The sequence below is a fragment of the Nuphar pumila genome, chromosome 2 (assembly GCF_984573655.1).
Source record: "Nuphar pumila chromosome 2, dmNupPumi1.hap1.1, whole genome shotgun sequence".
NCBI classification, from domain to species: Eukaryota; Viridiplantae; Streptophyta; class Magnoliopsida; order Nymphaeales; family Nymphaeaceae; genus Nuphar; species Nuphar pumila.
The window spans coordinates 6,867,387-6,939,305 of record NC_143250.1 but is presented as its reverse complement, the minus strand read 5'-3'; the positions used below and the strand labels follow the sequence as shown (position 1 = coordinate 6,939,305).

Below are 71,919 nucleotides of genomic sequence, written 5' to 3'. Positions count from 1 at the left end.
TCATGATTTTGTTTGTTTCAGATCTTCAGAACCTGTTGGCAGTGGTGAATCCTTCAAGCCAGGCACATGGCAGCCACCATCATGAGGATCTACCACAAAGCATTTGGCAAATCTGCTGTGAGATTGTTTTGTTACTCAGAGATCTGAAACCTGCTGTTATCTGTTTCCTAATGCCAGCATCACTTACTGATTTCAGGTTTCTACCATGATTCTTCCCTTTGAGCCCTTGAAGGTCTCCTATCTAAACCATTTCTTAGGTACCCCAATGGATGATCAGTTTTAGATGTAGCCGGGTGACCTGAATTTTTGCAGTTCTAATGAATGGCCGTGATACTTTCATGTGAAATTTTGCAAGCTTGATGAAAGTAGGTCTTCAGTTTCACTTGTAAACCTGACAAAAGAGATGGAGATGATACATAGACTGTGTTTCTTCTTGTCTCATTTACCCTCGTGATCCAGGCGGGGTTTAACTGGTGGGTTGTTTTCAGGCAGAATAAGATATTGGATTATTGACAATTACTCCTTTTCTTTGAAAGAATAGTGTTTCTATGATGGCGACAATATCGTGCTTGGTCACATAAGCAGCATATCTGTCTATTACGTTCTTGTAATCTTTACATCAAACGCATCTTTGCACACAGATAAATTTTGTTATCAATAATTGAACAGCAAGACGTGTGTTCTCTTCAGCCTGAAGAGATCAAATAATGTCTATGGTAGGTTGAATATGTCTGAAAATTTTGAAAATAGCTGGGTGATGGTCTTCGGGAATCCCAGGGGTTTTATTGGTGAGGCCTGCATTAGAGCCAGTTGGGTTTACACTCGTCCTGGTTGTGGTTGATGAGATTTGGATTTTCCCTTGGCTTAACTTTTGTAGATTTGTAGGGTGTCCTAGAGGGTATGCTTCCTGATCTCCCAACCAGATCTGTTCTATTTTGCATAGTGTCAACAGATGTTTTATTCATAGAGTGCCCAAATTCAACAATGAATGGGCATGGATTTTGGCTAACATGGTCATGCTGGCTCAGCCTGCCATACCTACGGTTGTCAACCCAGTTGCATAAAACTCTGAGGCTAGGACCCTGTCCCCCAAGGTCTATGCTGGAGGGACATCAGCTTGCACAAGGAAGTGATGCTCCCAAGAATCGAACCTTGACCGCCGGTTTGACAGCCTAGGTCCCATCCCACTGTGCTAAACTCCGTCGGAGCTCTCTACATCAGGGTTGCAACTTGCAAGTGGATCAAATCCAATCCCCTTGCATATCCACCGTTGATATCTCCACAACTTAAGAATATCACAAGAGAGTAATGCCTAATATCCTGAGCCGCCTTAAACCTTTCTAGCCAGGTGGGCCAAGTGGGACCAACTTGTTGCGTGGGCTTCACCAAGCAGATGTGTGAGTTAAGCTGCCCTTGGCTAGGAAATGGACTAGGTTGGAGACATGTTTGTTAGTTTCAAGCCATTCCTTGTGATGAACCAACAATTGGACTTCTTTCCAAATGTGTATGTCAGATTTTCTAGGGGTTGGGGTTGAAAAATCAACGGCATACAAGGAAGTTCAACTCTCATTAAATCATATTTTTACATCGAATGGACTGATTCTTACTACTTTAATCATGCATGAGGTTAAATTTGTTCAAAAGGACCTCCTCCTATGAGTTTTAATCAGTGGTTTGGAACCCAGGGAGTAGCCAATACTTCCTCCTTGAATTTTCTTTTGAAATGAATCTCAGGTCCTCCAAAAGTGAGGATCTGAGACACGTCGCTTGATTACCTCAGATCTGGGCATGGTCCCCACCCCACGCCAAGTCTTGTCCATGCCACATTAGATTTTGAGATCTAAAATCTCGGGTAATCAAATGCACCATATATATATAATACCATTGTTTGTTAATAAAGGTATTTTTTTTAATATTTATACGGAGAAACCATTGCGGTTGTGCGATCATAGAATGTCATTGCGGTTGAAGGGAAAGTTTTATAGGACGACTATTAGGCCTGTTTTACTATATGGTACAGAATGTTGGGCTGCCAAGAGACATCATATTCAAAAAATGAGTGTAGCTGAGATGCGTATGCTGAGATGGACATGTGGAAATACAATAAAAGATAAGATTCGGAACGAGGAGATACGTAAGAAGGTAGGCGTTGCACCCATTGAAAATAAGATGAGAGAGAATCGTTTACGGTGGTTTGGACATATTCGGCGAAGGCCTAATGATGCTCCAGTTAGAAGGATGGAGAAATGGAAAAATATATTAGTTAAAAGAGGTCGGGGTAGGCTTAGGAAGACATGGATGAAGGTGATAGGAAAGGATATGAATGCTTTGAACCTCACCAAGGACATGGCATTGAATAGAAATGATTGGAGGAGAAGGATTCATGTGGAAGACCCATAATGATTTTCTTTTTTGGTTCATATCGCCGACCCCAATTATTTTGGGATGAAGGCGTAGTTGTTGTTGTTTGTTGTTGTATTTATACGGAGAAACCACCCCCAAGATCAAAGACCTAGCACTTCTTGCCCCTAAGGAGTTACCAGGCTTTTGGCTTGCGTAAGAGGGTGATACCCATGAGATTTGAACCTATACCACCTACCTAGCGTCCTAGGTCTCATCCCGATAAGCCAAACCCCTTAGGGGCATTAATGAAGGTATTTGTTAAGGCTTTTTCAACATGCGGAAGACAGAGTTATGTGACCTATGCCATTTTTTTGGGGTTCTTTGCAAAATAAACCCCACCTTATTGGTGAATTCCAAAATAGTCTCTGCCTTAAGAGATTTGGAAATTGGTCCTCACTTTTTTGCACCAATAGCGGTTGGCATCAAGCTAACCACCGATATGCATTGACCATTATACCCTGTGAAATATGTTCTCGTATTTTTGCAAATCGGCTCTTTTTCTTTTATTTGTGCAAAATGGTCCTCGATAAAGGCATAAGTCATTTTTACCTGCTTTTTGCAAAATGGTCATATCATAACTATGAAACCATCAATTTGATTGTCCTTGATTTGTAAGGGTTAATGAAAAGACAGGGACTAATTTGCAAAATCTCATAAAACAGGGACTATTTTGTAAAAAACTTTTTTTTTCCCTTTTTGCACCAAGCTTTGATCTCTAAATAATTAACACCAACAAATTAAAATAGTCCTCAGTGATAATGAGCTTAAAGAAATGATAAACCAACAGATTAGCACATTGGGGCCCCAATTGCAGAAGTGGCGACCTGCAGCCTGCACAAATAAAGAAAAATAAAATAAAAAAATTCACACATTGAATAATGAATATGCCATGTCAAGGCCCACTTAAAAATAAAAATATCAGTACTAACTTTTTTTTTTCAATATATATTCTCGGGGTTAATATGCTCTCTGCTAATGACTTAACAATAAGCCTTATTTATTCCATATTTCTTTACGGATTAAATAAACGTAAAAAAAACTTTTTTGTTAATTTGTGACTTTTTTTTTAATTTGTTTCTCTGTCCATATTGACCTTTAACAGGAGAAAATCTCTTAGTTTTTTTTTTTGAAAGCCAAGCTGGGGTTAGGCAGACCCCTACCAATTATACAACTATACCATTGAGTTTTGAACCTGCAACGTCCCAACACAAGGTGACGTGCACTAGCTGCTCCTACCAGACAAGCCGAGCTCTTGTTGGTAAAAAAGAAAAAAATCTTTTAGTTAAGTATATCTAGAAATAAGAAAAACAGATGTCTTTGTTGTGATTTACCCTAATAGATAATTAAGTTACATTTTTTCACTAAAAGTAATCCTTCATTTCCTTGAAAGAATTATATAATTGGTTTTTACTTAGATTAATATTTAACTAAATATGGCGTATTTTATACATTAGTTATCATGTACTCCTTGTCTAGTTTATTAAAGTGCATTAGTTTTATGTTTCCCTTTTTCTTTCATTTAGAGAGATGAAAAACTGAAAGGAATCTATCTCTTTAAATAGATGCATGCATAGAGAACCATCCTACGCCGTTCCACCTATTCCATCTTATTAAATCAGCCATTATCACTATACTTTATTATTAGTGAGTCATCTCATCCTCATCTCCTAGCCCTGTGCATGTTTCATTTTTATTTTCTTTGTTTTGTTTGTCTAAACGGATTTCATATTGGCAGGACTTCGGTTGGTAAAACCAATGTTGTCGGTATCGGAATCGGACCTGTATTGTTTTGCCAACGATTCAGGTATATCGGCCCGATACCGATACTGATCAAGTGTATTGTTTTGAATCGGCCAAAAATAATTAAAAAATATTATATGTCAACCAGAACGTGACACATGTTAAAACTATTACAATAATATTAAAAAATAATTTTAAGTTATTTTTATATTTATTAAAAATAGCTGATTCAGGTCAGTATCGTATCAATTTTCTGGCGATACGATAAGTAACAGCCAATACAGGCCGAGGTGCCCCTACCCATAGGAGAGTACATCCATCTTTGACCTTACAGTAGCGGACACCTTCGGTAGGTTTTGAACTCATGATTTCCTGTCAACTTGGTGATGTTAACAAGTCACCCCTACCTGCATAGTGTTCATTATTTTATGGAGAACGGATCAAGTCAGACACAACGCTTGTATAGACAGCACTAACAGCTGTTAGGCCTGTTTGGAATCTGGTAGTTGGGATGAGCGTTTATGCATTTGGTGTTCCCGGAGTAAAATCTTGGTTAAACTATCTTGGTGGTCTAGTTTGGAATCTGGTAGTTGGGATTGGCGTTTATGCGTTTGGGATGGGAAGTGAGGACCTTTCTCTTTTGTATTTACAATAAAGAATGGATTTGGCAGCTGCCACTTCAAATGCATAAACGTACGTGATTCCATCCCAGCTACCAGATTCCAAACAGGCTCTTAGTGTTCATGGTATGGATGAACGGCCTCCCAAACACAACGCTTTGGGAGCCGTTCATTTTTGTGTACTCTAGATGCCCTTCACCCAGAGAGGATCAATGGTTCTGAAATTTGTGGGACCCATCTAAGATACAAAGAACCCACTCCTAGTGTTTGTAAGGCCGTTCATCATGTAGATAAATGGTATCAAAGGCTAACAGATTATTATCATAGCTGCCTCTAACCTGATCCTTTCTCTATTTCATGTATTAGTTTTTCAAGGACTTTAGGGTGCATTTGGTTACCTCGGACCTAAGATCTGAAGTTTTTAAACTAGAGGTTTGAGGATCTCTAGTCCCAACACCCTGATCCATTTTAAACTAGAGTCACTTTCCTAAATTGCAAATGTGATATATTGATCCATATCTGAACCCTGATCCATTTTATCATATAATGAATAAGGTCGCATAACAGGTCATGATGAACCATATCACTAAGACCTAACCTAACTGCTAGGGATGGCAGTGGAATGGGGGAAAGCAGGGCCCCGCCCCGCCTTGCCCCGTTTGGACCAGGGATGAAGGGTATGAAACGGGGATGGAGGCGGGGACAAAGGTTAAAATCCATCCCCATTCGGGGATGGAGGCGGGGATGGACTTACACTTTTCCCCGCCATGCCCCGTACCCGCCACGATCCCTGCCTAGCCCTGCCCTGCCCCGCCCCATCCCCCGTCCTTCTAAAGGATTGCAATAGACTACGGGGAAACGGGGCCCCGACCCGCCTCATCCCCGTTTGAACCGAGGATGGAGGACATGAAACGGGGATGAAGACGGGGGTGGAGGTTAAAATCCATGCCCATGCGGGGATGGAGGCGGGGTTGGAGATTCTAATCTTGAGACGGGACAGGGGTGGAGACCCTGTCCCCCGCCCCGATCCATTGCCATCCCTACTAACTGCATTCTGCCATGAGAAACTTGCCTTAAATAAAATTTAAGGGCACGTTGGAAATGCGTGCTTGGGGGACCACTCTGTTCCGGCCGGACTGTGCCATGTTTGAAAAGTGCATGGGCGTGAGACAAAACAGTCCTGCTGGTGCAGTTTTGTCCCAAAATTTTGAGACGATGGATAGGGGCAGCTTTTGTCCCGCGATGCAAATGCCACAAGGCTGAGGGACTTCTCTCAAAATCTCAGATTATTTTGTTCTAATATAACATACAACAATGCTGCCTTTTTTTAATATTTACACGAAGAAACCACCTATAAAAGATCATGCTCTGCATGCCTACTTATGGACGTTGTCCTGGCAGCGTAAAACTTCGTGAGCTTTTAATCCTTGCCCCAGGGTGGGATGCACACGAGCCAAGCCTGGGCTCGCTTCAAAATGCATGTGTTCAAGCTCGGCTCGAGCTCAGAGCCGAGCTTGAACAGCATTGTCCAGGATTGGCTCGGTTTCGAGCTCAAGCAAGCCGAGCTTCATTGTTATTCAAAAAAAAAATGCCAGAAAAGGTGGGTTTCTTACACCAATCTCTCCAAACATAGCACAATTGACCCATCATTATGCCAGTCTCTGTTTTGAGATTAATATGACTCAGAAAATTTACGTATAGTAAAAACCTTATAAATTTCAAACATGGAATTCAAAGGCAGCTCATTTTGGTATAGACACCAACGCTACCACTACACGGAGACGACGACTTTCATGTTTTAATTTGCAAATATATATTCTTATCGAGCTGAACGACTTGATGAAGTTAGTCTCATTTATCCACACCGAGCCTGGATCAGCTCATTTATTTTTTGAACGAGTTTGAGCCGAGCTTAAATGAGTCAAGCCCGAGCTAGCTCAGCTCGTTGTGCATCCCTACCACAAGGGAGTCACCATGTTTCAGCTTGCACAAGAGGCGACACCCATAAGATTTGAACCTATACCGCCTGCCTAGTGGCCTAGGTTCCACCCTACTACGCCAAACCCCTTTGGGGTACTCATACAATGCTGCCTTGATTATCCCAAAACCCATTGTCCAACGCCAACCCCTCACCCTTCAACACGGCAACACCCACAATGCTGCCTTGACTTTGACATGCTACGATGGTAATTTATGGAGACTTTGTTAGCATCAATAGCGGTTGGTAAACGAGAGTTGGAGCTAAAAAGAGGAACATCCACAAGACATAGTTGTGCCATCGTCTGCTAGTGAGATTTGGTAGTTGTTAAGGCTTTTCAGTATCCACAAGACATGGCTGTGCTAGCCTTTCTCTTTTATTTATTTATTTTTGCATCAAGTATAGTTGGTATTTGACCTCTAAACAATTAACCCCATCGGATTAAAATAGTTCTTAGTTTAATAATTATCCTAAGTATTAACAATGATCTTTAAAAACCAATATTTTAAGAAGTGTTCACATTATATGCAGCCGTCTGCCACCTGCTTGACAGCCACCATCTTGGCTCCAATCCCTAAAGAAACAAGAAGGAAGAAGGACCAATGGCATCTCGTTGCTAAAATGAAGAGTGCCACCAATTTTTCCATTGTTTGCTAGTGAGAGTTAGTATTTGTTAAGGCTTTTCCACGTCTAGAAGACATGGTTGTGTGGACCACATCCCATTAGTCCTTTTTGTTTGGTATCAAGTCTAATTGGTGTTTGACCCAAGGTTGCCGAGAAGGAAAACTGAAACAATAAGTGTGTTGGTAAACAAGACTTTTCTAAAGTTCATGTGAAACGGGAATATATATATATATATATATATATATATATATATATATATATATATATATATATATATATATATATATATATATATATATATATATATATATATATTGTGTGTGTACAAAAGTGCAAATGTTGATAATACATACTAAGAATATTCTAAGTTTACATAAACTTTACTTTTTTACTAATATTATGTTTACTAGTAAGAATTAAGAATTTTTTTATCACTACAAGAAAATTGTTAATTAGCGACGGAAATTAGCGACGGATTTTTTCCGTCGCTAATTAGCGACAGATTAGCTAGAGATAGAATCTGTCGCTAATTCGCGACGGATTAGCGAGGAAACAACTTTTATCGCTAATCTGTCGCTACTTATCGACGGATTAGCGACTGTAATTTTTTGTCGCTACTTTTTATTACAAGAACACCATTTTAGCGATGGATTTAGAGAGGGAACTCTGTCGTCGCTAATTAGCGATGGCGTAGCGACAGAATATATTCCGTCACTTTTTTTGTATTTTGATTTAGCGACGGCTTAGCGACGGAAATATTCCGTCGCTAAGCCATCGCTAAATGTTGCGTAAATCCCTAATCCCATCCCTCTTTCTCTTTTTCCTGTTTCGCTGTATTGCTCCCGCCCGCCGCCCTCTCCCTCCCGCCGCCCGTCGGCTCTCGCCACCGTCCGGCCGCCGCCGCTCCCCGTCCACCGCTCGCCAACCGGCGCTCGCCAGCTGCCGCTCCCCGTCAACTTCCCGCCACCACCCAGCGACGCGCAGGTAATCACTTGCTTCTTCTTCTTCTTCTTCTTCTTCTTCTTCACGCTGTACGCCCCGACGATGGCCAATGAGGTTGAGCCCGGGCTATCGGCGGCGAACCTTGCCTGAGCTTGCCTTGCCTCAAGCTCATGGCCTGAGGTGAGGCTTCGCCTGAGCCGGGCTTGCCTCAGGCTCATAGCTTGAGGTGAGTCCTCGCTTGAGCCAGCCTCATGCTCGAGCCATAAGGTGTGCTCGTTGAGGCCAGGGTCGAGCCCTCGCCTGGGCCAGGTTCACGTCTAAGCCTCCCCTGAGGTGAGCTCACCTCAGCCTAGCCTTCATTCCTCACTTCAGTCAGGCTTGAGGTCTTGCTCATCCACGCAACATCGCCAGCCTGTTCGCTGCCCCTTGTGTGCACGTTTTCAAGATCCACAATCCTTCCATCGCCCTCACGTTGGTCCCTCAAACCTTCAAGTTGTGGGTCTTTTGCTTGGTTTGTTATTGGAATCATCAAAATCACATTTCTTCCTTAAGATTCCACATGCTTGTGTTAATTTTTTTTTTCTTTTTTCCACTTTGGTGATGATCATGAATTTGTGCATCAAACATGAAAGAATCAGATTTCTTTTTTTTTTCCTACTTTGGGCGAAAAGTTTTGTAACATTGGTGCAATTTTGAATTATACTGAAAACATGGGAGCAATTTGAAAAATTAGCCTTTAGTTTTTTCATCGAGTTCTCACTACAATTTGATGTTCAAGCTTCAAAAACAAGGTTCGGAGTGCACTTATAATTTTTCTCCCTTTTTTTTAGGGGAAGACGCTATTTTAAAAAAATATATCATCAATGCTTCTTTTTCACTTTATTTCATCATTAGATATATCATCAACAGTTTAGTTGTTTTTTGCATTGCATAAGTGTTTGTGTTTCCCTAATTAGCTTCAATATTCATTTTAACACAGTGTTTTTTACAGATTTCTCAACGGAACTCGTTTGTGCCCCGCCACCCGTGGTAAGTAAGTGACAAAAACAATGCAAATCGGGTAAATACCCGTGGTGAGTAAGTGATGCAAGCGCATCACATGTTATTTAATTTATTGAATGTAACACTTTATTGTTCACACACTCACTTAGTTGTTGATATCTAGGACTGCTTTGTTGGAGTTCGAAGATCATGCCGAGCATGATTTTAATGTATGAGAATAGAAGTGTTCTTATTTTTGAAGTACGGAGTCCATGCTATGCATGGTAGTAGTTAGTGAGATATTGAAGTGTGTTTGCTGCAAGTACATGTTTGACATTTGTTTGATATGAATTATTTCGATGTATTGCAATGTTTGATGTGATTGTATCCATGCTTACATGTAGTTACTTTCAATTTGATTATGTCTTCCATGTGAAATTGTATACTGAAAGCATGCTTCAAATGAATGTATCGTGTCATGAATAGTTTGCACATGAAAATATTAAGTTATCAATGCATGCATCATAATTCTTGTGATTGTATGACATCATATATTGCATGATAAATTTGATATTTTCTTCATCATAGCATTATGATGGTTCTCTTTTAACTGGTTAGGATACTATTCGTAACATCATACGACAGAATGACTGCAAACCGTGAATGGATGTACCGTAGGATAGTGGACAATGAGTTATCGCATGAATATATGGATGGTGTCGATAGTTTTATTGAATTTGCAATGGCAAGTGTCAGTACGGTAGATCCCACAGGTCAGATTAGGTGTCCCTGCAAGATTTATAAGAATAATCGATTTGAAGAAGAAGAAGAAGAAGAAGAAGAAGAAAGTCGAACTAGTGACGAGGAAGAATTCTTAAGCTAGTGAGCAAAATCTTATACTACAAACCTCTTTTTAAATGCATTGTAATACTTGATGTACAAAATCTTGGCGATGATTAGAGGACTGTGTTGAAGAAGTTCTATTTTTTTTATTTTTCCTAATTGTAATTGTTGAATTGTAAATAATTAAACTTCTTAATTTTAAGGTGGAACGATTAATTGTTGTAGATTTTTGTTATATGAATTTTTTTGTGTGGTTTGTTTTTTATTTACAGGAAATATAAATTGTACAGGAAATAGAAATTGCACAGTTCTCGGTAATTAATTTTCAAATAAAAATTTTTTAATTTTTTTTCGTGTTTGCGACGGATTAGCGACGGAACCATCCGTCGCTATTCATATTAATATAGCGACGGCATAGCGACGGAAGTAAATCCGTCGCCAAGCGGTGGTCGACGTTGAGTACCGGCGGATTGACGACGGAATATAGCGCTTGTTATTCCGTCGCAATTAGCGACGGACCTGGCGACGGAATAATTCCGTCGCCAGTTAACGTCGAAATATTCGCGACGTAAGCATACTGTCGCCTCGTTGTCGCTAATCCGTCGCTAACCATGTTAGCGACGGATTAGCGACAGAATGTGGTCGTCGCTAATCTACTGCTTTGTTGTAGTGTATAAAATATATGATTATATTGATTACAACTAAAATATGTAATTAAATTTTTGAATAACAAACATATATCTCAACTTTTCATTGAAAAAGAAATTTTTTAAGAAAAACTCACAAAAAATGTATACACATGTTTCCTTTTCACATATAAAGTAAGTAGATTTCCCATGTGATGTGAAATGGGTTTCCGATGGTTTTTTAGAATTTTTTCATAAGTTTTGGAAACACATGGTATAGGTTTTGAAAACGGGTTTCTAGGAAATAAGTTTCCTACATGCAAGTGGACTTTCTGGTAATCCTGGTTTGAGTTAACTCCAATGAATTAAAAAAGGCATTAGTTTAATTATTCTCTTATATATAGATTCTACATGTCAACTTATAAATAATTAATTGTTCAAGAGATTAGCACTATCGTGGGCCTACTTCTTCAAAAGGTCAGTGCAGCGTGACAGTCCTTCCTTACCGGTGCAAGCCTTTTTGGTCGGTCACTTGCCACTACGAAAACTTTGATTATATAGAGTGCAAGAGAGCGAAAGAGAAGAGAGAGAAATTGCAATCACTTGAAAGTAATCACAATGAAGGTGAACAAAGAAAGCTCAACGTATTTGCATTTATTCACCATTTTGCCTGCAGGCTCATTACAGTTCAAATCTATAGGCTAACCCTTCAGGGTATTGATCAACCTGAACCAAAGTACAAGGATGGCCCGGAGAAAGTTACAAGTAACTCAACACTTACATTATGACTCAACCAAAGCAAAACAAACTCTAGATACAACTGTACAAAGTAGGTCACAAGAGAACAACCCCCCCCCCCCCCCTTCAAATCATGTACCACCCTCGATGCCATCTGTTTCATGGTAGGCCTTGACTTTATTTGGATAGCGGCTCTTTGTCCAGAATACTAACTCCCACATCGGTTCCGATGTCTTCTCCCACTGCACGAAATACTTCTTTACTTTGCCCAAGTAGTTGACCTTGTGGCGAAGGATCTTGTTCAGATACTTCTCGGCCCGTTGTGTTGCTGAGGCCCTCTACAGGATATGAGCGTGTTGTGGCACGCTACGTTCCGGATCCCCCTCATCCATATAGAATAGTTTCAGGTTGCACACGTGAAATATCGAGTGCACCTTGAAGTCTAGGGGTAGGTCTAGCTTGTATGCTAGGTTGCCCACTTTCTTAATGATGGTGAATGGTTATTCATACTTCCTGATCAGTTCGTGGTGTCATCCACAGAAGATGCCTGTACGATTCAGGTAAAGCTTCACCATCTCCTGGTCCCCCACACAGAACTCAGCAGGCTGAAGACACTTGTCCACTCACTTCTTCATCCTCTTAGCCGTCTTGTGCATAAATGCCTTCGCCAGTTCAGTCTGCTCATACCAGTCTTGAATAAACTGATAGACAAATGATGGCCTTCCCTTCTCCTGTGCGACTAGAGTGTGCAGGGTCAACAACTGTTGCCCCATAGCTATCTCGAACAGGTTGTGGCCTGAAGACTCTCTCTTCTAAAGATTATAGCAGAATTGAGCCACGTCCAAGAGCTTCACCCAGTTCTTCTGATTGGCAATAACAAATTGCCTGAGGTATTGCTCCAACAGTCCGTTGATACGCTTCATTTGCCCATCCATCTGTGGGTGGAAACTTGTTGAAAATAGCAAATTGGAGCTGAGTAGTCAAAATACTTCACACCAAAACTTGCCCGTGAAGCGAGCATCACGATCACTCACAATGATTCTTGGTACACTCCAGTGCTTTACAACATACTTGACAAACAACTCTGCAATCTTCTTTGCATGACACTCTTTGAAAGCTGGGATGAATGTGGCATACTTAGAGAAATGATCCACCACCATCAGAACAGAGCTGAAGCCATCTACTTTTGGCAGGCAAACAATGAAATCCATGAAAATGCTTTCTCAAGGACATTCTGGAATAGGTAGAGGCTCAAGGAGGCCGACAGTCTTCTGGTTGGTCCCCTTGTCATGTTGGAAGACGAGGCATGTTCGCACATACCCCTCCACATCGTCTCTTATCTACGGTCAATAGTAATTGCGCTTAAGGAGTGCTAAGGTTCGCTCCTGACCTGGATGACCGATTAATAGTTTATCATGGCACTCTTTAAGCAATTCATGGTGAAGGCTTTTCCACCGCAGTACGAGGACACATCCTCCTTTAGTCATGAGAAGGTCATCCCATAGCCAAAATCGTCGAGTCTTTCCTTCTTACGCTAGAGAGATAAGGTGTTGAGCCGTCGGGTCCTACTGCATTCCTTCATGGATATAGTCCAATAATGTGCCCTCCAAGTGAACTTTGAAAGGCTCCGCTCATCCAATCGTCAGTTTTGCCTTACAACTCAAGACGTTAGCAACAACATTGGTCTTCCCCACATTATACTCTAAAGCGAAGTCAAAGTCAGCTAGAAACATTTGCCATCGAGCTTGTTTGGGCGTCAACTTATTCTGTGTCTGAAAATAGCTCGTGATGACATTGTCTGTCTTGACGAGGAGCTAGGCACCCAGAAGATATTGTTGTCAGGTCTTGAGGCAGTGCACAATGGCCAATATCTCACGCTCGTGCACAATGTAGCGTCTCTCTGCATCCTTTAGCTTTCGACTCTCGTAAGGAATCGACTAACCCTCCTGCATGATAACTTCATCGATGACAAAGTCTGAAGCATATGTGTGGACTTCAAAGGGTCTTGTATAGTCCGGCAACCGCAGCACTGGTTCCCTCACTAGGGTCTTCTTCAAGCCATCGAAGGCATCTTAGCAGGCTCCTGTCCAAAGTCATACCCGATTCTTCTTCAGCAAATCTGTGAGGGGCGCAACAATGATGAAGTAGCCTTCGATGAACCGCTGATAGTAGTTTGCCAAACCAAAAAATGATTGCTACTCTGGCACCTTAGTCGACCGATTCTACTCCTTGATGGCATTTATCTTCTGTCCATCTATGCGCAACAAACCATGCCCCACGACATGGCCAAGAAAGTTGATCTCCTTCTAGCCGAAGAAACACTTCTCTCACTTGACACAAAGGTCATGCTCCTTTAGCACCTGAAACACTGTTCGCAAGTGCCCGACATGTTCCTCCATGTTGTTGCTGTAAATCACGATGTCATCAAGATAGACTACCACAAACTTGTTTAATTAGGGGTATAAGATCTTGTTCACCAATGTCGTAAATGTGACCGGAGCATTAGTCAACCTGAATGACATTACCAAGAATTCATAGGCACCATAGTAAGTGACACAAATTGTCTTGGGCTCATTACTGTCAGCAATCCTCACTTGCTAGTAACCCGATCACAAATTTAGCTTAAAATAGATACAGACACTACCTAGTTGATCGAACAAGTCTGCTATCAGTGACAATAAATACTTGTTTTTCACTGTGACCTCGTTCAATGCACAATAATCCACACATAGCCTTTTAGAACCATCATGTTTTACCTGAAAGAGTACAGGGACGTCAAAGAGTGCTTTTGAAATATGAACGATGTCTGCTTCTAACATCTTGTCTAGCTGCTTATGCAGCTCTTTCAATTCAGTTGATCTCATGCGATAAGGGACTATGACAGGGGGGTTTGCTCCTGGGATTAACTCTATCTTGTGGTCAACCTAGCAACTTGGCGGCATACACTTCGGCAGTTATAAGAGCTTCACTCCTCGAAACTCCACCAACAGTGGGGCAAGGGTCGGTGACACTGCTGCTTCTACCTTTTCTTCTTTGGTGTGCACGATAACTAGGAATGTCTACTCTTTCTGCTTGACACCCTTCTTCAATTGCATGATAGATAGCATTGAAGAATTGCCTTCAAGAGTAAGACACTGCACCGCATACGAAGAATTTGGCCTCATGATCGTCAATGAGTTAAACTTCGACAATATCATCACATTCTGGCTGCGAAGAAACTTCATGCCCAAAATCATTCAAAAATCCTCTGGGGTCACCACTGAGAAGTTGGTTTTGTTGACCTAACTTTCAATTTGGATAACCACATCTCTTGCTTTATTAAGGATGAGCTTGGCCTTATAGTTCACAGTCATGATGGTCTTTTGCTTTGGCCTAGGCTTCAAGCCCAACTGCTCTAACTCTTCCTACGAGACAAAGTTATGTGTGGCCCCAGAGTCTACCATTGTTGTAGTAGACTTTTCATTTGCAACGACTTCTAGATACATGAGTTCTTTGCTAACCGGTATGCTTTCAACTGCACAGTTTCTTACTGCGTTGACCGACCGCATAACTCTCATCCTTGGTTGCATGACCTCGGTGTCGCTACTTTCTGCATGTATTGCATTGGCATGTCGATTATCCTTCACGAGTTACTTTGGACATTGCCTTGCGATATGCCTATTGCCACAGAACCAACAAATCACAACCTGCCCTTTGTTGTCGTTGTTTTACTTCTTGTAATTTTGCTTCTTATCAAAATGGTGTTGGGTAGATGCCTCACCCTTGTTGTCACGTTGATCCTCCTTCTTGCCTCCATGGTTTGACTTCTTCTCGGCTTTTGTCGATGGAGTGAAGGTCTTGCGCTGAGTATCCACTAGGCGCTCAATCATCACATACACATCTTTCAAAGTTTTGGAGTTGCTCCTTTTCACTTTGGACTGTGCCCACAGTTGTATTTCCATAATAAACTAGTTTAGTCTATCTTCATGTAGCAGATTGGGTACGTTCAACATAAGCTTTTGGAACGTCCTGATGTAGTCTATTAAGGCTCTAGTATGCTTTAATTTTGATACCATCTGATAAGCTTGACATTGTACATTTCTCGACATAAAGTAGTTTCGTAGCTCAATTTTGAAGGCCTCAAAAGTATCAATTACACAATGCTCTCTTTTTATGTCACTATGTTTTTGTCTCCACCAGGCTATAGTATCTTCGTCGAGTAGAGCTACTGCAGCCTTTACTCTGAGGTCCTCGGCCAATACGTTTTGAATATCCAGGTAGTCTTCTATCTGAAATAGAAAGTTCTCTATGCCCTTGCTATCCCTTGAACCATTAAACTTCGCTAACCTCGACACATGTATCTTTGATAACCTATCACCATTTAGAGTCATCGTCCACTGCAAAGTGTGGTTCTTCAACTGAAGCTCTCATACTTCAGTCTGTAGGGTGATCACTATCATATTCAGCGAAGTAACCTATCCCATCAACAAGTTCACATGCTCTCGCAGGCTTGTCACTTCACCGTCTAGTCCTTCGAACTACTCAAATACACGTGAAATTGCTTTCTTATGCGAAGTCACATCAACCACCAGTCTATTGACAATTTCGGCTATCTGTTCATGGTCCTGAGGTGAACCCATCTCCTCAGCTTCAACAACTGCCTTACTTTTGGTATTACACAAGTTGTATTGGGGTGTCACGATGTTTTTCTCATAAATCGTGGCCTGACGGTGCATCTCTCGATACCGACTCTGGAGCCCCTTCCATAGCTTGAGAACAGGCTCTAGTATTTCATTTATATTGAGCAACAACGATGGCTGGTTTTGTAAAGCGGTGGGCTCTTACTTGAGGTGGCTTCGTGCTTTGTGTATAAGGATCTGTTTGGATCGGATCCAAACTTGCTAAATATATGAAAAGTCTGATCCGGAGCAGCTAAAAATGGCAAAAGGTCCATCTTGGATCTGACCAATTTGCATCCCTTTCCGTGCAGATCGAGTCAAGGGTACCTTACAATGTTATCATCATAGGTCTCTTGGATGTCGTTCATATGCTCTAAAATGCCACGCATCTAAAGCATACATATGAATGACTAAGGGCCTGTTTGGAATCTCGGCACTGGCGTTTATGCATTTGGTGGTCTCGTGGTAAAATCTTGGTCAAACTACCTTGGTGGTCCTGTTTGGAATCTTGGCGTTGGGATGGAAAGTGAGGCCCTGTCTCCTTTGTATTTACGATTTGGCAGCTGCCAACTCTTCAAATGCATAAACTGCATAAACGCCCATCCCAGCTACAGATTCCAAACAGATCCTAAAAAAAATTTGCAAAGCCCAATCAAAATACAAGAAACCTAACCATGCATATCCTGTTTATCTCGAGGGAGGATCAAGTGTAATGTAATCGCACACTTTTAGTGTGCTGCTACCCTCTTGTTTATCTCATGGATGAACGACATCTGAGTGGCCACTAACCATCACTGCCAGAGGGTACCCCTCACCTAATCATGTCCCACAATTCCAAATGAGCCTACCCTATTGAACGTAGGGACTTTGTTGCACTCTTGATCCCGATAATGCAGGAAAAATCTACACTATTGAACGTAGGTCCCAAATCCTCATGTTGTGGTGGTGGCCACTATTATCATAGTGGTCCAAGTTGGCTCCCCAAGTTGTGAAAGCATCCTCAGGCCGTGGATTGCAAGAAAAATCTAAATTATTCTACTCTTACATATTATTACATATGTGAATTAAAGCAAACAAAAAAATATTTAAAATATGAAATAAATTAATGCACAAAATTCAAAAAATAACAAAGGTTCAATCATCCATCCATCCTAAATCCACCACATAACAAATATTTATAGTTAAAGAAAGAAAATCTTAATCCTACTTTTGGATATTGGATAGATCCAATAACAAAAAATAACTCTAAAATTGATAAATAAATAAAACCCTAACAAATTGGATTATTGATCATCATTAATCCACTAATTTCTTCTTCCCTTTTCTTTTTGGTGGATCGTCCTGGATCCGAATCTGCCAGTGCATAAGATTTGATGCATTAACTCAAGACCTATATCCATCAATCCAAGATCCACTCTAGGTAAGGACAAGGCCTGGATGGTCTTAGACCAAGGGCCAGTTGATCTAAGGCATTTTAATAAGTGACTGAATTATTAAAAATCAAAGTCCACCTCGATGAATACCAATTTGTAGGGTTGGGGTTGGATACTAGATCCTATCAGATTCAATTAGGAAAAAATGGATCTAGTGAACTGGACTCGAATAAATTTTACAAACATCCAAATCCAATAAATGAATTTTGTCCAACCAATCACTATATGGCAATTGAGATTTAGATCCTTTGGTTACTTCCTTACCACAAATTCTAGTGGGTGATGAACACATATAACTGAAGAGACCCCAACACCCACAATCTTTGGAGATCAGGCTTGATGAGTATGGATCCGACTCGAACACCGCAATTTTGGGACTTTTGGGGAAAGGAAAATCCAAACTTTGAGTCCGAATAAAAATCCAGTGTTTGCTGGATCCTTAAATTATGAATGGGTCTCACTTTCAACCCGTTATTTCACTTGGAATCCGATCTACCAATTGCCCCTACAAAGCTATCAGAATTGGACCTAAAGGGGTCTCCAATCTGTATCTGAAGAATCCATATCCAAAACTATGATTATACTAGGTCCAATCAGTAGGGTTGCAAACGGGTTAGATATGGTTTGGCTCATGGTCGACACTAGATACACTAAAAATGGGTAAATCAAAACGGATTGAGTTAAACCTGATTTCAACCTCAACCTTACTGCAATGTTTATCCAATTCAAAACTAGACCCAAGTAAACCTGACTACATTTGTTTCAGATCTGACCTGGATTCGGAGCCTATAATACGAGTCGAATCAGGCCTATAATATGTTGTAGTCTAAACTGGAACATGCATCCGACCGTTCGCCAAAACTCAACAAAAAAGCAAAGCTTAAAAATATCCAAACCTACTCTTGAAAAGTCCAGGACCCGTAGCAGGGCACCTACATTGACCCGTCGTCACCCTCAGGTGACCAAACTCGGCACGCAAAGCTAGGTGGACCTGGAATTGGAAGGCCCTCCCCCACCTTCCTCCTTTCTCTACACATTTCTTCAATTAAGTTAAGAAACCCACTGTGACACCTAAGAATCAAGCCGTGTCTAGAGGTGGAGCCCTTCGTGGCTCGGCTCATGTTTGGCTCATAAATAACTTGTTCAAACTCATAAAATAGGCTGAACAAGTTGAATATAAACAATAGGTACTCAGCTCATCCCAACTTGTAGAATCTCAGTATTGAAAATATATATTTTAGATATATTTTATGCACACGTATTTTTGTAATCCTATTTTTTTTAAAAACTCTAGAAAATATGTTTTTTATTGATAAACAAGTCAGCTCAAGTTTTTAACTTGAGCTTGTTATATATAAGCACAAACTTGGCTTGGCTCGCCACAAGAATTAACCAAGTTTGAACACTTCAAGCTCAGCTCATTCAGCTCGTTTACCAGCCAACCTGCGCTCTCTATGTGAAAGGTAAGCCCAACCACGTTGAGACTTTGTTGGTGTGGTACAAAAGCGGCCCCATAATTTGGGACCATTGACCAATTCTAAAGGGGGCTTGTGCATAGAAAGTTCCTCCTTTGTTTGCATGTGGCACAGTTATGTGTAGAAAATGTGTTCTAGAAGCTAAGAAAAGTATGCTTTTTTTTTTCTGTTCCAGTCACTGATTGCACATTGGCTGTTTTTTTTTTTCTGTTCCAGTCACTGATTGCACATTGGCTGTTTTTTTTTTCTGTTCCAGTCACTGATTGCACATTGGCAGTCCTCTAGTTAATTCCCAGGATCAAATCTCTTTGGCACATGGAGGGGCTGCCATTACTTTATCACGGTTGAGGCACATAAGGTTGGATGGTAGTGTCTTCAACTCGGAGTTTTACCTGGTAGGAAGGCGGGCTCATTAAGTGACCTGGTTTCCAATGAAAATTCTTTCGTCGTTGAAGAAAAAAAAAAAACTGAAAGCTCCGTGCATGTCGAAGAGAAAAAATGCAAGTGAACCCTTAATACAATGTTGTCAAAATCGGTCTGAATCAGCTCAAATGGCCCATTCAACTCGCGGCCCAAAGATGATTTAAAACTGTTTCCAGCACATACTTATTAAAAGACTTGTTTTCTCAGTGTTTGTTTGGTGGAAATGATTTTTTTTTTGAAGTATATTTTTTAGATATCTAGACAAAGCAATCGCCCTCATGATCAAAGACCTAGCCGCATTGACTTTGTCAGAAGCAGATCAGGTCATGATGAACATGAGCTTTTTTGCTCATGCCGACATCGTGGCCGTCTGTTTGCATTTTGGATGAATGCCACATGGTTTTGTTCACTTTTGAGCTTTTTAAAATGCAAATCGGATGGCCACGATGTCGGCATGAGCAAAAATGCTCATGTTCAGCATGACCTGATCTGCTTTCGACTTTGTCTTCTATACTTACGATCACTGTCCTGGCAGCATAAAACTCCATGGCTATCCCTTGCTATAAAAAAAAAAAACTTTCATAATTTTGATTTTTTTAATTACTTTTTTTTTTACTAACAAAAACCGCTATATACATTGGCTCTACTTGTCCTACTTATGGTCACTATCCCATGGAGTCGCGAAGCTTTGGCTTATGCAACCACCGAGGTGGTATCCCATGTGGTAAGCGGGTCCTGTGCCAAGCTGAAGGCCGAGGTTCGAATCCCTCTAGAGATAACTGGTAGGGGTCTGGTCTGCCTAACCCCAGCTTGCCTTTAAAAAAAAAAAAAGCTTCGGCTTACGCATGGGCCCATGCGATTCTGTTTTAAATTACTTGCAATTACAATATCCCACAATTTTGGCAATAATTTCCAATTAAAAAAAGTCTGTAAAAAGTCACATCAATTCGGGTCTCCATCATTTTCTGAAAGGCCCCAACCCGAAACCCCACAACGGAAAAGATCCAAACGCGTGCCGCTTTAAATATCTGCCTCGGCCACTGATCTTCTCCCCCTCCTTCCTCTCACGCTGATCCAAAAAAAAAAAAGTAGCTGATTTCTTGTTCTTGGGAGTTCTCGATCTCTCATGTTCCTAGTTTTGGATCGCAAGCCCGTCTTCTTTTCCTAGTTCTTTTCAACGAAGTTCACTCAGCAAATCGAGGATCTCGGAATTCTCCGTTTGCACTTGCGCCTATTGTGTTTTGGCTCCTCTCTGTTTCTCTCTTTTCTCCCGTTCTTGATGTGAGCGGGTGTGTCGTCATGTATGTAAGTGGATGTGCTGGACTCATTCGAGCATCTAGGGTTTCTTCCCTCAGCGGTTTCACAAGAGCGCTCGCTGTCCCTTCTTCTCCGTCTTTGTCGTCGTTGTCATCTTCGTCGTCGCGGTTTCTGAGCTTCTCTGCCCACCGGAACGGCCTCTTCAGCTCGATCAGGGCGTCTTCGCCGATCGGGAGGGATTGGGTGCGGGGATTCTCTCGGTACAGTCTCGATTGGAGGTCGCCGGTGAGCATCCGCGCGCAGATCAGGAGCTCCACGGCCGTGATCGAGCGGTTCGAGAGGAAGATTGCCACCATGGGTAAGGAGGATTGCCTTTTGTAAAGGTTTTTTTTTTTTTTTGGGGGGGGTGTGTGTGTGTGTGTTTTGAATTGGAGTTTGGAGGAATTGGGAATAAAGAAGTTGACCTCTTACTGTTCTTTCTTCTCCTTTTTACTTTGTGGATTTTTTTTAGCTTCCCAGAATGCTTTCAAGGGAATTCTGACCGGTCTGCCGAAGCCAGGAGGCGGCGAATTCGGGAAATTCTACAGCTTGCCGGCTCTCAATGATCCGCGGATTGGTGCGTTTTACTTTATTCTGGTTTTATGGAAGTTGGGTATTAAATATGTCTGAGGATTTTCTAATCTCGTTTGCATTTTCTCAATTGAATAACTGATTTAGCTGGTATTTGATTCGTTTTGGGTTGTGCAGTATTGGAATCATTTCCATGGTTTTGCTTCATTTCTTTTTCTTATATAACTTTAATTTCTTTGGTGTTAAATTTCCATATTTTGCTGTTTATCAATTAAGTTACTTGTTAATAAAATGATTGAGGCACCGTTTCATTCTAGTGCGGCTACATACTCTAGACTTTATGAAGGATTCCATGTTTTGTGTTTTTATTTACGTTTTTCAACATGGTCTTACAGCACAATTCTTTTCTTTTAACAATTTGTGCTTGCAGATAGGCTTCCATACTCGATCAGGATTCTCCTTGAGTCGGCGATCCGTAATTGCGATGAGTTTCAGGTGAAAAAAGCCGATGTTGAGAAGATCATCGATTGGGAGAATACTTCTCCGAAGCAGGTTGAGATCCCATTTAAGCCTGCTCGTGTCCTGTTGCAGGTACGAATTGCAGATGATGTGTTGGCGTAGGTGAAAATTTCTTTTCTTCATTTCGCCTTTTGCCAAAGAGATTAGAGTGTTACTAATATTTTGTTCCCTTCCTTTCTTTCAGGATTTTACTGGTGTTCCAGCTGTGGTTGACCTTGCTTGTATGCGGGATGCTATGAACAAGCTTGGAGGCGACTCGGACAAGATCAATCCGCTGGTATGACTTCACCCCTTGTGAAATTTACTGAAATTAATTTACTTATTTCTCTATAGTGTCTGCTAATAAGCACTGATCCAGCAATATATCAAACAATCAAGCAGTATTTGATTTACAAGTTGATTGTCTCTTGGGAGATATCTGATTTACAAGTTGATTGATACTTCAGATTTCATGTTAAAGAAAACAATTGTTGTTGATCTTGATGGAGCATTTTATGATTTATGTTGTGGATGCAGGTGCCAGTGGACCTTGTAATTGATCACTCAGTTCAGGTTGATTTGGCCAGGTCAGAAAATGCTGTGCAAACAAATATGGATCTTGAATTCCGTCGTAACAAGGAAAGATTTGGTTTCCTCAAGTGGGGATCAAATGCTTTTTGTAACATGCTTGTTGTTCCTCCTGGTTCTGGTATTGTTCATCAGGTAAAATAGTCTATAGGACCTTTGTTGGAGAGTGCTATTGCTGCATTTTTCTTCATTTTCTGATGAAATTCTCAAGTCATACTGTGTTGCTTAGCCTTATTGCATTGATTACCTAACTCATTTTGTGGTGTGGAACTTTTAGGTGAACTTGGAATATTTGGGCAGGGTTGTATTCAATAACAATGACATACTCTATCCTGATAGTGTGGTTGGTACTGATTCGCACACAACCATGATTGATGGGTTAGGTGTTGCTGGCTGGGGAGTTGGTGGAATTGAAGCAGAGGCTGCGATGCTTGGGCAGGTATTAACCTGTGATTGTTCTTAATGTTTCTTTTCTCTTTTTTTTTCCCTTCCGTTTTCTTTTCATTCATGTCTGCATACATGTGCGTGCATTTCAGTGCTTGTGATGTCAAAAACTTGATTCCTGTTAAAGCATGATATTTTCCTTTCTCATGCCTGATATTTTCTATATCTATGAGATTAAACATGTGCTTCTAGTTTGGCTAGAATGATAATTGAAAGAAGCATCAATCTGAAAAGAGCATCTGTTCATACTCTTGTCTTTTTTTTAAGATTTAAGCCATTTTAAATGGAAGGACATCAATAATAATGGGTTTCCTATCTTGTGTCTAGCTCTGACCACGTTTTGCTCTTTGTAGTGAGGTTTTTTTATTTTGTTGATACTAATTAGAAAGTAGGAGCTGAAGAAAGTTATAGAACCTTTCTTTGTGATCATTTTTGACAAGGATTGTGTTAATTTCTTTTAGTATTCCTTTCCTCTTTTTTCATAACTTCTGATTATCTTGTTTGAGGTAGTTTTTTTATCTTCTTCTTGATGGATGAAACAGCTCAAGTTTGTCTAAATAATTATTGTTATTTAATCTGATTTATCATTATCTGTTGTTTCTCCTCTGGGTTATCAAAAGAAACAAGTGCCTTTCTTTTAATTATTTTGTGTTACTAATTCTGCTGGTTAATTCCTGCATTCTCTGTACTTATGCTGCTGCACTATTGAATAAGAATATGCTCTGGAATCATCTCTTCAACATGGTAAAGAGAAGCTAGTCCCACTCTTCTGGACCCCATTCCATGACCTGGTGGCAGTTGACATGCTCCTCATGTTTGTTTATTTTGGGAAAAGTGCTGGGCCCACAATCATGGGCCATTAAAAGATTAAGACACAGGGTGCATGCACCATCTGGATTTTCATATTCTCTATGGTGGGACTGACAAAAGACGCTACCCACTCAAAGGCCCTACCCACTCAAAGGCCCAACCATAGTTGGCAAACTCGTGACTCAGGCTCGGATCGGACCCCTAATGGGTCACCGAGTGATCGGGGTGACTCGATGACTCGGACGAGTCAGGACTCTATATTTTATAGTGTAAGCACATGTCTAAGACATGAAAATAACTAAACTTCAAGCTAATATGTCAAATAAATAAGTTACAAAAACATATAATTATACATGATTATTAACTTTTTTCATTAAACAATATTGGATTCTTCATAACAAGTGACTTTAAATAAAAATTATGCATTAAAATAATAAAATACATGATAAAAAAAATTTATTTAATGGGTTGGATCGGCAGTCCTGAATCGTGACCTAGTTGGGGTCTGATCCGGGTTGACTCAGGCGATTCCCGAGTCGACTCGCCAGGTGTGCCAACTGTGGGTCCAACTACTGCTTGCCTGGATCTGTTGGTTGATATGATGATAAACCAAGTTAACCAAGTTGAGTTCCTGAGCAGCCGATTTCCCTTTAATGGGGTGGTTTGGGAAATAATTGATTCGGTCCAATTACTTTGAGGTTTATTTGTGGGCCAGAAAAAAGGACCAGAGTTTGTTGCTTTTATCCATTGAACTTTGTCCTTGATCATGGCAAAGATTTCTTTAAATTGGACTAATAGGTTTATTCTTTATTGTCTAAGTTCTGTCTAGAAGGACAAATGTGTCCCCTTCTTTAGAATGGGCTAAATCATCTTGGGGGTCTATGCTAGAAAAGTCAAGGAGATAAACAAGCAGCAAAGGTATTGCTTTAAATAGACCAGTGAAGCGGCAGGAGTTGCAAACATGACATTGTTTTTGTCTTTTACATGGAAAGTTGATAAGTAATGGTCTCCACAACACTGGAATACCCAAATGTCAGGGAAAGCTTCCTACTCAATGAATAGGTGGTTTTTCTTTCTTTGAGGTTCTGGCTGGAATATTGTTAAAATGATCTTTCATTGAAGACCAACAAGTTGTTCTTATAGCCATTGATTTGAAGCTTTGATATCTGTTTTTGTCTTTCTTGTTATTCGGTTGACACATTGACTCTAAATCCTCTCTATGTTCTCTCACTATTATCACGGGAACAGCTTGCCCTTATGATTCCACCCACTAAAGCTTTACACAGATTTAGCATTGGAAACTCGTTCGATTTTGCATGACCTATTATTGCATGCATTTCTTATGCCATGTGTGCTGTATCTGAGCTCCCAATTATGGCCAATTGTGGGCTTGTTGATGTAATTTCCCATCAGCATCGGTTGTTGATGTTTTTTTTTGCATAGTATTCACAACATGATGACTTTCAACCTGATTTTTTGCTACAGTTGAACACATTTGTAAACTGAAATGCCATTATGCATACATGAGTTTCACATTCAAGGGGTTTAGCATGCCAGATATTATAAATTAACATGGATGGAAGTAAAACGTTCCAACGGATATTTTAATACTAAAAATCTGTAGTTCATTATTAAAACTAATTACTTGTTGAATGAAATTGGTTTCTAACGCTTGTTGATGGTGTATCTCTTCCATTCTGTGTATTTTTTGTTGTACCACTGTTCTTATGTAGTTATTGCCATACAACTGCCTCACCCTTCTAGGTTGCATTTGTATATAAGTTGAAGAATCTCAAATTTCTTGTTCCTGACTGTGCATATGCATCTAGCTTAAGGTCCTTTGTTGTTTTTTATTGCCTTTTCGGATAACATGATATTTGTGAGATCCTGCCTTCATGTTATTCTTCTATTTTACTGGATGAATTGCTCATATAACTTGCCCAGAGTGATGCTTACATGGATGATCATGGGTAGATGTATTAGCATAACCAAATCATATGATTAATTCATGTTTTTCTCCTCTTTTGACTTCTTTTGCAGCCAATGAGTATGGTTTTGCCTGGTGTGGTTGGGTTTAAGTTGTCTGGAAAATTGCAGAATGGTATAACAGCTACTGACTTGGTGTTAACTGTCACACAAATGTTGCGGAAACATGGTGTTGTTGGGAAGTTTGTTGAGTTCTATGGTAATCCCAGTTTGATGCGGAAGCTTAAAACTAAAATTGGTTGGTTTTATGAAACTCCAACATTTTATGTAGTTAATTATTGTCTGCTTGTGTAGGTGAGGGCATGGGGAAACTGTCATTGGCTGATCGTGCCACTATAGCTAACATGTCACCTGAATATGGTGCAACCATGGGCTTCTTCCCCGTAGACCATGTCACTTTGCAATACCTAAAATTGACAGGACGGAGTGATGAAACTGTTAGTTGTCCCATCTGTATCTTATTTCTTAAGAATTTCATTTGCAGATGACGGGTTCCTGAGCATTGTGGGATTTGTTTTTGAATTCTTTCACCACAGGTTGCAATGATAGAGGCATACTTAAGAGCAAACAAAATGTTTGTTGACTACAATGAGGTGAGTTTAAGTTTACAGCATTGTTGCAAGGTTCTTGGACATGATGCATGATCAACTGAGTCCGTGTTTTGAAATGCAGCCTCAACAAGAAAGAGTGTACTCATCTTATCTGGAGCTGGACCTTGCAGATGTTGAGCCATGTATGTCAGGGCCAAAGCGGTAATCTTATGTTCCTTTACATTCAATTCAAGGTTTTCATTCATTCTTCCTTTCCTTTTCTTTTTGACCCCAAGGTTGATTCTTTGGCAGACCACATGATCGTGTGCTGCTGAAAGAAATGAAATCCGATTGGCATTCTTGTTTGGATAACAAGGTTGGGTTTAAGGTAAGGTGCTACAAGCTTTCCTGTATTGTGCTTCATTTGATGTTCAACCTGTCTGCTTGGATGAGGCTCAAGAGTACTTTGAACATCCCTTGCTGATTATTTCAGTTACTCTTTGGGTCACACCCAACTTTCCAACTGGGGATACTAAACGTTCTTGATGTAACCATACCAAGATTTAGGTGCACTAATATACAAACAGAAGAACAAGACATCTCTTAGATATAATAGATCCTAGGAGTAAAATATTTTCTCGTTTGTTTACTAGTTTATGTCATTAAAAAGAAGGCAGGAAGCCATTGAAAATTCCACTTAAAACTTCGGTTCAGTTATCGTCAGACAGAAGTTAAAGTAATGCACGGAAGTTTGTGTTAGCATAGTAAGAAATAAGAAAAAGCGACCTCTTCCTAATGCAAGTGCTTGTCATCTCATGGAAGTTACAAATGTTACTTCCATTATCTAGCTTACACGTTGTCCTTTGATGGCTTATCCTGTTGGCTAATGCTGAATAGTAGATAAGTTGCTCAAGGATGTAAAACCAATGTGAACAAAATGTATGCTTTTCCTTTCTATACTTTGTCTTAATAATTATGTGCTTGCTTTTTGTGTTATTACATTATTTATATATCTTTGGCTTTGAGTTTGCAGATATGATGTCTTGTGGTTCGTTTCTTGACAATGGTTTCTTAACTTTGATATTATGTTGGATTACAGTTTAAAAGACATTATATCAAGGCTGAGATTAACTTAGAATTTTCGAATAAATGCACTTATTAGTTGGTTGGCAATTTTGTTTGTTTATCTCCTAAGACACAATATCAAAGCTTAAAAAACCATGTTATTCACTTTTCTTGTTGGGGGCTTTAGCTAATACTTTTTCACGTAACGTGGTTGATACTTGTTGGTGTTACCTTTTTTCTGATTATTACAAGTGTCTCTCCTTATTATTTTGCTTACTGTTTAGCTTTTGTGTTTTCTTTGTTTTACTGTTATTTAGAATTATCATAGTGAGTTTCTTTTTCATGAAACTGCTGCAAAGAATGTTCATCATTAAATTTGTTCACCTTGTTTCCACCTCTAGCTTGTGTCGTGAAATACCAAACTTAAGTTTGAATTGGAATGTCAAACCTAGCCATCTCGAGCTCTATTATTTTTATTGGAAAAAAAAGGAGAGAGAAATGACTGTCCAGCTTAATTTCCTTTGATTTGGGATCTCATGTTAATGCAGTATTATAAATCTGTTCTAGTGCCACTCATGATTTTGCAGCGGAGATCCATGTGCACCGAGATTGGTTGGATTCATTTTTAATCAACATCTGAATAAATAATGCATTTTTTTCAAATATAGTTTATGGTTATTGGCTTAAAGTCCTGAACCTTCAAGTTTGTTTCAACAGGGATTTGCTATTCCAAAAGAAGTGCAAGACAAAGTTGTAAAGTTTCAATTCCATGGACAGCCTGCGGAGCTTAAGCATGGAAGTGTTGTTATAGCAGCTATCACCAGTTGCACAAACACCTCTAACCCAAGTGTTATGCTGGGGGCTGCGCTGGTTGCAAAGAAGGCTTGTGAATTAGGCCTTGAGGTTAGTTACATTTTCTTGTTTGTTCTTTTCAGTTTTGTAGTAGTTGAAAGCCTTCCATTCAATCATTTAGTAGAACAGCTTCAGGTCTATGGATCAATTTTTTATTCCATCTTTGGACCTTGTATAACAGTATCGTGGAACTCTTTTCTCTTATGATTAGGTCAAACCATGGATCAAGACAAGTCTTGCGCCGGGTTCTGGAGTTGTAACCAAATATTTACTCAAGAGGTAATTTGCAGAGAACAGCCTACTGCGTAGACATACTAAACAAGGCAAAGTTTTCATGTAATGTTCTGTTCTGACATTGATTTAGTCTCTGAAATGGACTTGTGTAGTGGCCTGCAAAAGTACCTGAACCAGCAGGGCTTCCATATTGTTGGGTATGGCTGCACAACATGTATTGGTAATTCTGGGGACCTGGATGAGTCAGTTGCAGCAGCTATCGCAGATAATGGTAACAATTCCTTTTACTATGGCTGCAAAGTTGTTTCATCGAACACTTAACAAGTTGTGTGTCCATACATTTTCCTCATGGGTAGTTTCCTTTGCCAGATATTGTTGCTGCTGCAGTACTTTCTGGAAATAGAAATTTTGAGGGACGGGTTCATCCTTTGACACGAGCAAATTACCTTGCTTCTCCTCCTCTTGTTGTTGCATATGCTCTTGCTGGCACAGTAAGTGAACCAGTTCCTTTATAATCTCTGTTTCCTGCTTGTTCATGTTTTGACTATTTAACTGCCTACAATGAACTTTCAGAGTTTTAGAGATGTGGAAATATGTAAATAGTAAAGCAAAACTGAATACATCTAGGGAAATATGAGTGCAAACATTTTTCTGCATGCTTGTATGTTAATTATGTTGCATGGAATTTTTCTTATTTTGCTTTTCATGTTACTGGTGGGTTAACAGGATTGTTTCTACTTGTGTTCTGGCTGATTTTGGGTCTGAATAATTGTCAATCCATCCCAGTTCTGTCACAAGCCTGATATTTTGCATAAGATATTCTTCTTGGGCATTTTTGCTTCTTCCTGATTTTTTTTTTAAGATCTTCAATTGACAATAAAAATTCTTTGCAGGTTGACATTGATTTTGAAACAGAGCCGATTGGCACTGGGAAGGATGGGAAGCTTGTCTTCTTCAGGGATATCTGGCCTTCCAATGAAGAAGTTGCAGAGGTAGGGAATGCAACACTCATTGGACTTTGCACTTCTTTTTGGATCATGTTTGACACTGTTTTCTGTTTAGGTTGTGCAATCATGTGTGTTGCCAGACATGTTCAAGAGTACATATGAGGCTATCACAAAGGGTAACCCTATGTGGAATGAACTGTCTGTTCCTACAAGCAAACTCTACTCGTGGGATCCAAGTTCAACATACATTCATGAGCCGCCTTATTTCAAAGACATGACCATGGCACCGCCTGGCCCTCATAGTGTGAAGGACGCATACTGCTTACTAAATTTTGGTGACAGCATAACTACTGATCACATTTCACCTGCTGGTAGCATCCATAAAGACAGCCCTGCTGCTAAGTATCTACTTGAGCGCAGTGTTGACAGGAAAGATTTCAACTCCTATGGTAGCCGCCGGGGTAATGATGAGGTGATGGCAAGGGGAACTTTTGCCAATATCCGCATTGTCAACAAGCTTTTGAAGGGAGAAGTTGGGCCCAAGACGATCCATATCCCGACAGGGGAGAAACTTTATGTATTTGATGCTGCCATGGTGAGTCCTTTGTGGTTAGTTTGTTTTCTTTCATCATCAACCTCTTGGTGCAATGCTTGTCCGTTTTTTCTTGTTTATTTATTTTGGTTCTGGTTTCCTTGGTATACTTCTGAACCATCGCTATTTTCACAAAGTCATTATTTTTAAAGTATTGTGCAGACATTCTTCTATTGAACATTGACAAGAATATTTTGTTCTTTTCATATGTTTGCTTTTGGTGCCTTGTTTCCTGCTAGTTGTGTGTATGGGTTTTATTTTGAAACTGATTGAAAATAGGACATCTGATTTTCATGTCAACAATTCTGTTTAAGGACGTTTTATTTTTATATCAGCAATTTTTGTTTTTTTTAATAAATTACAGAAAGCTCCTCAATAACAGCTATTTACAAGAAAGCAGCCCAACATTTTGCTAGTCACATCTAACCGCCTATTTTTTCTTGTTGCATTGCAAATAGCCACTAATGGTTAGAATAAACTTTTGTCTTTTGTTGCTAAAATGGCTCATCTTATGTAAATTTTTTTGTTAAATGATTACTGACTTGGTAATTTTACAACGAAGCATTCTTTGATACAAAGATGAAAAAAAAAAAACAGGTGGTTAAGTGTAATAATAAAAGTTGGGTCTCTCTTTGTAAGTACCTGGTAAGTGGAGCAGTTTTCTTAAATTTGCCTTTTTTCTTTTAATTGGAATGTTTTGTCAAACAAACTTCTTGGCCAGTTTGCTATATATGACAAAGCATCCACTTCCAAGTTGCTTGTACTGAAGTTGTGGTGAAATCTTTCAGAGATACAAGGCTGACGGGCATGACACCATTGTCCTGGCTGGAGCTGAATATGGCAGTGGTAGCTCTCGAGATTGGGCTGCCAAGGGACCGATGTTGCTGGTTTGTCTATTATTTCCCCATTTCTCAAAGGAATTTGCTTGGTTTTGAGTGCATGAATGCTCAACCTTGTTTTTTTTCTTTTGCCTTTGCCAAACCAGGGTGTAAAAGCAGTGATTGCCAAGAGCTTTGAAAGAATTCACCGCAGTAACTTGGTAGGAATGGGTATAATTCCCCTTTGCTTTAAGCCCGGTGAGGATGCAGAGACACTTAGCTTGACAGGTCATGAGCGTTACACTATCAATCTTCCAAACAATATCAGTGAGATAAGGCCTGGTCAGGACATTACTGTGGTCACTGACAATGGGAAATCATTCACTTGCACAGCCCGCTTTGACACAGAGGTAACCCATCTTTTCTGCTTATAGTGATACTTGCTTTTATGACCTTATTCCATTTCTGGAAAGTTACCTAAATAAAGAACAGTATTCTGTTCTCTGAAAATTACCTAGGTATGATGTGCAGAAACTGATTATTTTCTGTTTTAAATGTTTTAATATAATTCTCTCAATGGATGGATAGAATACTTGGTTTCTTTAGGCCTTTTCCATTCAGATTTGTTGTCTTAGCAAAAATCACAGTTCTGTTCTGACACACCTAATGTAATTGCATATGCAATTTTTGTCTAGTTTCCTGTATCTGAAGAAGTCTACTAGTTATTTGATGTTTGAGTTGTTTCATTGTAGGTGGAGTTGGCTTACTTCAACCATGGAGGTATTCTTCCATTCGTCATCCGCAACCTGATCAATTCACAGCAATGAAAGGGCGAAGTCATTGATCTCTCGGCTTCTGGATTTTAAATGTGAGAGAGCTATTTCTTCCATTTGAACTTGAACTTTCGGCTGGGTGATATTGCCTACTGAAGTTCCTTGTTATAAGGAGTAAGTTCCAATAAGATTTACCAGCCCGGTACTGCACAAGGAAGAGATTGAATGATACAGAGTGCGTGCATTTGCATGCGGCACTGTATAGGTGATCTGTTGGTTTTCTGTCCTTGAGAACCTGCTGTCTTTTGTAGCAGAGGTGAATAATAAACTGCATAATTGAAAATTTTCCAAATAAATCTACAACATGATTTGTCAAGGCTGGTTTGATTTATCCATAGTTTTTTAATGGAATGAATATGATGCCATTATGTTTGCACTGAGGTGAGAAAAGGTTGGCTCTTGCAACATCACTTGGTAAATCAATTCAAGGCTGCTATATGTTCTTTTGATGGTTATACGTTACATTGGCTCTTGTTTTCTTAATCCCTTAGTGTAGCCTGAATACTTCACTCGATAGGCTGTGCCTCTACCTTCAAATTCTACAGTAAATATGGGTCAAGTATAAGTTAACTGCACTTATTTCTTTTTCGATAATTGTAAAGATAACCCTATTGAAAAAAAACCTAGACGGGTAATCTAATTTCTTAAAAGATATATGCTTTCAACGGGGCTCCCCTAGTCTGGTAGGAGCAGCTAGTGCATGTCACCTTGTGTTGGGACGTTGCAAGTTCAAATCCCAATGGTATCATTGTATAACTGGTAGGGGTCTGCCTAACCCAAGCTTGCCTTTCAAAAAAAAAATGATTACATGTTGGCGTCCAGAACATGGCGATTACATGCCAAGTTGGGAAATTATGCATGTGAATGCTAGGATCTCAAACTTTGGATGTGAAAAGAGATCCAAGGATTAGAGATACATGTATTTGCAGCTTGATCCACCCTCTCCTCCCCCTTATGAACCTTAAACCCTAATTTGAGGTGGATTTGGCATTCAGTGTTTGTTTACCTCCATCCTTGGCATGGCTTCTACGCCAGATTCAATACATAGACAGAGATTTGAGGTATGTGCACCCATGTTATGCTGATCCACGTTGGTATTAAAACCCATTTTATGCATTCTAAGCCCGACTTTTCTCCTGCCAACTTCAGTCTGCACTAGATATTGTTGTGTGTGTGGTGCCCTGTTCCCCTAGTTGAATCAATCAGTAAGCCCCCTGGAGAGGTGAGACATTTGTGGAACAGGTCTATCTGTGGTAGCCCGAGGGGGGTTGGCATAGTGGGGTGGGGCCTTGGCTGCTAGACGGGCAGTCAAAGTTCGATTCTCATGGGTGCCACCCCCTCTGTGCAAGCCAATGCGTAGCATAGGCCCTGGGGCCAGGAGTTCTAGCCTCGGAGTTTTACGCTGCCGGCACAACGACAGTAGGTTTCTGGTTATAAATTCAAAAAAAAGGTCTATCTGTGGTAGGAGGGCACAACCCACAGAAAACAAGTCACTGGCTGTTTTTCAGCTGTCGTGAGGGCCATATTTTATAAAAGGCAAAAACTCATGGGTAACTCGTTTCTATTGTAGAAAAACACTATTCTTTTATCACCAAGGGGGGCTCGGCTTGTTTGGTAGGAGCTGTTAGTGCAAGTCACCATGTGTAGGGACGTTGCAAGTTCAAAACCAAATGTTATGTGTCTAACCGCAGCTTGCTTATAAAAAAGAAATGAAAGGTTGCTAAAAAGGGATTGGAAGAAATAAGGAAATGCATGCCTTTAGCCAGTAAGTAGCACCATAATCTGATTTGTTTGAGGCAGTACAAAAAACAATCCATTTTGTGGTTGAAGTCATTAATGTGTTTTACTAGACAAGGGTGAAAAACCTAAGCGCCTTGATCAAATGCTTTCCTGTTGAGGGAGTATAGGGTAGCTCACCACTGCATATATGAGCATTTTTCTGCAACCAACTAGGGTTGGTAAACAAGTCAAATGAACCAAACAAGGTATGTTCAGGCTTGGCTCATTTACCGAGCTCATTTCTGGGCTCGTCTCTCTCTCTCTCTCTCTCTTTATATATATATATATATATATATATATATATATATATATATATATATATATATATATATATATATATATATATATATATATATATATATATATATAATGTGCTCACTCGAGCCAAACACCCTCTGTTGGAGCTCAACTTGTTTAAGCTAAACGAGCTGCTCGTGGCTTGACTCACTAGTTTTATGAGCTGGTCTTTAACAAGCCGAACCAAGCCAAGTCATGAGCTGTTCAGTTTATTTACCAGCCCTACAACCAACCTTAGATCAAGCTTGGCTGTCAGGACAAAGCTTGTGCATGAGTTAACAAAAGGGCATCCAAGCAAAATGTGGCTCAGCTCAACTCAACTCACCAATACATGCTATGCTCCACATGACAAAGTAGGACTAGAGAACCTTGGTGTAACCTGAAGTTGTTCGAAGAAGCCATTAACGTCCAAAGAATAACTTTTCTTTTACAATAACCCTTATTTTCTTTCTCATAATACCAAAAAGATATGAGATTGACTATAAGGAGATGGGATAGGTATTCTGTCAGAGCACCTCTGGATTCTGTTGATCTTAAGATATATGGCATCCAAAACCTCTACAAATGGGATGCCCATCACTTGGATGGGGTCCACTCTTTTTTAGGATGAACGACATCGAAATGATTTAAAATGAACGGATCACAATAAGCTTGTTCATTGTTTTGATGGGTATTCATTTTTAAGATGAATGACATCCAAAGCACCTGTGATCCTCTCTTGCTTACAGGGGCTCCACTCATCTGGTAAGGGCTACTTGTGAAAGTTACCAAATTGATGGGACATTACAAGCGTGGAGGGGTGGGAGTAGGGATGCAAGCGGGTTGGGTTTCACATCCCAAAATACATTCGTGAGTCAGATCGGTTTGGATTTGGGACAGCCAAATTTTGCAAGTTCCTCTTCCTGGATCCAACCCATTTGCAGCATATGGGGGGGGGGGGTTGCAGGCAGGGGATGTCAAAGGTTTTATGAACTGGAGGCCTGCCAATGTGCAGCCAGTGAAACCCCCCTTGACCTAGAAAAAACAAAAGACATGAGATTCCTAAGGTGCCTTGAATTAATTTATTTGACCAAGCATTTGTCCTTGAAGTGAGTCACTGAGTGATACCCAGATCAGGTATGGACTCAGGCATGGGATACCCTAACTAGAGCTTGATTTCTGTAACAAAAGGGTCCAGCTGAAATGACACCCAAGGGGTACCTGGGCAATGGGTCTATACTTTTTTTTAACTGTCCATGTTTCAGGCCAGAAGGGCTCTGATTAGGGGTGTCAACGGGTCCGGTTTGGTTTGGACCCAGGTGAAACCAGACTCGATCAGACCTGATTTGAGATGATGGTACTGGGTCTAGACCCGGGTTCAATCAGACCCACCATAAGAGAAACCATACCCGAATCTTATAAGGATTATATGAATCAGACTCAAACCATACTTGGTAAAACAGTATTTTGTGTTTTATTTTACATTGAAAATTTGTGGATCTTAGTCGAAACTCAGGTTGGTCCCGGATTTGGTATGAAATTTCACAAACCATACCTGGCTCCATATATTAATTAGACCCTTTGGATTCAACTTGGATTCTAATCAGACCTTTTTATTTATCACCTTTACCTTATTGGGTTTGATACGGGTCGGGTCCAGATCAAACTCAACCTATTGAAAACTCTAGCTCAGATCCATGCCTAACCAACCTATTGAAAACTCAACCTATTGATACGGGTCACGTTATGGGTACAAACTCTCTCTCTCTCTCTCTCTTCCTAAATGCAATAAATGTCACTTTATGTTCCTAAATGCACATAATATCTTTTAATCCAAGTAAAGAATTTAAATGGCATTAATAACTGCAAATGTTTCAATGTCATTTTTAAAAAATTTATAGAACATATTAAATTTGCATAAGATTGCTCTAGTTTCCATGTTGCACACCCACACACGTACACACAAAGTATATCATGAAATTTTATAATTTGTTAATGGTAGTGACAGCTACGCTCTCAAAATCTTAGTGTTGAGAGTGGATTATTCAAAAACATCCTCTTGTGGATGGTGTTCAAATGTGGTGTTGGGATTGCCTATTCCATTTCTAATGCAGTGTTCTAGCACCACTGCTGCCAAACAAACACAACACTGCTCCCAAAAGGAACCGTAGTAAACTTGTTAATTCACGGTCTCTAGTGGATGTTAACCAGTGTACCAACATTCAATATCACCAACAAACCTTGATATTGTTATTTCTCAAAAAACTAATCTTGAAATTCATGGAACCACTTTATATTGAATGAGGCTAATGTATGGGACGATTTTTGTTGGAGTGTGAAGCCTGATTTCTATTTTGATAAAATAATTTAGAAGATAGTTTTGTAATTTTATCCAATAAGTTGTCTTAGATTTCTTGTATTAAAAAAAAAGCAATCCGTCTTTTATAATGCGTGAGCCTGTGTATTTTCTCGTAATAATAAAGAATCTCAGTGTGGCCATGGACGTAGACAATTATTACCGAACCACATAAAATTCTTGTTCTATGTGATTGATTTTCTTCTTTCTTCTCGTTTTTTGTTTCTTCAATCTATCAATGATGTGTTGAGTCGTCGTTCTCTATCAATTTTATCTTATAATATTCAGAGAAGAAGAATTATCAAACACCCAAAAGAAGGCACAAGACCTGGGGGTCGTTTGTTTGTTCCCAAGCAAGAGAAGTCTTTCATGAAAACGGACACAGATTTATAAAAAAAGGTCCGGCCATCTACTTTATTTATGAGATTTCTTCGTATGAAGGTAGTGGAAAAAACTAGAGAACACCTGTACCAGCATGTTATTTTTCCGTTATTTTTCAGCCATGATGCATGGATTTTTGTTTCACCCAAGGTGAGAAAAGAGAAATAAAGGGGTGCCAACTTGGTTATTTTTTATATAAACTGCATGAAACAAAACAGGTTCATAGTGACCCTATCATTCACTCCAAATATCAAAATACATGTTTGTTTGAGGAAACATCCTGCCGCTAATGACAAAAATACAGTTTCCTTAAAATTCAAAAGCTGGAGCTAAATAAATGGCCTCTTAACAGAATCAAAAGGGGTCTACCAAATTCTTTGGAAGACATCCACAGGTTGCAGAAATGAATCCTGGTGTATGAGTTACAGGCTCTGAGCAATGCGTTAATTGTGCAGTAAAGCAGTTTTAATTATGTCAGTTTTAGACCCCGACAACATTCAAATCTATCCTACAGAAGTAAACAGAACACTCTGCATATATATTATTAACTGCGTGAAAAATGAAACTTCATAACTTACTGGATAAAGTAATGAGGGAAAGGGAGGTAACCTCCCTGCGTGTCATCAACATCCTTCATTTGCCGGGATCGAGAGGACCTGTTAGTCTGTTACACTTCCGTATGTTTTAATTGCTCCCGTCCTTCCGGAGAGAGAGAGAGAGCATTGGCAAGATGAAGGAAACTTGTTACGTTTCCATAACACTTGATTGCTCCCATCTTCTCTTTTGTCCTTCTGGAGAGAGAGATGGCAAGAACAAAGAAAACCAGTAACACTTCCATCAGTTTAATTCTATCATCTTCTCTTTCCTCTTCTTGAGAGAGAGAGAGGAAACCAGTTACATTTCCATCAGTTTAATTGTATCATCTTCTGTTTTCCTATTCTTTTGAGAGAGAGAGAGAGAATGGTGAGAAGTGGGAGGCATTCAAGGAAAACAGGGGCCAGACCAAACTGGACCCTGGTATTGTTCATCCTTTTCATGCTCCCTCTGTTCCTCCTTGTTCTCCTCGCATTGCGTATCGTTTCGTTGCCCATCAGTGATGGCCCTCCCATTGAAGAGGAACGAATCTCAACCAATGACGAAATCGACATAGAGGAGAATTACGAAAAGTATATTCACCCCTTTCCTCGTTATGAGATTGAATCTTTCTTTCTTTCTCATTTTTGGCTTGTTGGTATCCTTCCCTTAGTTTAGCTAATGAACTTTCTTAGCTCAGGGTTCTTCTAATCTTTTTTGGTTTAGGTAATTATAAAATATGAATCTTTTTAACTTGGTTTTAATGACTTATTGCTTTTGAATTCTGCAGTTTGAATTATGGTGTTGATGGGCCTGATGGGCGAAAGCAGTGGATGGAGATACTTTCTTGGGAACCCAGAGCATTTCTCTATCATAATTTTCTGGTGCTTACATAGGTCTTATCTCCTGATTCATTGAGATTTAGAGTGTGCCAAATTCACTAAGAATTGTTAGAGACATGGGTTTTAGTTTCTGAATTTTCCTTTTTAATCTTTAATACAGAGATTTTTGTTGCATTAGTTTCTGAATGTATTGTTCCTCAGTCAGTTGATATTTACATGCTTGCAGTTCTTCTACTTGATGGATCTCTGTTCAGTAATTTTGAATTTGGATCTGTGGTTCTTGATTGACCATGATCAGTTAGAAACAACAGGAGAAGAGAAAACAGAGTCTTCAGGACTCATGATTGTAAGAGTAGTGTGTTTCTCAGTTTTGACATTGTAGTCTTATTGCAGTCAGCAGAAGAGTGTAAGCATTTGATAAATCTTGCTAAGCCTCACATGCAGAAGTCTTCGGTTGTGGACAGCAGAACTGGTGGAAGTATAGCTAGTAGGTTGTTTCTTCTTTCTTTCCCTCATTAATTTACATCTCTCTGAATAATCAACTGTTAACAAAGGCGTAGCTGGAGGGGGGGCAGGACTGGGCTGTATCCCAGTCCTGCCTCCAGAAACAGTTAATTTTTTTTTTTTAAAGCCGAGTCCTGATTCCATATGAAATAGATTTTTATCCATTTTTGTAGCCCAGCCCAGTCCTAGCCCAGCCCTGACTGCAGCAAATAGTTTGATTCGTCCATATGAAATAGATTTTTATTAATAATTGTAGCCATTTTTTTTATCTCAAAAAAAAAAATCAGGGGCGCTGCCCCCGACTATCACACAAATTATTTTTTTTTGCTACACCCTGTTTGCCCCCCCCCCCCCCCCCCCCCCCACACACACATAGGGATGGCAGTGGACTGGGGGAAAGCGGGGCCCCGCCTCGCCCCGTTTGGACCGGGGATGGAGGGCATGAAACGGGGATGGAGGCGGGGATGAAGGTTAAAATTCATCCCCGTGCGGGGATGGAGGCGGGGGATGGACTGGCACGTTCCCCCGCCCCCAACCCTTTATATTTTTCTCTTAATGTTTACTAACCCTAACTCCCTAAGTTTCTAACCCTGGAGCCGCCGAGCCGTCGCCTCTCTTCCCCTTCCCCATCTCATCTGCATTATCGTTGGAGCCGGGCCGTCGCCGACCACCTTTTGCCGACACCGACCACTGTTGGCCGACACCATCTCTCCCTCCTTCCATCTCTGCCGCTGCCTTGTGCCACTGCCGTGAGCCTCCTCTGTGGTGCCATCTCCTCCCTCTTTTTTTTTTCTTTTCCTGCTTTGATGATTTAAACGCTCTGCGCGTTCGCCCTCTTTGCCCTATTGCAACTGTTTCATTGAGCCCTTTTGAGAAGAAGTCAGACGAGGGTAGGTTTTTATAAGGTTTGAAAATCGATAGTCTACAATATTCAATCTGAAATTTTCAGCAAAAAATGCGATCCAAGTATCGTTTTTTGTCAAATCGACTATGCTGAACATGTCTGCGAGGTCAGGTGTGCGAAAACTCCCTGAAAGCCTCTGCTTGCTCACGGGTAGGCTCCTAACTTTTCTGTGGAAGCATATCTCGAAAAGTAAATGAAAAAAACAATTCATACTTGAAAAGTAACGTGTGACTATTGCTCACAAGGGCAGGGTGGGGCGGGGACGAGGATTAGAATGTTGAGATGGGGCGAGGGTGGAGGTCCAAAGTCTTCCCCGTCACGGGGGTGGACCGGGGATGAAGGTTACATTTTAGAGACGGGGCGGGGGTGGAGACCTTGTCCCCCGCCCCGCCCCGGTCCACTGCCATCCCTACACACACACACACACACACATGAATCCTAGCTACGCCACTGACTGTTAAAGTGTTCCTTAAGTAGAATGGCTGCTTATTGGCTCATATTTACTGTCATTCATGAGCTGCAGTGCCCGCACCAGCACCGGCATGTTTCTAATTAGAGGACACGACGAGATCGTTAGTGGAATTGAAAAAAGGATTGCAGATGTCTCATTTGTACCTGTTGGTATGTAAACAAAATCCTCTACCTGACTGCTGCTTTTTAAATTTGTTGGTGATATGGAAATATGCTAAGATCAACTATCTGTGCAAAATGTATACATGAAACTGCTCTCCTTTGTTTTGCTAGATACCAAATATTTAACTTGGGCACTTAATCAGTTTATCTGATTCTTATTGGACTTTAATTGAAGCTTGATTTACAGCATTTAGGTGGTATTTCTGAACTACATGGCAGTTGCCATGAGTTTGTATATGTGGTTGATTTCTTTATATAAAGAGCATGATTTCGGCAAGTTTTCTTCGGCCATGGGTGGGATGAACATTCACAGATGAGAATAAAAAAACTGTGATTGTTGGTCACACGGTCAGTCTTGTTACCAACTTCCACAAAATTTGAGAGAGAAGCATTTTCAAGTGAATCACAATCACAACTTGCACTTTCTTATGTTTTACTAAACTTGAGAAAGCTCTATGATTTTGATTTGGAATGACAGTAAGCCGAGAAAATCCAAGAATCACAGGGCGTTGTAAAGTGCAAACATGCCTTAACATATGGAAAGTGGCAAAGTAGCTGCACCATATAATCAGGAGATTTGATCAAAGATGTGTGGACTATACTTTGGCTGTTTGAGAACATTTGTGGCAATAAGCCGTCTTTAGGGGGTAAAAGACAAACTTCAAGAAGTCCAGGATCATTATAATTTGTTTGAAAATTTTGGATTACAGATGTTTTCTCTGATACATGATCTACAGTGCCCTGATAGTAGATGAGGATTAATAAGCAAATATTGGGCAGTTACCAGAAACTTTTGATGTGTCCTTCCCAAGTCATAGCTTGGTCTAATGTCATAAAATTTTATATGGAGTTTGCTTTAAAGTATACACATCTTTTAGGAAATGCTTATCCTAATAATTTCCCAAGTATGTGGCACCAAAAGGACTTACAAGACATTCATATCTAGGATATGTAGAACTGTAGATCCTTATAGATCTTCATAAAGAACCTTTGCTAGTTTCTTTTTTCTGTTTTTTAAATCCACCATGCCGAAGACTTGCTATAATTCACATGCTTTGTCCAACATAGGTTCTGTGCAATATGGTCTGGCTTCAAGAGCTTGAGTTCTTGATTTATCAAACTATAGAATTTGAGTGATGAGGCAAAGCTGAATCTTTTTCCTTTTAGGCTTTCATATGAAAGAGTTTTAGTATCATTGTTTGCATGTATAGTATTATGACTTGTGGAAGATATATGGTTTTTCTATTATAGAACACGGCGAGGGGCTTCAAATTCTTCACTATGAAGTTGGACAGAAGTATGATCACCACTACGATTTCTCTTTTCACAAAGGCAATACTTTGACTGGTGGCCAACGTGTAGCAACAATGCTTATGTATCTGTATGCATATCTCCCTCTCTCTCTCTCACAATATAACAACATATATATATATATATATATATATATATATATATATATATATATATATATATATATATATATATATATATATATATAAGAGGAAGGCAGACCGTTCAACCAAAGGTCTTTATGATCGGATGTCTCATCTCCAATGTTTGAGTTTTTTATCGATTAGATCTTATATATTTGTTCTTTATAAATTATTTAGAAAAAAAATGTGCTTTACATGAAGTTTTAACATCTACATGTTTTTCAAAATATGAAAAATCAATGGCTGGCAGTGCATTTAAAGCTTTACAATACAAAGTACTGTGAGCTGTTAACATTTAGCATTTTAAAAATAACATCTAAATATCAAAAAATATAATTTAAAACACGTTGCTAAGTAGATAAACGATAAAAGTCCAATCAATGAAAAACTCAATGTTAGAGAAGAAACACCATCTGACCATCATTAGTCGTGGATTTCAGACCTTCCTTTGGTTGGACGCTCTCTCTCTCTCTCTCTCTCTCTCTCTCTCTCTCTCTCTCTTCATACACACACACAGAGCAAAACTATTCATATTGCATTTCTTTGTTCTAATGAATGAATATTTGATTTCACATGATGCAGTTCAAATGTTGAAAAAGGTGGTGAGACTGTGTTTCCTAAATCCTTAGTGAACAGCAGCACTGTTCCATGGTGGGATGAGCTGTCTGAATGTGCAAAACGTGGGATTTCTGTTAGACCGCGAAGAGGAGATGCTCTACTTTTTTGGAGCATGCATCCAGATGCATCATTAGATCAATTAAGTTTGCATGGTTAGGTCTTGTTCTGAACTCAATAAATCATCATTATGTTATTGAAGATCTGCTCTTCAGTGCAATAGTCAGTAGATGATGTAGATTTGATATACCTCAAGGCATGCCTGATACATTATCTTTTGAAGCAATCAAGTCTAAAAGCTATTTTGTATGGTCTAATGGTGCTCTCTTTAATTTATAATGACTTGTATTTTTTGTTTTAAGCAGGTGGTTGTCCTGTCATTAAGGGAGATAAGTGGTCAGCAACGAAATGGATGCGGATGGGTCCTCACAATCAATATAGGACTTGGCTATAAAAATGTTTCATCCAGATTTGAAGTTTGTAGAACAATTTTTTCACTAGAAATTTTATCAAATAAAGTGCAAATATACATATTTGTTTTGTCTTGCAGTTTTCAAGTATTTATGCAAGATGACAATTTTATGAAGTGTTATTTTGTGTTACACTTTATTCATAATCAAGTTATTGATTAATTTCAGAATGAGTAATTTATTGTAATTTTTTTGCTTTTCTTAACCTTATTTTGTTTCCTGAATCTTGACTAGACTGACCAGTCCCAGCCGCACAACTAGGCCTTTTAGGGGCTCCCGCACTTTCAACTACTAGGGTAAGTGCTTTTATACCTTATTAGTTTTTGGATAAGTTGAGATGGACCACAATCAAACCAAAGCTATGGTAGTTCCAATTATGATTATGCAAAAGCTCAAAGATGAGCAAAATGTGTTCAGTAGAAGCCACACAAGAACTTGAGACTATGTTTGTGTGTCTTGCCAATATTGTTCCTGAGTGCACTTGTGTCTTCGCCCACAAGCTGAGTATGTAATTGAATTGGATCGATGGGTACTTTTCGTGTGCCTAAGGTAGTAATAATGAATAAGTGCATGAACATAAATAGAAATTAAGGCCCAGCTGGGTTTGTACCGGGGCTTAGTTTCGAACCTTATTGGTGTTCCGACACCACGAGTACATTGAATGGGTGATCATAATGTATCATTAAAATAATAGTTGGTGTTCTTACCATGAAGTCTAGTTTTTTGCATACCCTCTCAAAGCCTGGGTTGCTTAATGAGACAAGTACAATAATATTATAAACACAAAATTGATAAGGTTGATGCAACCCGATGCTACTTTGGAGAGGGTAGATGATAAAGACTCGAGTGAGCTGATGGTATATCACAACTTGCTACGACCAATAGCTTGATGGTTCTAGAACCTATAGAGTTAGGAAACCTAGTCTACCATTTTTGTCTTAGGTAAGTAGGCCTTACAATTTCTGCAGAAGTGGGTTGCATCTTAAAATTTAATTTTTTAAGAGTGTTCTCTCGGTCATTACACTGCCCAAGGAAGTCCTTCCGGTCTAATAAAATTGATTGAGATGTATAAATATTTTGGCATTGTTCTCCGGTGCTCATTCCCTTAGGGTTGTCAATGGGTCAGGTTCGTATCGAATTACCCTGAATTCTAATTTCTAGGTATGGGCATAAAAATGCTGATCTGAATCTGACCCGAGCAATATGCAGGCCAAGTTTGGTTTATGATTTTTACTGGATATCCGGTCTGACCCTACTGACCTGAGTGATTTATATTTTGCCTTTTTTCTTTGTCCTGAAATTAGACAGATCCCGATTTAGGCGGAGCTTTAGTGAAAGTAAGCTCCTGAAATTAGACAGATCCCCGTTTGGGATTTCATTTTATTGACCTGACGAACCCGAATCCAACAACTTTTTTTTTATATTTACACGGAGAGACTGCCCCCAAGATCAAAGATCAAAGACCAAGCCGCACTGTCTCTGCCTGCGGTACTTACGATCACTGTCCTGGGGCAGAGTAAAACTCTGTCCAGTAAACTGTGATCAGAAACTTGTAAAAGCACCGTGCTTGCTATGTCATCTTAGTGCCTCTCTAAATTTTCAAAGTAGATAAAGATGTCATTATTTATTTATATGAGAAATTCATATACTCTTTGAAAAAAAAAAATCTTTTGTTTGGGGCAGCTACATGAATTGAATGGAGGAGGCTAAAAAGCTTCACACATGTTTGATTGTTTTGCTTCAAGTCTGCTGGACTTCTGGATAGTGCCTCAGAATTGAATGCTCTGCAACATCTCAGAATTGGGTTCTACAGTAATTGTGCTGTGAAATGTGATTATCACCCATTGCAACAGTTTCATATTACACAATCATAATTAATTTACACAATCGGAGGACTCACAGAACAGCAATAAAAACAGTTGCCTCCTACTGTTGTCCACTGTCCATTCTTAATTAACTGATTGATTTATTCTGATTTACGTGTGTGCATGCAGGAACACATGCATGAGTCTTTAAAATTAATATATATATATATATATATGAGATTTAATATCATATTAAAATAATAAATTTTAAATAATGTTTTTAAATAAAAATTATATCATATATTTCGCTTTTCATCAATTTTGTTTTTTTCTAGACATGGATTTTGCATTATGGGTTCATTAAAGGTATTTTAATGTATCTAGACACTCACTTTGTTTTTAGCAAAAAAAAAACATTATATATACATTTTTATTTAAAACATCACAATTATTTTGATTAATCATGATTTACTGCACAATCGATTAATCATGATAAATTAATCAAATAATTGACCTATTAAAATTGACAGATTTTTTTAGCCAATTAATCATGATTTTTTATTTTACTGATCAATCACAATTTACCGAGTAATTCAAATGTTGAGGTTGATAGATTTTTTTGGCCGATGAGGACCGTTTCTAAGGAATTGACGAGGATGAGTTTGGCCACCATGCTCGCAAGAACTATGCCCTAAAAATTAAAGGTCCAGTAAACTAAGACAGAAATTGTAAAAATGACATGGCTCATGCTATGCCATCTCACTGCCACTTTTAATTTTCAAAGCAATATATATATATATATATATATATATATATATATATATATATATATAATGATAGGGTGCTTCCGGAGCACCTAGAAGCTTCAAATTTTCATTTTTTAAGTTTTTTTCGTTGATCAACCTTATAAATGTGATGTACAATCATTATTTAATGAAAAACAAGTTTTGGATCATGTGATTAGGCATACATGCAAGTTTTTTAAGATCTATAAATATCAATGGCTCACAATGTACCAAAATTTCATGACTTAAAAAAATATCCAAAACATGATTACTATCAAACAAACTATGTTAAATACATTTATAAGGTCTGATTGAGAAGATGCAATGGGCCCTTGGAATGGTAGCTTTAATACACACACGCACACATGTATATATAACTCTTGAGTAAAAATCACATTCTTTTCATTTTTTTAGATCATAAGGATGTAATCATACATGGTTTATTTAATAGGAAATGGGCTTTGGATCATGTGGCTAGGAGATTTAATAAGGATTTTTTAAAGCAAAATTTTCAAATACCCCTAAACTTTTCAATCTAATTCATTCACACACCAAAAGCTTAAGAGGTTGCAAATTCCCACTAAAGTTTTTACTTGAGTTAATCAAATGACACTCAATGTCACAGGCTTATTTCCTTTAATAGGCCAGTGTGACGTGACGGTCCTTTCTTACCGCCACAAGCCTACTTATCACTCAATTGCCAATCGTGGAAGCTTGTAATCATAGAGCAAGAGAGAATAGAGGGAAAAGAATTACAATCACAAGAAGCAATCACAATGACGGTGAACAAAAGAAAGCTCAACACATTTGATTCATTCATAATTCAGACCTCTTACAGTTCAAGTATACGGGTTGTCACTTCGGGGTATTGATTAACCTGAACCAGGCAGCTTACATCAGACTCAACGAAAACAAAACATACTCTAGAAACAACTTTATAATATAAGTCACAAGGAAGTATGCTCCTCCCTTCAAATCATGTGCCATCATCGGCGCCATCTATTTCATGATAAGCCTTAACTTCAACCGGGTAGCAATTGTTCATCCAAAAAGCTGGCCCCGACGTAGGTTCCGCTGTTTTCTGCCACTACACTAGGTATTTCTTTGCTTCGCCCAAGTAGTTGACATTGTGGCGAAGGATCTAACTGAGGTGCTTCTCGGCCCGTTGTGTTGTCGGGGCCCTCTGCATGATGGAAGCGCATTGTGGCACGCTATGCTCCGTATCTCCGTCATCTGTATTGAATTGTTTGAGGTTGCACACGTGGAACACCGGGTGCACATTGAAATCTGTGGACAACTCTATCTTGTACGTCAGTTTCCCACCTTCTTTGTGATGGTGAATGGTCCTTCATACTTTCTAATCAATCTGCGGTGCCGCCCGCGGAAGATGCCTGTGCGACTAGGATAAAGCTTTACCAACACTTGGTCCCCAACTTTGAACTCAGTGGGCCGACGATGCTTGTTCGCCCACTTCTTCATTCTCTTTGCCGCCTTGTATAGAAATGCCTTCGCCAACTCATTTTGCTCGTGTCAGTCTCGAACAAACTAATAGGCGAAGGATGACCTTTTCTTTTCTTGCACGACAAGAGTGTGCGGGGTCAGCGGTTGCTACTCTATGGCTATTTCAAACGGGTTGTGGCCTGAGACTCGCTCTTCTGTGGATTGTAACAAAATTGTGCCACGTTAAGGAGCTTTACCTATTTTTTCTAATTGACACTAACAAAGTGCCTAAGGTACTACTCAAATATTACATTGATGCGCTTTATTTGCCCATCGATCTGCGGATGAAAGATTGTTGAAAACAACAAATCAGAGCCAAGTAGCTGAAATACTTCACGCCAAAATTTACCTGTGAAGCAAGGATCACAATCACTCACAATGCTCTTTGGTATGCCCCAGTGCGGCGCGACGATCCTTTCTTACTGTTGCAAGCATTTTTATTGTTCTGTCACGGGCATAAAATGCTTCGCAAACCCATGATGTGCCAAGCTACCCACGCTGGCTAGCATAACGGCCAAAGGCCGCATACCAATGCCTTTCCATGTGCTGAATTATTTTCATTGGCCCTGTGCGCAGCTGCCTAGTGAAAGCAGATTAAGCTTATTTTCAAATGTGCATTTCATATAGTTCATGTCGCTTAGTGTATAGTCGTCTCATACCAGTTATCACTTTCGAAAGAAGCACAAACTTTTCTTTAGTCTTGCGTGCCATGAAGCGTATTGCAGCTCCATGTGCACGACATAGCAAAACCTCGCCACTGAAGGAACAAGACCTTGCGGCCCTCAGTCAAAACCAGTTGATGATTGAACACTATAGCGAAAAGCACCACCCAGACTCATTCACCGACGCCTAGGCATTCACTTGCCTAGCTCCGAGTCACCATGCTCAGTTAGAATCACCTAATGTGATCCCTGGTTGAATTAGCCCTAACCCACACACACTCCTATGCATCTAATCACTACCCGTGAAAAATATTCGTGCAAGCCGAAAGGTCCTTAACCAAATCTTCAAAGGCAACATCCTCTGATATGACGCTTCACGTCTGTGCCATCACACAACGATGCACTAACAATGATACCGATGTCGATCGCATGTCATGCTACCACCGTACGTCATCAATCAAACGAATGCATACCACACGTTCTTACACTCAATACATTAATTTTTCATTTATAGTGGAGCTTCACATTGCGCATATCCTATTCTGAAAGATCGGTCCGAGACACTCAATTTAATTATTTTTAATACATTATGTTATACATTTATTAAGTGGGCCTACTTTTAGGAAACCATTCCAAATGAGTAGGCCCCATATGAAAAACTTATACTTAAATGGAAGTTTCCTAGCCAACTCATATGGAAGGGTATATGGGCAGCCTGGTCTTCCACTTTTTTCATTTAGTGTTAAAGGTTGTTAGTTGTCATCTTCCTAAAGTCTCTCTCTCTCACACACACACACGTATAACCATTATAGGTGTTAATGGATCGGGTATGAATCTCAGTCTTACTTTAATGCTTCAAATTTAGATCGGATGTCTGATTTCAAGAACGTAGTAGGACTGGGTCTATAAGGATCCATTTGGAACTATTTGCATTTTGGATCTCTAATTGTTATTTTGGATTTTTATTGTATTTAGGTCATTAGTTTGATCCACATTTTTAAGATAAATTTTCTTTTTTAGAAAGTTATCATGTAGTTTTTTTTTATTAGAATTAAAAAAAAAATCCTTCTTTAAAAGGATGAAAGTTATAAATGTAAAAATCAAAGTTGAGTTAAAATCCAGAATTATTAATCTTTAGTTTATTTTAGTTATTTCTGGCTTTCTGTTAATTTCGTACAATTTCCTTATTTTCCCTCCTTTTTTCATAGATAAATTCGTAGTTGGTAGCTCTTCTTCATAAATCCGATCTTGGATTTGCATCAATATCCAACTATGTCTGATCCATGTGCACTCACAGTTCCATTATACTTAGGGAACATGGTTTGGCAATTTTATATTCACTTGTGTGTGTGTGTGTGTTATTTTATAAGGAACCCTCTATGAGAACTGGGTCACTTAATCAGCCCACTCTCCTTCAAGGTAAATCCTTGGTGGGGTCATCGACCCAAGCCCTTGCGCAACTCACCAGTTAACGGCACCCACATACCCAGTGAGAGTCGAACTTGGGATGAAGGGGTCAGTACCTTCGGATCAGGACCGCTGCTACTCGGGTGACCCGGGTGGGTGTATTCACATTGATCTTGGGTTTCGCCAAAAAGAAACCCACTGAACAAGCCAAGAGAATCCATAGGCTTAGTTGTTCATCTTAAACAGGATCCAATTTACGACCCTTCTAGGGTCTAGACCTGTTTTGCCTATACTAATTTCATGTCTTGTCCTATCCAAGCTTGCTTCCCTTTGCATACAAATATAAGGGAAATGCAGATTTACCAGATAAGGTCCGAATTGAGCTGCACCAAGTCGAATCTGGACCCACCTGTACCCAGCTTGATCTCATCTTAAACCAGACACCGCGGGTCTGGCCGACTCCGATCCATTCACAACCGTTGACTTAACACTTTGTCCAAAAGACAAAGAATGCGTAGATTTTGGTAATTCTAACCCAATGTTGTCAAAATCAGCCCAAAAGGAGCTAGAACGATCTTAGCCGTCAAATTAGACGTATAATTATTCGATTAATTAAAACTCAACCGTCAACTGTTAATTTCTCTAATCGTATAGAACAGATTTTTTTGTCCTTTAACAAAAAAATATGTATTATTTGGTAATTCCGCTCCCAGAAGGTTCGTGCTTACCTCTTTCTTATGCGATCAAGAAAGATTTGAACCGTTCGATTAGGATCAATGGTCAATATTGTTCCACGTGTCCAGAAGATGCGTCACGCCTTTCGAAGAAGTAACGAATTACGAATAAGTACATTAATTCTACGTTCTGGACTAATTTATAAAGTTTGACTTTCTAGAATTAGGGAGTCTTCTCGGTTCATTTAAAACACAGAAAAGAAAATGAATACAAATTTCTGATATTACCCCTAATCCTAGTTTTAGTCACACATTTGCCAATGTCCTTTGTGGCAAGAATTCACGGGTCCGCTTAAGAAATCGGGTTGGATAAAAGATCCATGAAAAAACACAAAGTGCTTGATTTGGCATAGCTAAAACCGGACTGGATCCAAACCGTTTATATTCCGGGTAATAAGTACGAGTTGCCTCTAGATCCATACCTGGACCAGAAAGGCACGATTCGGGTATGGTTCTTTTCCATGTTGAAGTACTTGACCCGAAAACTTCGAGGAGGGTGGAAAGTTCCGAAGGCAAAGCAAAAATAGAGGGGCTATTTTGTCATTTGAGGATTAGGCGAAAATCGATAATTTCGTTTGACAAAAAACTATTTTTTATATTTTCAACAAATCCGTACCAACTTTGTGAAAAGACGTGAAATCCACTCAAAGTAAAAAATAGCCTTCCTTTCCACGCAAATAACGAAACCACCACCCATCTTGATACAATCAAAAGCTGCTCTTATATGGATAAAAAGACTAATATACCATTATCAATCTTCCTCTTTCCTTTAGCTCCCAATGGTTCGGATATGGGTCTGTCCAATTGATCCGTGATCAAATACAAGTATTTGGTAAGGTGTTCTCATATTGGATTCAATCTTATGGATGCTAGGACAAATTTCGGTAGGATGGAAGTCGGGTCCTGGGTCCAATCTTTTCACTTAGGGAAAAAATAATTATAATATGGGATGCAATTGGATCTGCTGTACCAAAACAAGATTTACCAGCACACTCATCATGAAACCTTATTCAAGCATGTGAGTTGGCTTTATGCATCACATTTATGGATGTCAATAGAGCAAAATATATATGATACACGACCGAATCCAACTCTGTTTAGTTAGATTTGGTAAGTAAAAAACCATTGAGGATTACAAGACCTGACAAATGTCTAGATTTGACAGATATCCGAATCAGACTACATGTGAAAAACCCGATTTGGTGTGAGCTTTTCACATTGAGTCAATATGTGATTAGTTAGATCAGATATTAGTTGCATCCAACCCAAATCCAAACTGCATATATCCCTATTCATATTTCTCCATTCTTTCATGTGTAGAGCAGGCTATTTTGGTCAATAGACGATCGTGAAGCGAAGAGAGGGTAGTCTGGTAATTTCCAGAGAAAAAAAAGAAGGGAGAGAATCGTGAAAGAAAAAGCCACCGCAGACGTTAACCACGGTGGGGGAACCTAACTTATCTTTATGTGTGGTTACGAATTAAGGAAAATTTATCTTTTTTCTTTATTTTTTTTCGTCTATTTATATAAGTGTGGCGGTAGGCAGAACGGTGAGCGTCGTTCATTTCTTTATCTTCCGTTCTGAGAAATCTCATCGTCTCTGTCTTCCTCTCTCTCCCTTTCCTATCCCCTTCCAAATTAGGTAAGAAATTTCTGTTCTTTTTTCTGTGTATGGATTTTGTTGTTGATGATGGTGATGATCTATGTTTCTCTGTGAAAATTTCCATTGGATTTGGGATCTGTGTTTTTTTTCTTTTTTTTTTGTGATTTATGAGAACCCTAGATGACTTAGATGATGGATCATTTTTTGGTTTCTGTTCCGGGTATGTAATCACTATTCCTAGATTTTTCTTTTGCATCAATTGGTACCAGAATCAGAACCGGTGTGATTTGTTGTTTGCGTCGTGACCTGCGACTGTGGATCTCCGCTCAATATGAAATAAAAAAAAAACCTTGGTTTGGTTTTAACGCGTTATGAATTCGGAGTTTTGATATTTGCTTTTTTTTTTAATGATCTAGAATCCCTAGTTTTTCACGATTGATTTCTGTCAGGTTTTAATCTTTTTTTTTTTTACCTATAAGTGAAATTCTAGAGAATTTGTCCTTGTTGTTATCTCGAAACCGTAGTTTGTAAGATTGATTTTTCCATTTTTATGATTTTTTTTTTGCAAAAACCATGTGGAAGTGGGCGAGTGATTTTAATCTCTTTGGACCTATAGTTGGGAAGCCTTTCTTTCTTTTTTTAATCTATTCGAAGTTTATTTTTGGGCGTGATATGTAGAAAATGATGTTTTCTTCTTTTCTTCCCTTTCAAGATCTTGTGAAAGTCGGCTTGTTCTTTTTTGGATTTGTAGTTGAAACTTTTGTTCGTCATTTATTTGGGGGTTTTGTTCTTCATCGTTTCTCTTCCACGATGAGTATCTCTTTGCTGTGAATTTGAACGCTAAATTTGGAAGTCCTTTTCTGTTTGTCTTTCTTTTTGGGCTCGAGTTGTATAGGCGTGTTTCACTAGAAAGATTTCCGTCCTTGATGCGCCAAGTTCTTTAGATACTTTCTTGTGTAGTCTGTATTGTCGGATAATTTTGATCAATTGATCATGTGGATCTCTCTTTTCGATGTCTGCTCTCCGTTAATTTGATTTCTTGATTTTTCTTTTTTTTATTTAATTAGAGTTGTTTAAATCTGATTTTCGTCTGTGATTTTTCAGTGTCTTTTTTTATCGTTCTCATTATCTCTGGTTTTTTCTTCTTTACGTTCTTTTCTCAATCAAATAAGTAACACAAATTGAGGTAATATTATCTGTTATTTGTGGATCTTGAAAGGCTCTACTCGTCTTTTTGGGTAGTTTTCTATTCCCTTTTCTTCCACTCATAGTGGGAGTGAATGACCTCACTTTTTCCTTTGTACTGTCTTGGATTTGAATCAGTCTCTGGTGGTTTTAGAAGGGGCTCTCTGTGTCATTGTACTGAATTGGTATTGCATTTTGATCTTGTTTGGTGGTGATGTTCCTCTGTTGCCTTTTCTCGCTTTTTTTTCCATTATTTAATTCTTTCCACGATCGCTCTTTGCATGTGTGTTTGGTTCTTGTTTTGCTGTTTGCTTAAATTTTCAAGGTTGTTAAGTGGTTTTACTCCCTTGCTTTTGGCTTTTTAAATTCTAGCGATGTTCTAGCTCATGAAAGGTTGCATTTGAGATTCTGGTCCTAAAAGATGAAAGGCTCTGTGGCCATGTTTTTCGGTGGACATTTTGCTGTCATGTTATCTACGCTCATCATATTGTTTGATGGTGGTGTTGGGGCATAGGAACTGGCCGTTGTGGATATGAAAGTGGTTTTAAATTTTATGGATGATGTTCTGTTGGCAACAACTGCATTATATCACGAGCTTGTTTGTTTTGGCAACTTTATTTTGTTGTTTTAGAGCTTTGTTCTTTTGTTGCCTTTTAAAATCTATATGGATAAGATTTCCGCCATGTGAAGAACTATTTCTTCTTTTCTGTGTGAAGTATGATCTAGTCCTTTGCTTGTTGGTACTTGTGAATGCCACCAAGTTGACATGACATCATGAGTTCGAAACCCACAGGGGGCGTCCCTCGCTGCAAGATTTGGGCGAGGCGTACTCCCTGGTGGGCATGGGGGACCTCAAGGGATTTTACTGACCGGATGCCTACTAATGTGTGGTTGGTGATTAGAGGGTTTTCCGTTTGCCTAGCCTTTAAATGAATCCTTTTCTTGTTTGTGTATAAAGCTTGCACTGTGTTAAGAATCTTTTTCATGTTTATCTGTGGTGTTTCGGGACTCTTGGGACCTACCTTCCTTTTTTTTCTGTTCTTATATAATAAGTTTATGAGGGGCCCTCTGTGTAATACCCAACGTCTGTTTTATATCTTTTTGGGTGCTACTGGACTTTGGAAAGTTTGGAGCCCCAAAAGAGAATTTTGCTCTTCTGGGTGTGTGCGGATGTATTTAGTCGGTGATGCTGATTGTTTATAAATTAAAATATGATGTCCAGTGTCTGCTTTATCTCTATTGCATGTTGGAAATTGGTTATTTGTTGTGTAATTTGCTTCCAAATGTCGTGTGTTTTTTCAGGAGCACACGGCCGCTCATTCTGTTAAGCTTTGATTTTGCTGAGTTTACTTGATTCTTCATCATTTTCTGGTGTTTTTTCTTTTATATTCATTTTGCATCGTATGTAGGGGGAAAAAAGTTCTGGTTTGCTACAAGAATTACTTTTGATATTTAAGTTTTGGTGTTTATGGAGATTACTAACGTTCCATGCTATTATTTCATTTTGAAGCTTGGAATTTAACAGAAAAAAAAACTCGGTTTAGTTGGTTTCTTCGATCCTCAACAATCAAAGTTCATGTCTGATCTTGACGTCCAGGTTCCCACTGCCTTTGGTATGTATATATGCTCGATTATTCTACCTTGTGTGATCTGCTCTGCCTGATTTGTATGATGATGGTCGTGTGTTGTACTTGGTAGATCCATTCGCTGAGGCAAATGCTGAGGACGCCGGTGCGGGGTCAAAAGAGTATGTGCATGTGCGCATACAGCAGCGGAATGGTAGAAAGTGCCTGACCACCGTGCAAGGACTGAAGAAAGAGTTCAGCTACAACAAGATCCTGAAAGACCTCAAGAAAGAATTTTGCTGCAATGGAACTGTAGTCCAGGATCCCGAATTGGGCCAGGTGTGTTTACAAAAAAGGAAAAACTAGCCTGTCATATAGCTGGTTGGTTGTACACTGGGATCTCAGTACTGATCTTGTTTTGTGTATGATACTGTTGATGTGATTTCAGGTCATCCAACTTCAGGGCGATCAGCGAAAGAATGTTTCTACCTTCCTGATTCAGGTATCTCTCTCTTTCTCTCTCTGGTTTGCCGGGCCATTTAATTGACTTTCTGATTGATCTTGCTTTGTGTTGCAGGCTGGTATTGTGAAGAAGGAACACATAAAAATTCATGGTTTTTGAGGGGCTACTGATGTTGCTATTACATGCATGTGAACAAGCTTGTTATGTGAGACCTTCTTTCTTGGACTATAAGAATCTTGTAGTTTTTGGTTGCTAAGGTGCCCCGCCATACATTCTGATGCTGTTAACCTCCCTTTTGGGGGGGCTTCCGTGTGATGGGTTGTTTGGTGGAACGCTCTATCTATGTTAAGAAATACTCTATAATATGTTTTTATGGTAATAAATACTCTCCTCTCTATTTTGAGATGATGATGCGTCTCTGCTGCTGCTTCTACTGTCTTTTTTGTTGATGGATTCCTCTCCTGGCCTTACGTAACCTCTCGGGGAGCTCGGCTCTCCTTGTCTGGCAGGAGCAGTTGGTCCACGTCACCTTGTGTTGGGACGTTGCTATTTCAATGTATAGGTGAATCTCAATTTTGCTAGAAAAAATGAAGTTTTGCTTAAATAGTGAGTTTTGCTAGAACGATGTTTTAGTGGAAGGGTAAAATCATAAAAAATGCCTCCAAATTCAAGAAAAATCGAGTGGGTAGGTTTGCAATATCTTGTGGTTATTTTCTCAGGTAGCACAATGTTATTTTTCATATTATATGTATTTTAACATCATAAAATGAAGATGCTAGAAGTGTTTGGCTTGCAAGCCATGAATTTAGAGTTTAAATCCTATTGCATACAAGTTTTAAACAATCATTTATTTTGCTAATTGAGCCGGTTTGAGCATGGCTTAGTAGTCTTTATTATTTTCAACCTTATTTTTTTAAAAATGAACTTGCTTGTTTTTGGCTCCTTTAGCTCAAGATTTTCAAGATCTTAAACTTAGCTTGATTTGATATAAAAAGGAGTTTAAAATCAAAACCTGTGCGGGGATGGAGGCGGGGATGAACTTACTTTTTCTCCCACCCTGCCCCGTCCCCGTCTTTGATCCCTGCCTTGCCCCATCCCCCATCCTTCTTTAGAGTTTGAACCATGGATGAAGGGCATAAACCGAGAATAGAAACGTGAATGAAGGTTAAAATCAAAACCCATTCTGGAATATTTTTGTGATGGGGCAGGGTGGAGACCTTATCCCCCGCCCGGTCCACTGCCATCCCTAGCACAGGCACACCATTGAATAAATAAACAAATCTTAATAATGATAGCAGCAATATTTTTGTGGGACCCCATAAAAAAAAGAGTAATGATAATCTTAGCCAGAAGAAAAGCTTTTACATGTGGTGAATCTTTATCTAAATGGACGACGCTGATCATAGATTTAAATAACATAATTAAGCACCAAGCATATTCTTGCTTTTTCTTCAGAAAAATTACAGATGAAGACTCCTTAGGCCTTGAAATTTAAATGGTTTTAAGATGACTTGATTATGTTTATGCAAGACCAGCAGGTAAAAACGTTGGTTGTCATCATCATCATTACCATGCATGATGATGCCTTATCTTGTGGAATTGGCCAACTAAAGGAAAAAAAAAAAAACTCACGTGGTTGGGTCTTGCTCCCAAAGGGGTTTGACTTAGTGGGATGGGACCTACGCCACTAAGCAGGTGGTCTAGGTTCAAATCTCATGGGCATCACCCCTTGCACAAGCCAAAGTGTGGCGACTCTATGAGGGTAAGAGATAAGCCCACGGAGTTTTATGGTGTCTGGACAACGATCTAAGTATGGCAGACAAAGCGAGCGCGATTAATTCTTTGATCTCTCTATGTAAATATATAAAAAAAAAATTAAAAAGTAGTTAGGTCTTAATGGAAAGCTCACGAGGGCTCCCCCTTCTTAATTAGGAGCGACTATGGTTTGTCACCCAATCTGAACCCATGAGGGCCGTCATTTGCTGCAAATATGAAGTTGGGTGTACTTTGATGGGCCTGGGCCTGGGCCTTTATATACTCCATCATCTGGCAGCACTGCTCTCGAAGCTCTCTTTGCTCATTTGTCAAATCTACTTGTCACTCTTTCATGCTCGCCATCTATCAACTCCTTACATTTGCTCGCCAACTCCTATTGTGTGCTCGTCGAGTTACTTTTGGTCTCATGGATAACAAGTGACCGAGATCCAAATTCTTTGGGTGGTATAACATAAGAGTGTTGGGTTAAACCACCACGTTGGTGGTGGTTACCCATGACGTGGGTAACGCTTCCCCACATGAATGTGTTCTTTTCGTTAAACTTGCAATCAGTTCCCATTTTGAGCTTATAAAGGGGTTTCATAAGCAACCTTTTGAGAGAGCAAAAATACAAAAGTTTAAGGAGGGAGCTCTGTTTTTCTGTTTGTTATGCAGGGCCACTGCCACAGGGATGTCGTTTGGTTGCCGTCGCCGGAAAAACCCCAGCCGATCCCATCATTGGGTTATGGGCCCACACCTCGCTTCCGCTGCAGGGTGTGCTCTGGGTCGACCAGCAAAGCAGGTCACCGTGGGGTGACACTACTGCTGGTCACCGGCGCCTGTCACCGGCACCGACGACTGTCACCGTTGGGCGACAGACTGATTAAAAAAAAATCGTTACCTCTATTTTTGGGGGTTTCCTGTCGACGAGGGCCCCGCCGGCGTTTCCTTCTCCATCAATCTTTAGGAGGCTGCAGGAGCCATTGCCGGCGACTATTGAGTCGCCGGATTTCTGAAGGCTTCTGCGTTTTTGGCCGGCGGATGGCTACTTTCGCCGGAGAAGAAGCGCCATCAGGCGGCGGCATTTTGGTCACCGACGGGCGGCGGCGTTGGTCGCCGGAAGGTGCCGACGTTGATAGCCGGCAAGCGGCGGCGTTGGTCGCCGGCAGGCGGCGGCGGTGAGTGAAACTGAGAAATAGGTTTTTTTTTTTTGAAAACCCTATTTGGTGTTTCACGGTTTAAACATCGGGATCCCTTATCGGATCCGGTATGAACCGGGTCTGACCCGGATCAAAGACCCCCGGGTCCGACCCGAATTCGGTAGCTACCGGGTCAGACCCGGATCTGGTCCATATCGGGTCCGACCTGAATCAAGGTAAACCTCGGGTCAGACCCGGATTCAGTCTTTACCGGGTCCGACCAGGATCTAGACCATACCGGGTCTGACTCAGATCCATGTATTAACCAGGTCCGACCCGGATACGGATGACCCCGGGTCTGACCCAGATCCAGTTTGTACCGGGTCTAACCCGGATCCAGGAAGGTCCAGGCACTGTTTGGCCTGAACCGGATCAGGGACTGACTCAGCCCCTTTCCGAGACCAGTTCAGAGCCGTTTTTGGCTGGTTCCTTCCATTTTCTCACCGGTTCTGAGATGCTAAGACCCTGTTTTCTTAAATATAAGAAAATACAGGGGTTTGGGCGTACAGTTATAAGGTTTTAATGAACTTTTGTTCATATTTGACCCGATTCATAAGGTTCAGAACCGGTTCGAACCCTTGGATGACCGGTTCGGGGTTGTTTCAGACCGGTTCTGAGTGCTTTAAGACCGATTCGTGAAACATATGTCAGGTTCATTCAGTTTTAGAACCATTTCGAGAGTCATATGTCTAGTCCATTCAGTTTATGGACTATTTTAAGATATTATTTTATATATAATATTGGCATTAAGGATAGTCAGATAACTTAGTGTATTCATGTCACCAAAGTGACTGAATACACGTATGTTGTCAAAATGTTGTAATATCATATGGTTTTATTCAATATTAATGTTGTACTTATATTCATGAAACGATAAACGACCCAAAGGTAGTTTTATCGTGTTTGAAATTTAAGTAGGGTAGAATAAGGTAAATGTGTCGAGATATATCACACATGAGTATCCAAAGGTACCTTGTGTTGATGGTCTAACTTCACAAGAACCTTAGTTTTACCGAATATGGTCGGTAGGCGAAATGGTTTCGCGTGTCGGAGCTCTTACCAAAGTAGGACTCTAATGACCCCCTTCACTCGCCTGGAAAGAAGCATATCAAGGGCTTTTATTATTTTGCTTTTTCCACTAAAGTTTTAGTCTCGTATGAATGCTTCCTGATACATGTCTTTTGTCATGCAGTTTCTAGTTCTGTGATTTTAGATGACTCAAGCTCTATACCTTTTCTAGATGGATCCAATTTTAGTGATTGGAAAGAAACTGTTTTATTTGCATTAGGGTATATGAATCTAGATCTGACCCTAAGGATAGATGAACCCGCTGCCCTCACTAATCAAAAGATTGCTTTTGAGAAGTGAGAGCGATCAAATAGGCTTAGCTTGTTGTTTTTGCAATTTAAAGTAGCTAAAAACATTTGAAGTGCTATTCCACAATGCAGAACAGTGAGGAAATTCATGAATGTCATTGAGGCACAGTTTGTGAATTCAAACAAGGCCAAAGCCAGTACCCTGATGTCAAAACTGATATCTATGAAATATATTGGAGGGGGAAACATTCACCAACACATTTTGGAGATGAGAAACATAGCGTCTCAGTTGAATGACATGAAGCTCACCATCTCTAATTCTTTCCTAGTGCATTTAGTCCTAACATCCTTACCCTTGGAATATAGACCTTTCAAAATCTCGTACAACACACATAATGATGAATGGACATTTAATAAACTCATGTTCAAGTGTGTTGAAGAAGAAGAGAGTATGAAAGGTGAGAAAGTGCAGAGTGCACATATGGCTTCTCATACGTCCAAGGTAGGACCAAGGAAGAATGCATTTAAGAGAAATGCTAAGAAGAAGCCAACTGAGGATAAATCATCCCAAGACAAGCAATCTAACTCTGCTCCCATAAAGTGCTTCTTTTGCAAGAAGAAGGGACACATAAAGGCAGATTGCATAAAGTACAAAAAGTTGTTGGAAAAGAGAGGTAATTTATCATTTGTTTCTCATGAATGTAATTTATTACAAATTCCTGAAAATAGCTGATGGATTGATTCTGGTGCTACTGTTCATATTTCCAACTGTCTACAGTTGTTCCTGAGCAGAAAGGAACCAACAATACATGAGACAAGCATCTATTCAAGAAACAAGATGCGTTCACATGTGAAGGGTATTGGAACCTGCAGGATTACTCTAGATACGGGTGTAGTTTTAGATCTTCATGATGTCTTTTATATTTTATCGTATAGTAGAAACTTAATTTCAATTTCAAAGTTGGATAAATTTAGATATTGTTTTAAGTTCGAAAATTCTAAATTGTTCATATTTAGAAATTCAATTGAAATTGATTCTGCATCAGTTTATGATGGTTTATATAGATTGAATGTGAAGATCCAAACTCAGGAGTATTTGACTTCTGAATACGCATTAGTTGAAAATAAACGTAGCATGACGAATGATAAATCTTACATGCTTTGGCATCGAAGGTTGGGTCATATCTCTGAAAAGAGAATAAAGAGACTGGTAAATGAAGGGATCTTGCAATCTCTAGATTTTACTGACAATGATCCATGTGTTGATTGCATTAAGGCTAAGCATACAAACACATATAAAGACGGTGCCAAACGCAGTAGTGAGATATTAGAAATAGTCCATACGGATATATGCGGACCGTTTTCTACCTGTTACACAGGCGAAAAATATTTTGTCACCTTTATTGATGACTATTCTCGGTATATGTATCTCTATTTGATTTTCAAAAAATCTGATGTTTTTCAGATGTTTAAGGAATTTAAGGAAGAAGTAGAGAAACAAACCAATAAGGTTATTAAGATAGTCAGGTCTGATAGAGGTGACGAATATTATGGTAGGTTTACTGAGATGGGGCAAATGGAAGGACCATTAGCGCGATTTCTTAAAGAGGAAGGCATTGTGCCTCAATATACCATGTCTGGTAGTGCCTATCAGAATGGTGTAACTGAAAGGAGAAATCGTACGCTTAAAGAAATGGTTAGGGCTATGTTGAATTATTCAACACTTCCCATAAAGTTGTGGGGTGAAGCCTTAAGGACTGCTGTGCATATTTTGAATAAGGTTCCTACGAAATTTGTGCCTAAAACTCCTTACGAGTTGTGGACAGGTAGGAAACCATCATTGTCTTATATGCACATATGAGGATGTCCTGCAGAGGCTAAACTGTATAACCCCCACATTAAAGTCTTTGATCCAAGAACAACTAGTGGATATTTCATTGGTTATTCAGAAAGATCAAAAGGGTACAGGTTTTATTGCCCATCTCACTCACCACAGATTGTTGAAACGGATAAGGCTAAATTCCTAGAAGATGGTTCAGTAGGATTAAGTGCACTTCAAAGCATTGGTTTTGAGGAAATACAGGATCCAGTATCATCACCTATTAAGGAAAACATCAAAAGATACCACATTGTTATTCCTAATGATGGTGTGGTTGATCATTCGATTGTTAATGCACAAATCCAAAGTGAACCTATTGTGGACAATGCGGAAGAGCACGAACATGATGATCAAGTTCCATCTGAGCCTGATGAACGACCTGTTTGGAGATCCACAAGGATTAGGAAATCTGCCATACATCCTGATTATGTGGTGTACCTTTAGGAGCCTGGTGATTTCATAGATATGGATGATGACCTGTTGAATTTTATGGAAGTTGTTGAAAGCAAACAATCTTCACACATGATTGAAGCCATGAAAGAAGAGTTAGACTCTATGGCTAAAAATCAAGTGTGGGATCTTGTCACGTTACCTAAAGGAGTAAAGTTCGTAGGGTGTAAATGGGTCTTTAAGACCAAGAAGGACTCCAAAGGTAACATAGAGAGACATAAAGCAAGATTGGTTGCTAAAGGATTCACCAAAATGGAGGGCATTGATTATAATGATACATTTTCTCCTGTCTCAACTAAGGAGTCAATGAGGATTATTCTGGCCCTCGTAGCTCATTATGACTTAGAGCTACATCAGATGGATGTGAAAACAGCGTTCCTCAACGGGGATTTGAATGAAGAGGTATACATGGAACAATCTCTTGGTTTCTCTGAAAATAATCGTTTGGTTTGTAAGCTTAACAAATCAATATATGGACTTAAACAGGCCTCCCGACAGTGATATATTAAATTTTCCCAAGTTATTGTGACTTTCGGGTTTACAGAAAACATTATTGATCAATGTATATACCTTAAGGAAAGTGGAAGTAAGTTCATTATATTGATGCTGTATGTTGATGACATCTTACTTGCAACCAACGATATAAAGTTGCTTTCAAAGACAAAACAGTTTCTTGCATCACATTTTGATATGAAAGATATGGGTGAGGCTGCTTATGTTCTTGGCATTGAGATTCATCGAGACCGAGCAAAAGGGTTTCTAGGCCTCTCCCAAAGATCCTACATAGAAAAGGTGTTAAAACGATATGGGATGAAGAATTGTTCTCCTACTTTTACACCCATATCAAAAGGTGACAAGCTGAGCCTAAAAGATTGTTCACAGAACAATATTGACAAAGCACAGATGAATGCTTATCCATATGCATCAGTTGCTGACAGCTTGCAGTACGCGCAGACATGTTCTCGACCAGATATTTCTTTTGCAGTAGGGGTACTTGGCAGATTTCAGTCTAACCCAGGTTTACCCCATTGGAAGGCTGCCAAGAAAGTCTTGCGGTATTTATAAAGGACAAAAGACTATATGTTAACGTATCATAAAGTTGATCACCTCGAGGTCATTGGCTACTCAGATGCAGATTTAGGAGGATGCCTTGATAGTAGAAAGTATACTACTGGGTACGTCTTCTTACTTGCTGGGGGAGCGATCTCTTGGAGGAGTGAAAAGCAGACGACCACTGCTGCCCACACCATGGAGGCAGAATTTATTGCATTGTACGAGACTACTTCACAGGCTATATGGTTAAAGAACTTCATATCACAGTTAATGGTGGTCGATTCCATTGGGAAGCCACTGAAGGTCTACTGTGATAATGAAACTGCGGTGTCTTTTTCGAACAACAATAAAAGTACTATGTCATGCAAGCATATGGAATTGAAGTATTTTGTTGTTAAAGAAAGGACGGAGAATCATTTAGTGCATATTGTCAATGTTGGTACCAAAGAGATGATCGTTGATCCTTTTACTAAAGGGCTAGCACCGAGATTATATTCCGAACATGTAATGAGGATGTGATTGTTAACTCTTTTTGACTTATGCATATAAATAAAGTGATCACTTTCAGTTTTTGATTCTCATTATGTTTGTTGTCAATCTCCTAAGGATTAGAGATTCAACTAAGGACCTTTAGAATAGAATAAAAAGGCCATTCTATTCATCAAGTTATTCCCATAAGGTTTTCTGGTTGAAAGGGTTTATCGTCGGAATAAGTGGGAGAATGTTAGGTTAAACCACCACGTTGGTGGTGGTTACCCACGATGTGGGTAACGCTTCCCCACATGAATGTGTTCTTTCCGTTAAACCTGCAATCAGAGGGAACGGTTACTCAACCGTTCCCATTTTGAGCTTATAAAAGGGTTTCATGAGCAACCTTTTGAGAGAGCGAAAATACAGAAGTTTAAGGAGGGAAGAGGTCGACTTACCGTCTGCATACAAAGGCCTGCGCTTGTGGTGGCTGCAGATAGGCTGAGTTGAAGATCGTCCCTCTCCGGCAAGCACAACAACTTTAGTAATGGCCGCCTCAGGTACGCGAGCTCTGTTTTTCTGTTTGTTAAGCAGGGCCACTGCCACAGGGATGCCGTTTGGTTGCCGTCGCTGGAAAAAACCCAGCCGATCCCATCAAACAGCTCATCCCTCTCACTTGTCCAGATTTTGTCCCAAGGACATGCGAGAAAACCTCTAATGGGATGTCTGAGAGTCTCCCTGTGAATTTTTCCTCTCATAGTCAATCAACATCTCCTACACGATCCAAAGTCAAAAGCTGAGCATGAACCAAATTACTTCTTTAATATATATATGCAGTGGTCGAGTTGCTTACACGTTGGACCTTAGCCTCTTTGCAAACAAACTTTTGCTTCTTGTCGGTGTGTGTGAAAAGATAAAACTCACTTGCTGATGGCTCTCATCCTAGCTCTTAATTTGTTATGCAAAAATATATTAAATTGTAAATGATTCATGCGTTTGAATGATTGATGTACCATCGACCTTCATCTCTCATTTTAGAACCTTAGAAGAACTTAATTAGCGACTGAAAAAGCTTCAAGAAAAAAGAAAAAGAAAGAATACGAAAGAATAAGAATAAGAAAGAAACCTAAAGAATATCGTCTTTTCTCAATATCCTGGTAAAAGTCCTTTGAAAAATGTGCTCAAGAGAATCACCATCGTACTTATCTTTTTCAAATATCCACGGACTCCAATAGGAAGTACGCGTTGAAAAAAGATGTGGCTATCATGGCTATTCATTCTCGAGAACTTAGTATCATTGATGTTCATGCATCGACTGATGTTAGATGCATAACCGTTGGGGAACTTCACGCCTTTTAACCAATCCAAGAAAATGTTCTTTTGTATTGCCGAAAATGTGTATTTTTTTGCACTGGTTTTGTCTAAGTACCGATGATGACTGATGGTGTATCATCATATCTTTTAGATCTTCCCGAGCATTATCAGTCTTGTGTTTTTCTTGGACATCACATTGTCGCAGATGTTCTTTTATCACAACTAAGTTGTGTCTTAGCTTCAACGAGGACTGGTACCACAGTTGAAAAAATATGCTTTTCTAACGGGCTTTTTTTTAAACAAATTATACAACAACCTTTCTCAATTGTTCAGTGGGTGAATGGAGGGTACGTCATTGAAGAAAGTATGAACAGGGAGAACTGATTCTGTTTGGAAAAGAGTCCAGTGGGGGTGTGATGGATATGGATTTTGGGGCCCCAATGAGAGATTTTTTTCTTTCTAGGGAAAAGGAGAAAAAAAAGAAGGGTTGCAGTTTTTCAGAGATGCAAAGGGAAGATTCCAAATGTGGATTCGAGTCGAGGGCGCGGGGGAAGGAGGCTCAGGGGTGCACGGCCACCCCACCGAGAGAGAGAGAGAGAGAGGGGGTGGTGTCACTTTTTCTTTTTCTTTTATTTTTTTTAAGGCTGGAAAGGATTTAATACACCCAAAGTTTGAATGATTTCTTTAAAATTTAATAATAATAACAATATTAACAATTGCTAAATATTGCAACAATAAGCTTTTTCACTTCACTTTGCTAACTGTAATTAAGAGCTGAAAACGGGCTGTATCTTGTCTGAATCTAAACCGTATAATGTTGATCTGAATCTGGATGTGGATCAGATTCTATATGGTAGTTTGAAACTGGATCCCAAATATATGTGGGAATACTCAATTTTTTTATTTGGGGGGGGGGGGGGGGGAGAAGGGGAGAGAAAGAGGAGGAGAAACTAAGCTCTTTACATGTAAAAATTGAAACCAGATTGGAGTTTGATCCTGATTCCAAAATAGATCTGAACAAAAATATCAATATGAATCCAAAAGCAATCTAATTTTAGCAAATATGAAACTGATAGGAATCCATTTTTGGATCCTATTACCGGGATCCGAAACTAGAAGTAATCTGTCGGATTCGGATCAAATACCTGATTAAACCGTTCCATTGGGGGCTATAAACTAAAGAAATAGAGTCATTTACAAAAGCCCGTGTAACTTATTTATAAAATGTGTGCATTTCAATTGTTACGTTTTGCTGATTGCTTTTTATAATTTGTGTTCAAAAGACCTCCATGGCCTTTTTCTTATTTTTAGTAAACAATCTAAGCTCCTACACTTCGTCCTAAAATACAATTGACTCTTTTTCTAGATAAGTGATTTGCCATCTTGACCGTCCGTTGCTTCATCCCCATGTCCTTTGTGTACATTGTGAACTGTGAGGATGACTCTCATCACTGACTGCACATTGCTTGGCCTCCGACCTCGCCTCCGATGACCAATTGATTGTTTATTTGTTCATCCAATATACATGAGATGATAAAAAAGACTAGTTTTATTTTAAAAAATGTTAAATTTATTATTTTACACAAAAAGTAACTAAGATAAATACATCTAAATAAAGTAGATGCTTAGATATAATAATCGTGACATGGGGGATGATCCTACCTTCTTTTTTTGTTAGGTTCTATTTGGACCTTCTGAAAATCGAACTTTCAAGTATTTTTTGCTTTGTATCTTAGATTGTTTGTCCTAAGGTTTTAATTGTATGCTCGTAAGTATATTTTTAAAGAGGTAACAAAATCAATGGTTTATATTATACTAAAAATTGATGACAAAATATTTATATTTTTATATTAAATCATTTTGAAATATAAAGCTTATTTCTTAGTAAATAAGCAATGATAAACACATCTAATTGTTCAAATCGAACAAACAGTGCTTGAAAGAATAATTTTTAGAGAGTCCTAACAGGCTTAGCAAGAAACATGAGTGAAATGTTCGTTCTTCCTAGAGAGAGAGAGAGAGAGAGAGAGAGAGAGAGAGAGAGAGATGTTGAAAAATTTGAGTGAAATGTTGAAAATTTATAGACGTAAACTCAACATTCATGTTCTTAGTACAATTTTTGAAGTGGCCCAATGATTAAAAACTTGTAATAGCATAGACATAAAATATGGTTAATATTAGGTAAATACCAGTGACATTACATTATGGCTGCTAAAAAAATGTTAATAGCTGCCACATAAAAGTAATCGTTATTTTCTTTTCAATAACAGATAAAGGCCACCATAAATGTTGCCTTTATTTTCTATCCAACAGCAACCATACCATTTAGGTGGCTGCACCCTTATTTTCTGTGTATCAGAACCCACCATAAATGTCGCTCCTATTTTCTATCTAGTAGCCACCACTTTTGTGACTCTAATAGATTATTAGAAGTTAATTTAAAAAATTCTTACTAATATTTGTGTATTAACAGCCAGCCCTTATTCCTTACCCATTGCTATTGATTATCAATGGTAACTTATGTATCAACCACAACCTTTAATGTCACCTCTATTGTCTACCCAACAACAATCACTTTACTGAGTCATTGCTATTGCTACTTATTCTTGTAGTACTGTTTGCAAGCAAAATATTTCAACCATCTTCAATATATATATATATATAGTAAAATGCATAACTGCTTGATGAATAGGTGCTTAAGCACTTACTTAATCGTGCTGACCATCCATCATGCATGTTGATAGATGATAGAGCGTGGAAAAAACAGAAAAAAAGATGTGTTTTTTGCATAAAAAGGATAAAAATACCCTTTGGCACAAAAGCACTAAAGGTAAAAAGGCCACACAACATTAGAAAATTTTAATATTGCACGCATCCTTTTGATGTTTAGTGGTGCTTCAAAAGCATCGCTAAAGGGTCTTTCTTGCATCAAAAGATATTTTTTTGTGTTTTTTTGCTGACTGTCCATTAAGCGCATGATGGACAATCAGCGCGATTAAGGATGGGTTCAGTACCTATGAATTAAGCACCAACCCATCACTATATATATATATATAGATAGATAGAGAGAGAGAGAGAGTGTGTGTGTGTGTGTGTGTGTGAGAGAGAGAGAGAGAGAGAGAGAGAGAGAGAGAGAGAGAGAGAGTAGCTGCTTATGGTCTTAGGTGTCTACAGCAGCCTACCGCAAGCTAAAGAGGGGTTCTTGAGTTGTTTTTCTGAAATTTGATGATGCATATGTGTTTGGTATAATCGATTTGCTAGGAAAGACATAGATTATGTCTTTTGATAAGAACATTTCAAAAGCCCCATATATATATATATATATATATATATATATATATATATATATATATATATATATATATATATATATAGAGAGAGAGAGAGAGAGAGAGAGAGAGAGTATATTGTGGTTATGCACCATGATATCATACAATGGTACACACTCTCTTTTCACAGATCTAGCAACAAAATAGTAAATCTAACCATACAGATGTGTTTAACATGATTTATTTATTATATTAAAAGGTTTTATCATTTTAATACATCATAAAATTCTAGTTTTGAGATGGTGAAAATCAGTGGCTCACAATTCATCAAAATATAGGTAGTTTAAAAATAGTATAAAACATCATATTTGAGTCAAATTTAACACATAAAAACAATAAATAGAATATACCAAACATGATCCAATTGTTTGATTTTGTTGTTGGAGCTTAGATCTATGAAAATCAAGTGTGTACCAAAGTAAGCTATGGTGGTGCAATAACATCATAGAAGCACATATATGTGCTTATCATATTCTAATTATTATTTTCATGTGTCAAAGTTGACTCAAACATGATGTTTTATACCATTTTTAAACTACTTTTATTTTCATGAATGGAGCCATTGATTTTCAACATCTTAGAAATGAAATATTATGGTGTAATAAAACCTCCTAATATAGTAAATAAATCATGTTAAACACATCTGTATGGTTAGATCTACCATTTGATGGCTAGAGCCGTATAAACAATGGTACCATTACGGTGGTAGACACTCTTGTGGTTCTCTAACGTGATGCCATGATACCTTAAATATATGGTGGTTCTATACCTTATACCTTACGATGGTACAAACTCTTATTGATTAGATATAGCCATCGTAAGGTTTCATGGTATATAACCACCATATATTTTCTCATATATGGTTTTGTACCATGATACCATACGATGATACACACCATTGTTTGTATGGGCCTAGCCATCAAATGATATAGATCTAACCGCTCATATGTGTTTTGCATGGTACATTTAGTACATAAAAAGGTTTTATCATACCTAATACATCATATATAATATTCAATTTATAAGAGTGAAAATCAATGGTTCACAATTCATGAAAATAAGAGTAGTTTATAAATGGTATAAAATAGTATATTTTGGTCAATTTTAAGACAGAAATAAAAAATAGAATATGTTAAACATGATCTAAAAGTTAGATTTTGCATTTGACTCTTAGATCTTTGTAAATCATTGGTGGTAGTGTATTACCATAGAAGCATCCTCTCTCTCCATGTATATATAGGGTTAATATTGGATACTAATAAAGGTATGGTACTAATGGACTAGAAATCATAAGTGAAAGTTGTATCGACTCAATCTAACCACATAGATGTGATCTACATGGTTTCTTTAGTTAAAAAATTTGTTTTGAATTATGTAATTATGATAAGTAATTAAGTTTTTAAAGAGGTCAAAAAATCAATGGCCCGTATTTTTATAACTCAAAAGATCACTTTTTTACATTAGAAAAACATGATCCAAGGCTTAATCCTTTGCAAACAAATCATGCTAAACACATCTATGTGGTTAGATTGAGTCGATACAACTTGCATTGATGATTTCTAGCTCATTAGTAATGTACCTTCATTAGTAGCCAATATATATATATATATATATATATATATATATATATATATATATATATATATATATATATATATATATATATATATATATCCTGACCATATGTGTCCCGTACTTTGCTTTAAAAAACTCACTTTCATGTATTTTTTTGCTTATTCAAAACCTATAGATGTATTTATCATTACTTATTTACTAATAATCATGCTTTATATCAAATCAATTTAATAAAAAAATGTGTTCTTTAGTTAATCAAGTTTTTTGTGTAATATAAATAATTAATATTTTTGTTGATATAAAACACATGTAATCATGAAGAATGATTAAACTAATAAATTTTTTCTACTAAATACAGCATAGATATCACATTTATGAATAATTGAAATATGTAAAGCAGCAAAATATGTAAATTGGTATGCACCAAGATTTTCATAGTTTTTTTTCTAGAATTTCACCATATGGATGCGACCTAGCTGCTCGATTTTATAGAAATAGACTTTTAGATCATCCAACTATAATGTATAAGAATGATCTTTTAAGGCTTAAAAATCAATGGCATAGAATTTCTGTAAATATTCAAGCATAGAAAATCACATTTCTTGATCCAATTACGATGATCCAATAGTTAATTCCAAGCAAATAGACCATGTTGAATGCATATGCAGGGATAAATTTGCAAAATACCTTATGAAAATCTTGGTTCATATTAGTTTACATATTTTGTTGGTTTACATATTTTAGTTTTTTCTATAAGGGTCATTTATTTTATTAGCAAAAATGATCGTATTGTACGGATAATTTGACCTGATTTCTTAAAAACCTTATAATTTTTTATATTTTTTTGATATCCAAAATCGTAAATATCTAATATTGTTAGGACACTTTTACCCTTTGTAATTGTGAATTGAGGCCTTATTACAATAAAATTGTACTACCCGTTGGCTAGGTCTAATTCTCACTTAAATCCAAAATTAGACATTTTTTTTTGTGAATCTCACGAACTTGCATAAATTTATTTGTGATTTTTTTATGAAAGTAAAACTATCAAATTCGCATATATCCTACTCTTTCACATATACGTCAATATTTCACATAAATATATTTGTGAAACTCTTCTCACAAATATTTGACTTTTTAGTATATAGTTCACAAAATTGCTTAAATTTATTTGTGAAACTTCACTTAATGGGAAATAATAAAATTGCAAATATCCTACTTAAATATTTATAAATTTTTTATTATATATATTTTTAATATTTACAGAGTTCTCGAATCATATATACTCATTTTTTTCTCTATGATTTTTTTCACAAATATACTTTATGAGATTTTAGAACATATATGTAAAACAATTAGATTTTTGTGAATCAATGAGATTTTCGCAAATATACTTCATGAGATTTCAGAACGTATATTTGAAAAATTGGATTTTTGCAATTCAAAACATATATGCAAAAAAAGTTTGATGCATGCAAATGAGTTGAAAATAGTTGTCAGAATTAGTTGTTGAAAGGAAGGTAGGTTGAGGACCACTAGTTGGGAACAAAAGATAAAAAAAAGAAGTTCTAGATTATGTGAAAATAAGCACATTGGGGACCACAACTTTATATATGATTCAAGAAATCTATAAAAATATAAAAATATAAAAAGATTGTATATTTATCATAATTTTATAAATATTTAAGTATAATATTTATGATATAAAGAGATTCACAAATAACTTTATGTGAGATCATGCACTATATGCAAATACATAAGCTATTTGTGAATTTAGTGGTAAGTGGAGTTTTACATAGAAATTTATGTGATTTCGAAAAGTACATGCGAAAAAGTAGGATATTTACAAATATATTTATGCAAAAAACTAAAACCATGAGTTTTGCAAATATATTTATAAGAAATATTGATGTATATGCAAAAGATTCGAATATTTGTAATTATGGTGGTTTCAGTTTCACCAAAACTTCACCAATAAATTTATGTGAGTTCGTGAGGTCCACATAAAAAAAACATGCAATTCTAGATTTAAGTGAGAGTTGAACCTAACCGACAGATGGTACAATTTTATCGCAATAAGGCCTCAATTCGCAGTTGCGGAGGTTAAAATGGTCTTAACAAGGTTGGATATTTGTACTTTTTAACATTGAGAGAATACTAAAAATTATAGGTTTTTTAAAAAAATCATGTCAAATTAGCCCTACAGTATGATTATTTTTTGTTTTATTAATAGGTTTGAATGGTTAACGGATACAAACCCATAAGAAATATGGATCCATGATCTTGAATGCAGATGCAAAAGGATTTGATGTAGTTGTCTAGTGTCGGTAAGGTTCTAAATTTACATGTGCCCATTTCTCCAAGATATGATTAAATGAATGGAATAAGTTAAAGAATGTCAGTTTCATGTGGGGCAAAACCCTAGATCCAAATCAAGGATGAGCTCATGTGACATGATTCACATTCTACCATTTGTTACCTAACCTACCGTGAAAGTCACGATAATTGTATTTACACAGAGAGGGTGGGAATGACTTTTTTTTAGAATGAAAACGGATGGAACGTCAGAACCAACTTTATGACATCAAATATGATTCACTTGATATATACGAGAAGTAAACATATTAGGCCCCATTTCTCATTCTTCCCCATTCTGCCCTATAAGTTTTAAGTGTTTTAAGATAGATTTGAACCATTGGATGTGTTTAGCATGATCAATTTAGTGAGAATCGATTCTTGGATCATGTTTTCAAGGCAAAAATACATGTTTTATTGAGAAAAAAAACTTGTACCTTTATAGCCATTGATTTTGGATCACCGGACAAACCTATATATAGGTCAGATTCTGGCAATCCAAAAGCCAGTTTCTATTAAACAAAACCTATAGATCACATCTACGGTGTTAGATGTGCCAAAAAATACTTAAAACTATGAATTTTATAGAAGCCTAACCAGGCGAAAAAAGGGGGTCTAAGAAACACATTACTCCATAAAATTGTTTCTAGGGCAGTATTGTACTTGATTTTATATAGATCTAAGCTCCAAAAGCAAAAATTGCTTCTTTGGTAGTACTGCACTACCATAGCTTATGGTGATAAACACTTGATTTATATAAAATCTAAGAGTCATGTTTAGTGTTCTCTATTTATTATTTTTATGTGTTAAAGTGGATTCAAATACAATGTTTTATACCTTGGGTGAGTCTAGGCTGTGAGGATTCTTGAATTAAACTTGTTATGTTGTCTGTTCGATCTTCCTGTCTCTGCTGTGCTTGCTTCTTGCAGGGTGATTTCTCATCGCCTGCCTATCAATAAATTTAACGATACCTTCTCTCCAAAAAAAACAAACAAACAAAAAAAACTAATAGCTTGTCTTCTAGTAAGAGGCATGAGTTCTAATCCCACCGTTAGCATCTCTTTCAAAAAATACATTTTCTTTAAAAAAAAAAAACTTCTTGTCTAATAAGATATTCCACAACAGCTCTGGCCATATTATGTGGTTTAGAGGGATTATCCACCCAAAACCCTTGTGACGAATCAAGGTTTAGGGTAGTTTAACTGGCAAATCTTGCAAACAATGTTGTCAGCATCAGTAGTGGC

At 38.6% G+C, this 71,919-nt stretch overlaps 4 protein-coding genes across 8 annotated transcripts in view; all 4 read left to right on the top strand.

Annotated features, from left to right (window-relative positions):
• Positions 1-547, top strand: part of LOC149844612 (NADH:ubiquinone oxidoreductase, 17.2kDa subunit) — a 7,314-nt gene extending 6,767 nt beyond the window's left edge. For 2 of the 4 annotated variants that reach the window (XM_089997266.1, XM_089997269.1), the window contains 2 exons: positions 22-117; positions 197-547. In XM_089997266.1, coding sequence (XP_089853392.1) covers positions 22-117; positions 197-222 — 122 coding nt within the window. In that variant the 3' untranslated portion in view covers positions 223-547. Of the gene's footprint in view, positions 1-21 lie in introns of all 4 variants that reach the window. The other 2 variants (XM_089997268.1, XM_089997265.1) reach the window with 1 other exon arrangement.
• A 19,985-nt stretch (positions 548-20,532) lies between these two features.
• On the top strand, positions 20,533-31,824 carry LOC149844611 (putative aconitate hydratase, cytoplasmic). Its single transcript, XM_089994939.1, has 20 exons — positions 20,533-21,099; positions 21,253-21,357; positions 21,742-21,902; positions 22,015-22,107; positions 22,347-22,532; positions 22,675-22,836; positions 25,692-25,836; positions 25,932-26,074; positions 26,174-26,230; positions 26,310-26,389; positions 26,480-26,555; positions 27,950-28,135; positions 28,296-28,363; positions 28,471-28,589; positions 28,688-28,809; positions 29,212-29,310; positions 29,381-29,860; positions 30,646-30,744; positions 30,843-31,085; positions 31,428-31,824. The coding sequence occupies exons 1-20, from the start codon at positions 20,784-20,786 to the stop codon at positions 31,500-31,502; spliced, it is 3,015 nt and encodes a 1,004-aa protein (XP_089851065.1). The 5' UTR covers positions 20,533-20,783; the 3' UTR covers positions 31,503-31,824.
• Positions 31,825-34,582: 2,758 nt separating this feature from the next.
• On the top strand, positions 34,583-42,451 carry LOC149844610 (putative prolyl 4-hydroxylase 3). Of its 2 annotated transcripts, none has more exons than XM_089997263.1 (7): positions 34,583-34,630; positions 37,664-37,757; positions 38,109-38,206; positions 39,647-39,744; positions 41,008-41,137; positions 41,772-41,959; positions 42,170-42,451. In XM_089997263.1, the coding sequence occupies exons 1-7, from the start codon at positions 34,617-34,619 to the stop codon at positions 42,256-42,258; spliced, it is 711 nt and encodes a 236-aa protein (XP_089853389.1). In that variant the 5' UTR covers positions 34,583-34,616; the 3' UTR covers positions 42,259-42,451. The 2 variants fall into 2 exon arrangements, with proteins under 2 accessions (XP_089853389.1, XP_089853390.1); XM_089997264.1 differs by having other exon boundaries at positions 41,772-41,964.
• An 8,256-nt stretch (positions 42,452-50,707) lies between these two features.
• On the top strand, positions 50,708-54,390 carry LOC149844609 (protein translation factor SUI1 homolog). The gene is made up of 5 exons (XM_089994938.1): positions 50,708-50,808; positions 53,465-53,567; positions 53,653-53,858; positions 53,968-54,021; positions 54,097-54,390. Exons 2-5 carry the CDS (start codon positions 53,531-53,533, stop codon positions 54,139-54,141), a joined length of 342 nt encoding a protein of 113 aa, XP_089851064.1. The 5' UTR covers positions 50,708-50,808; positions 53,465-53,530; the 3' UTR covers positions 54,142-54,390.
• The last annotated feature ends 17,529 nt before the right edge of the window (positions 54,391-71,919 follow it).

Excerpts from the sequence above, each read along its gene's own strand:
- LOC149844610 (XM_089997263.1), top strand. Across the intron at positions 39,745-41,007 it reads TGTCTCATTTGTACCTGTTG|AACACGGCGAGGGGCTTCAA; the intron begins GTATGTAAACAA and ends TTTCTATTATAG. Across the intron at positions 41,960-42,169 it reads AGATCAATTAAGTTTGCATG|GTGGTTGTCCTGTCATTAAG; the intron begins GTTAGGTCTTGT and ends TGTTTTAAGCAG.
- LOC149844611 (XM_089994939.1), top strand. The coding sequence starts at position 20,784 with ATGTATGTAAGTGGATGTGCTGGACTCATTCGAGCATCTAGGGTTTCT. Across the intron at positions 28,590-28,687 it reads AGCAGCTATCGCAGATAATG|ATATTGTTGCTGCTGCAGTA; the intron begins GTAACAATTCCT and ends TTCCTTTGCCAG. Across the intron at positions 31,086-31,427 it reads CAGCCCGCTTTGACACAGAG|GTGGAGTTGGCTTACTTCAA; the intron begins GTAACCCATCTT and ends GTTTCATTGTAG.
- LOC149844609 (XM_089994938.1), top strand. The coding sequence starts at position 53,531 with ATGTCTGATCTTGACGTCCAGGTTCCCACTGCCTTTG. Across the intron at positions 53,859-53,967 it reads AGGATCCCGAATTGGGCCAG|GTCATCCAACTTCAGGGCGA; the intron begins GTGTGTTTACAA and ends ATGTGATTTCAG. Across the intron at positions 54,022-54,096 it reads TTTCTACCTTCCTGATTCAG|GCTGGTATTGTGAAGAAGGA; the intron begins GTATCTCTCTCT and ends TTTGTGTTGCAG.